The sequence below is a fragment of the Glycine max genome, chromosome 5 (assembly GCF_000004515.6).
Source record: "Glycine max cultivar Williams 82 chromosome 5, Glycine_max_v4.0, whole genome shotgun sequence".
NCBI classification, from domain to species: Eukaryota; Viridiplantae; Streptophyta; class Magnoliopsida; order Fabales; family Fabaceae; genus Glycine; species Glycine max.
This window is the reverse complement of record NC_038241.2, coordinates 3,245,904-3,316,257: the sequence shown is the minus strand read 5'-3', so window position 1 is coordinate 3,316,257 and position 70,354 is coordinate 3,245,904. Positions and strand designations below refer to the sequence as shown.

Here is a 70,354-nt window from a genome sequence, read left to right as displayed (position 1 = left end):
AGTGGTGAGAGCCATGACTATCATTAAAATGTTTGATCTTCATGGTTCTTTTATTCAGGATGCCAATGGTCATTCAAAAGGTATTTGGTATTCATGGAAATGAGAGGATTGGACTATGGGGGTTCTTAGAAACTCAACTCTGTTTGTTCATATGAAAGTGAATAGGAGGAATTCTCGAGAGTGGGTCTTAATGGTTGTGTTCGGGGCTCCTCAGTTTGCAAGGAGATAATTGTTATGAGACGAGTTATATGATGTTAGTAATGATTAGTCAGGTGGTTGGGCTATAATTTGGGATTTTAATAACACTCTAACTCCTAGTGAAAGCATAAGATGAGCAAATTCTCAGGGCCATCGTGATACTGAGGATTTCCGTGATTTCCTTTGTCGCATAAATTTGATAGACATGGGATACCAAGGTGATAGTATAACTTGGAGGAATGGAAGAATGGGTGTTAGGTTGGACAAAATCCTTATTAGTCTTGATTAGAGACTTATGTTCCAAGATGTTATGATAGTCCATCTTGGATGGATGAAGTCTGGTCACATGCCTCTTCTCTTGAGGTTAGATTCTCATACCAAAAAGAACTAGCATATGAGGCTTTTCTTATTTGAAGTAGCATGATTAATGCATGAAGATTTTCTAGGTTTTGTTAGGAAGAAATAGGAGCACGTCCATGAAACTTCTAATTGGTCTAGAAATATTATAATTTATCATACCAGTTAAAGATATGGAATAAGGAGACTTTTGAGTGCTTATGGAAAAGGAAAGCTTATTTGAAAAATGAGCTTGAGAGGTTGGATATTAGGAGAGGTGTTGGGATTGATCCCTTTCTTGATTTGAAATACAATAGTATTTGGAAAGAGTATGAGCAGGTTCTAGCAAAGGAGGAAGTTCATTGGTATACAAAATCTAAGGCTAAATGGCTTCATTTGGGGGATCGCAACCCCAAGTCCTTTCATGGTGTGACTATTATCCGTCGAAGGAGGAATAGGTATGATATGATTAAAGATGGTGATGGTAATTGGGTGGTGGATTCTGAGAAGTTGGAGGAGATGGCTACTAAGTTCTATAAGGACTTGTATACAGAGGATTTCATATATCTTCCTTTTGTGACATCTCATGCATTTCCAAAATTAAGGGATGAGGCCAGAGAGGAGTTAAGGAGGATTCCATCACCAAGAGAAATCTATTAGACCATCAAACAAATGGGGAGTCTCAAGGCTCTTGGCCCTGATGGATTCTAAGCATTGTTCTTTCAGAAGAACTAGAAAGTGGTTGGAAAGAACTTCTATAAATTCATGCAAGGGGGTTTTTCAAAATCATCAAACAGTTGCTGAGGTAAATAAGACTTTTATAACTCTCATTCCTAAGAAAGAGGATGTGAGTTTTATGAAAGACTTTAGACTTATCAACTTATGTAATGTGGTGTATAAGGTTATTACTAGGCTTCTCTCCTTAAGAATTAGATCGTATATGACTCATTTGATTGAGCCTTGTCAACCTAGTTTTGTTCCTGATCGACAAAGTGGAGATAATATTGTTGTAGTCTAGTTTTGTTCTTGATCGCACTTGATCTTTGCAGATCACTTGCTTTTGTTTGCGGGAGCTTCTCTAGAATAAGTCCACTTGATTCAGAATATTTTAAATTTATTTTGCAAGAGTTCTGGTCAGAAGATTAGCTTAGAGAAATCTCGTATGTATTTCTCTACAAATGTTTGAGTGTCACATAGGAATCAACTGAGCGAGGAGATGGGTAATGAAGCAAGGAAATGGGTAATCAGTGTACTGATGACCTTGGAAAATACCTTAGGGTACCTATTTTTCATAAAAAGGTATCACGAGGAACATTCCAACTTATCATGGACGAAGTCCATCAACGGTTAAGTACGTGGAAAGCTAGAACTCTTTTCTTTGCTGGTAGGGTGACCCTTGCGAAATCTGTTTTGCAAGCTTTACCTTTTCATGTGATGCAAATAACTTTGCTTCCAAAAATGGTGTGTGATGATATTGACAAGGCTTGTCGCAGATTTATTTTGGGAGATATAGATAATGGCAAGAAGATTCACCTAGTTGCATGGGATACTGTTTTCTCCCCTAAGGATAAAGGCAGTTTATGTCTGAGGAAGGCACGGGATGTCAATATGGCTTTTATGTTTCGAGCTAATTGGAGATTCTGTAATAGAGATCCCCCTCCTTTGTCAGCTATTATCCAGGAGAAGTATGGTCGCTCTCTCCCTCTTCTTCTATGGAGGTTCCTAGCCCTCGAAGCTAGGTTGTTCCCGTTCCTGTGCTTGGTTCGTAACATTTGGTGCTTTCATTGAGAGCCCATGGCTTCCTTCCATGGCTGCCATACCAACTTCCATGGCTACCACTCACTGTATGGAGCTTCCATGGCTGCCTTCCATGGCTACCACTCGCCATACGGAGCTTCCACCTTCCACTACCACCACCCACACTACTCGTCGCCAAACAAAGCTTCAATGGCTGCCGAGGACCGCCTTGAGGCCATCTTGGCCAAACTTGATGCCACTACACGCCACCTCGAATCCCAACTGGACGCCCTTCTCCTTCAACTGCCTCGGCGACCCGGCCACCACTACCCTCCGCAGTCTCCATGCTCTGCACCCATACAACCAAGTCCCACACCATCCCCACCTCTGTCGCGGACTCCGCCGCCACCTCCGCCATTTCCGGCGCCACCACCGCTGACTCCACCGTCGCCTCTGTTGCTGACTACACCACCGCCTCCGCCGCTCAAGCCAACACCACCACCCCCCGCACTCAGGTCGAACCACGCCGCACCCTTACTAGTTTCGTTTTCCATGCCGGTTCTTCACTTTGCCACCCACAACAAGCACCAAGTGGCCCACGCGTCGTCCTCCATCTTCAACCAGCTCAGCCACACCCGTGTCGTGGCTTCCCTCAACAACCTCTCACGTATTGTTGTTCATTATGGTCGTGAGGCGGCTCCGCATGACAAGCTTTTGGGACATAGAGACATGGCACTGTTGGAGAAGAGCAATGTGCCCTATGGATCGACCTTGGTTGCACGTGAGCGCCAATCGACTGCTTTTGCATTAGGGACAGTGGCTGACCCAAAGGACCCTCACCGATACAGACCTTGGGATCCTGGAGGACCTCGACAGACTCAAAACACCTTGACGACAAGGTGTTTTTGAAGGGCATGAAAATGTTACGAATAACAGAGACCCCATGCAGCTGGCATAGTACGTGAAGGTAGTGCACAACACTAGCATCGTGCTTTCTAGAAGATATGTAGGTAGTGGAATAAGGAAATATGGTTGTTAGGATATTCCATTTTGTTATCTTTTCTGTTTTGCTTGTGGGGCCCTTGTTCCCTTGACAGCAACTATATATGTGGATGGATTGTGCCCTTTCAATATCAGAAAATATCAAAGCAAGTTCTCCCTTAGTCTCTCTCTCGCTCTCTCCCTCTTCTTCTATGGAGGTTCCTAGCCCTCGAAGCTAGGTTGTTCCCGTTCCCGTGCTTGGTTCGTAACACAATTTCTAGAGAGGCATGTGTGCCAGTTGGGAGGTGTTCTGCAGAAATACGGTTTGTGTGTTGGGTGCTGGATCCAAAGTGAAATTCTAGAGAGACAACGTACTGCACAAGGAATTGTGATTCCTTATTGAATATTGTATCCAGGGATGTCCCGGAAGATGTGTTGAATGCCTCGGTTGAGTGTTATTATGATACAATAATTTTCATAATTATTTACCTGTGTCCTTTGTTCGCAACATATTAGGTATGAACCCTCCAAGAACAGAAGCTGGTTTGGATACAATAGCTTGGAAAGGAACTGCTGATGGTTCCTTTACTTTGAAGTCAGCTTATGGTGTTGTTTGTGATCTGCAAGTGACTTCTGATATTAACTTATTTAAGCTGGTGCATACATGGCCAGGTCCGGAAAGAATTAGAATGTTCTTATGGAAGATTAGTCATGAAAGTATTTTGACAAATGCCAAGAGAATGAGAATTGGCATGAGTGTGAATGATGCGTGTTCTGCATGTCAAGCTGAAGCTGAGGCTCTCTTGCATCTTTTCCGGGACTGTAATGATTGTAAGCAGGTGTGGAATTGTTATATTAGAAGCCAACATAGGAATGTTTTCTATACATGCAAAGATTGGAGAAGGTGTCTAGAGATGAATTTATCTGATTCCCGATTGGTCAAAAGGGTCATCAATGGAAAGCTCTTCGAGTTGATTCCGATTCTAAGGAGGCCATAGATCTTCTTGAGGGCGGTTATGTTGGTGATCATCAGTCCACAACCTGGTAGCAGAAATTCTAGATGTGCATAGTCGTATAGGTTATGTCACATGGAATCATGTTCTCAGAGATGCAAATAAAGCTGCAGATGTAATGGCTAAGAGAGCTTTGAGCTTAATTAAATAGTGGTTTTCATATTTTTGAAGTTAGATCAGATTGTATTGCTGCTGTGTTGAGATATGATTCTATGTGCTTGTCTCCCAGAGGTTTTTAATCCTCTGGTATTTAATCACCAAAAAAAAGAACAACAATATATGTCCTGTTATTCAACACACATTCGTGCTGCGAATTAATTTTTTAAAATTTGCACATATAACAAGTTGGCAAGTTAATTTGAACACCAATAAAAAAAAAATAATACTTAAGTAATTAACGTCATAGTTTTAAACATTCAAGAAAAATACAATATCTTGTAGAAACTAGGTGTGCATAGACAAGAAAAGAAGACAACTCATACAGTAATGGTGCATTAGGTTGTAGAATCTAAAGCAATAATTGTACTAAGGTTCATGGGGTGCATGTATTCGGTGGATCCAGTCATGAATTTATCCACGATCAATCTATTTGCTCTCTCTGATGGATGGAAGGGGTCCCAAAATGCATATAAATCCCTGTTTGGGCACAAGTTTGAAGCTGGAGTGCAGAGTCCGATTCCATTGTATGCTCCTTGACCACAGCATGCTACTTTTGACGTGACAAAACCTGTGTGTGGAATAAAAAGGTTAATACATGCTTTCAAATTGGAACTTTGCTTAGCAATTATGCTTCACGCCGATTTCTCAAATTATTAAATCAACAAAAGTTAGTTGAAAAGCATAATTGGGTTTTTATTTGGTTTTACATCAGGAATACTTGATTCTCATCTAAGTAAAAGTTACAATTTTAGTAGTTTGTGTTTTTATTAAAGAGAAATTTTTGAGTCTCGAACGTGTGTCTCAACACACACTGAAATGATAGCAAGAACAATGTTAACACTCTGTTTTAGTTAAAATATTATTTTGATTCTTTTTCTAAAATTGTTTGTTTTAGCTTGATCTCTTAAATTTAAAAATTTTTCCTTTTGGTATCTTAAAATATTATGTAAGACCAAAATTCTTCCGTCACTTTTTTTACAAATGATGTTTATTTTAGTTAATTGTCATGTGTCATCAACTTAACTAGTGAGACAGTTAGATAAAAGAAGACTAACTTGATTTAATAATACATTCTAAGAGAACTTTTCAAATTTAAATAATCAAAGGAAAAAAAAATCAAATGAGAAACCAAAGTTATATTTTAAGTTTTTTTTAACACATTTTCATTATTGATCACGAAGTTCATGGGTTAAAAATTAGTATATTGAGAGAGTATACAGTCAATAAAGTAAAGAATTTCTCATTTTCATATAAGCAAGAATCCCACGTGGTAATATTAATGTTTACAGCAAGCATGACCACACTAGAATTTACTGAGGGAAGCCACCAAGCTTCTTAAATATGTCTTGTTAATTGTTATCGACCATAGGCCAGAGCAACCATTATATGTCATGGTCCCCGTCCCCTGTAGCCAAATACCCCACACCATTTAACCTGATTTTTACAAAACAGTTTATTTTGGGTATGGTAAATAAATGCAGCCAATCGTTCTTAAATATCTTCTCCTTTTATTTTATTTTTCAGACTTTTGCAGTTTTTTTTATATAAAATAAGGAAATTCTCTGAAGTTGATACTTGCATGTGGATAAGAAAATGAAATATGTTCAAATCAACAGATGAATCATTCGATTTCAACCCTTTTTTTTAACTGTCAACATGTTAAATATATATTATTGTATATTAACTTTTCAGTTAATCAGTGTTGCAAATTACACACTCTGAATTATTTATCATAAGGTAATGAACACATTTAAAGAAAATATTATCTTTTATACTTATAAACATTATTAAATAAGCTTCCTTCATTAAATTATTTCCTCACAGTATAAATTAAAAACTCTAATTTAAAGAGTGTGAAAATTTCTCGTATTATAGAGTTTCTCAACATATTGTTTTCTTTTCAAGGTGCATTTCACACGCATTTTTGGTAATGAAAAAAGTTTAATTATTATACACGTTAAATGTAAAATTTATTTTTTATATTGTTAACCTATCACAATTTATAGTATATACGTATAACTTTTAAGTAGTTAAAATAAGACTTTAACTTTTTTAAGATATGAAATTTTGTGATTAGTTAAAAGTGTAAAAGATTTTTACATTGTCAATGTCAATCTATATCAATTAAATTCAAAAAACTTGTGTGTCAAATATGCCATTATTAACTAATTATTTTTGGGTTCAAAAGAAATTAAATTAAGAAAAAAACTTTCTCTCTGTAATTACAAAATTTGCTAAAAAAAATATATTGACACTAATCATATATCATAATTTAATTTTTTTTATCAATAAATATTAGTTATTTATTTGTTAATTTTTGTTAGAAAAAAGATGCAACTTATTCCTCCCTTCTTTCACCTTTTTACTATCAAACTAAACTTATGTTTCATATCATAATTTAATTCTAATTGGAAACAGGAAGGATTTACCATATTAGAACACAAAAGCAAAGGTTAATGACATAGATCGATAACATACCATAGGCTTGTGGGTTACTAACGAAATCCAAATGCATGGTGAAGGCGTTTGCGGAAATGAAGACATCGGAGCCAATTTGAGTGTTAAGTTCGTGCAGTAGTTGGACGAGTTGAGGATTGAACAGGTTAACGGCTCGTTGCAGCTCAGTCGCACATTCTCCGTTTTGGCTGTGCATAGCCAATTCTGCTGGCACGCAACCCAGTGGTCCCGTGCCTGTCACTAGAACCCTTCGTGCCCCCAATTCATACAGATTCTGCCAAAGTGCATTTATTAATTTCCTTGTTACAACACACAACAAAAATATTTAATTGATTGTTGTAAGATTCTTTTTTTTCTTTGTTATACATGGTATTGATACCATTTTTTTTAAGTAATAACAAATTTTTGTCTCGAATGACGAATACAAATATAAAATAAATGTTTCTTTTTTTAATATAATTTATTTCATAAATCAGAATTTGAATCTTGGATTACTTGATTAAGAGACACAAACCTCTCTCACTTGTATCAATCATTATTGATTTTAATTATTACAAAAATGCCTCAACAATCTTTAATTGTTTGTTACAACATATTAGTACCGAACAAAAATCATCCCAGGAGATATAGCTTAGTTAGCAACACATGGAGAAATATTTTTTAAGTAATTAATTTTTACTAATATCTTTTTACATGATAAATAAAACTTGAATACTTGTTTTGTAGAGATGAGTAAAAAATATGGATATGTGATGATCTAAAATTATTTAATAAATCTTTCGTAGAGATAAAATTTGAGCTTCTAAACATATATTTGAGAAAGAATAAAGAAGTTTAAATATAAATAAATCTCAAATTGGATATTAATTCTATAATGTAAAGGTATCTTAAAATTTCATCTGAGTCAAAAACACTACTTACAACATGAATTCTTTTCTACTCTATGCTTTTGTAGAAGAAAAACATGGTGAGCAAAATTACCTAAATTTCACCAACAAAAAAATATTATTAATTTTTTTAATAAAAAAGATCATATATATCTGTGAAAAACTTGATATAATCTCTATTTTTTAATGTATAAAAAGTCCCTCTATAAAAAAATTATTTTAAACTTGACTTATTGTTGGATCCTTATGATGGAAATTAAGGTAGGAGAGAGAATAGCAAAATAAGAAAAAGAGAGAGAAGTTTAAGAGAAATGCTGCTAGAGGAACTAAATACATTAATTACTATAGGTAAATAAACTATAAATGCCTAAAATCGAAATACCAAGAGAGAGAGAAGACGGCACGCATTAATTATCCATATGTAAAATGGTTGTGCTCACTAATGCTTACATCGCATTTTGAGTGACAGAATTCATGTGGGTTTTAATATCAATCAGCAAAATGCACGCTGCCTTCAACTACCAAATGAATCTCAACATAACATGCTTGACTTACAAAGTCTACATCTCAATCATGACCTATCATAACATACATGAGAGGATCTTCTCCCATATAATAAATAATAGTAATACGCTGTCTGTTTTTTTTTTTGAGAGAGTTGCTATGGTCCTCTTGAATTCTGCTATTGTGAAACATTTATTAACTGCTAAGTGCTAAGTACTCTCATAAGATATGATGAAGTAATATTCACTACTAATAAAAAAAATAAAAAAAATTGTATATTCACAAGTTTTCTTGATTGATTTTTATAATAACTGATGTAGCCTCTTAAAGAAATATTTGAGAGTTTATTATTCCATTTCAGAAAATTTCACATGTACGAATAAATTTAAATTCTTGTATAACATTCTTTTCCAATCATTCTTACCTAGCCAAGAACATATTTCATTTTGTGTATATATTTTAAACAAATTGAATGTGTATATAAACTTTTTATTTAATTTTTTTATAACGTTTAGGAAAATTAGAAAAAAATTGTATGAGGATATAAACAATCATATTTATTTTTCTAAGTTGATTATTAGATGCAATTTTCCTTTTTTTTCCCTCATTTTTTCAGCCATTGTACGTCCTTTTATGGTTACATGACCCACTCATGTCAGGCTGTAGCAGCAGTTATGGTTCAAGAAAAAATAGTAATGATATATAAACTTTTCATATATTAAATATTTTATTAACACCTAGCTATCATTTCTTTTCGTCTTTTTTTTTTCTTACATTATCATTCATCATACTTATCTATCTCTTTCTCTCAAAAGTATCGATATGTATCGATCATGACCTATAAAAATGTAACATTATTTTACTCAGCAATAAATAAAAGAAATATATTTGTGGGTTGTAAATCTTTTGATATCTTGTTTAATTTCCATGAATAAAAAAATATTAACCTAAATACAAGCAGAGTAGAAGGATGGGATACCGCAAGAATTTTACGATACTCCGAAATGAGGAAGACAACGTAGTCTGGAAGAGCATATTCGCGGGATCTGGCAGAGAAAGGAACCAAATAATAGTTGTTGACAAAATCATTGCCACCTAAGGTTATGAGCACCAATGCTTTGTTCACTAAATTTCGAGTCTGCTCTTCTCCAATTAGTGCACTCACCCTCTGCTGATACTGTTTGAAGTATGCCAATTGTTCTGTAATTCGGATTATGTTTATCTGAAAATGAAAATGTAGATAGTTAGATAGATAACTGCTTAATGGTCACATTGATTCTCTTATTAAACTTTAATCAGCAATATATTATTACAGGAATATTTGAAACACTATTTTCTAGCACTCCTTAAAATTCATTGAAAAATGACCAATTTTAGTGAATTATATTTTCATTTAACGATTCTCTCCCTTAATTTATAAGTGTGACCCATTAACATTGATGATTTTTAATAAATTTCCACACATTAAGTCTATTTTTGAAAGAATAATATCAATAATTCATTGTAATATTATTACTAAAATATATATATGTGTACGTGTGCGTGAGTCTATTTTTGACTTACAAACTGAATTCCAGTGTCGTTGAGAATTCCTATCCCAGCAGAAGCAAAGTTTGCACCAACAAGCAGCCTTTCACCATTGAGCTGTGGACTCAAATATGGTAATGTGGGTTCTGAGCCAATTTTCTCACCTACATACATGACACGGTTTATATGCATGGCTTAAAAGATTAAACAGTTTATCTATATACCCGCGGATTAAAAATGCTCACATATAGGTATAAATTAAAACAAAATGTTAAGAAGAAAGCAACTAAAAATAACTATAAAATGAGGTTACAAAAAAAATCAAGAATTAAATTTGCTTCTGATCCTTCTAAAATTTCCAATTTTAACCCCTCTAATTTTGAAATGTTTACTTTTTTATCTCACTTACTATCTAAATTGTTTTCACCCTCTATAAAGTATTATCTAAAACACTTTTTGAGCCTCAAAAGTAAATGCATTTTGAAGAACAAAAGATAAACATTTTGGAGGGAGAAAAATGAAAGAAAAAAAAAACACTTTTAAAGAAACTAAAATTGAACTTTGAAAATTTTGGAAGGAATCAAAAACATAATTCTACGGCAAAATTAATAACATATAGCATGCATGAGCACTCAACTGATAAGGTCAGGCATGTTGAGGCCATTGGAGAAACGACCAGAGGCTCTATGAGATGCAGAATCAATGCCATAAGGATATGAATCGGCACGCGCCGTGGTGGCCAAGAAATTGTTGTTCCCGTTGTCTACAAGCGAATCGCCAAACACGAAAAATGCTCGTGCTGCTTCCGCTTGTGGAGCAACAATAATGCTGATCAAGGTGATCAACAAACATAAACATAAGAATTTAGAAGAAACAAGGCTTTTGTTGTTTTGTTCCATGGGAGTACTTAGTGTCTCTAGGAAACCAAACCACAAGAAAATGGTGAATGCTCTCCTTATCTCCAACTGTGATCCTGCTTCTGAACGGGAATGTTAGGTGGCTTATATAATGTTCTCGAACAATTGTTGTGATCTTTGTTGTGGCTAATTAAATTATGGCTTTGGCTACCACTAGAAGAAAAAGAAATGGTGTCGTTATAATAATGCCTGAAAAAGTTTTTTACAAGCATACTAAAATTGTCAAGATAAGAAATTATACAATCATTGGCACTATAAAAATTTTATATTATATTCAATATGATAAATTTTTTAACTTTTATAATAACTACTTTAAAAATCACATTAAATTAAATTATAATTAATAATTATAATTAATAATGAACAATGGTGTAAAAGTGTTTTTTATTATAATGATCATTAAATTCTATTATCAAAGTAGAGATATAAGATTGACATGATTGGAGAAGAATAAAAGGAAAGATCACAAATTTATATCTTATCAACTGATATTTCTAATAAAACTAATAAAATTAATATTTACTGATAAAAAAATAATATTGTTGAAGTTATTGGATTTTCTTTTAATTTTAGAACGAATTATTTAAAGTTTCTCTTCTAGCTAGGTAATAATGAACAATGTGTAGCTGGTGATAATGTTTTAAATCGTTCATAAAAATTGAGCTATGTGTACAATTTTACAGAGGTTCAATTGTACTTAACGGTGCGACTGTGTGTAAAATTAAACATGGCCTACAGTGAATAGTGCATGCACACTACTTAAATCTCCAAAATAAGATTCTAGATCTACACATCAACAAGAAAACAGAATTAAGTGATGACTTAAATGATGGTCAATCAAAGTTTCATAAAACGGTCCGATGGTGTTTTTGAGTGTAACATCAAGATTTTTGGGTTGTCTGTGATCGTAATTTGGGTGCAACATAAAAAAAGCTGAATTAATTGTATTTGTCGGTAATTTTTCACAATATGAAGGAACCGTACGAATCAACAACCATTTTTTTAAACCTTTATGTATCCTTGTTATATACTCCCCTCCTTTTTTAATAAGTTTATTTTTTGAAATTTGTTTGTCTTTTATTCAAGATTATTATCTAATATTTAGATGTATTTATTATTTTTTTTTATATATTCGTACTTAAACATTCTCTCTACATTATTGAAAAGTAATTAAGTGAAGAAAAAGATAATTTTATAATAATAGTATAAATAATTGACAAATTTAATATAATTAACTAAATTAATTATATTTTTAATTATAAGATAATTTCAATTAATTCATGTCTCTTAAGAAAAATGATTAACTTAGTTAATTGAATTAAATATGTTAATTATTTGTACTATTATTTTAAAATTATCCTTTTTATTTTTCTATCTATTTAATTATTTTTCATTAATTTTTTAAAATAATAATTAACAATGTTTATGAGAAAAAAATAATCAATACATTTAAAAATTAAAAATATATATAAAGGAATAAATAAATTTTTGAAAAGAGATTTATAATTAAGAATATATAAAGTAGTATTATTTTCTATATATAGTGAATAGGAGTCACACCAATCCGAAAATAAACATTAAACAGCTCCCCCGCCTAAAATCCATGACCAAGATCTAACCTTAATAAGATCTAGTGTACAAACCAAATCAACAGCTATAATATAGCTTATTATACAACTATACACAATTAATTGACTTAATTATAATCTTATATAATGCTCAATTATTGTTGTGAGTACGTTCACTCTCAATCATGTATTGTCTCGTAATACAAAACAATGTTTTTACTTTTAAATTTACTACTTACAGTCAATTCTAACAATGTGCCGAATTGCAACTGACTGATAATGTTACAAAGTATCAAAATTGAACTACACCAGCTAGCTAGAACTTATAAGAGCTTCAATTATTTTTATTGGTGTTACTGTGTTTTAAATGCAACATGGCCTACAGCTAGCTGTTCTTTACTACGCTTATCTCTTCACTTGCACTGATATGTGCTGTCATAGTGTAACCGTAGTTATTATTATCTACTTTTTGTTGGTTTTCAGAATTTTCTGCTGCAAGTACAGTTGGCCCAACAGGGTGGTTCGAGCAATGAGTTTATTAGAGATAAATTCTCATCAGAAGATTTGTATAATGCATGCAATCATCATTACTTTTAAGAGGTTTAACGACAGCAGATATCTCTGTATCTCCTACATACATGTTCATATTTCCTAGTCTACACGAGTAGCACATTATATATGTTTTTATTGTATATACCACACGTATCTTTTATGGGATGTGAGTAAAAATTTTACTGACAATAAAACTTTTCCATAAAATATTTATCACAATTACATGTCTAAAATTTAATACAGGTCTAAAACTCAAACTTAAAATCATTAATTAAATTAAAATTCATCCATGCCTTTGTGGTAACACATTATATTTTCCCGATATCTTTTTTCGGTGGAGCATATCTTCTCGAGTTTATATCGAAGTTTATAATCTATGTGCATAATAATTGAGTACAAGAGGTTAAATGAGACAAACCAGTTTTAATTAAGAGGCTATTACGGGTCTTGTCTCAGCTAGCCATGCAACCTCATTAAAACCAATTTATAAAACATAGGTGGAGTTAGGTGGTGAAATTTATTTCAGTTTTCAAATATAATAAAAAAAATATCTTAATTGGTTTGAGCACCATGTATGTACTCCTTCTCAAACAATCAAACTCAAACTACATCACTTTATAAATTTGATATTTTTTTTTTCAAATATTTTAACACGAGATAATATTGGTTCTATTGAAATACAAGTATAGAGCATGTTGAGAGAAATGATTACGTGAATTGGGTCAAGTTAGGGTTAAGTAACTTTATGGACATCATTGGATACTCGTAAATTAAAAATAATTTTCGCTCAAAGAGAAATTATCATGTGAAAGAAATTTACTTGAGGAAGAGATTATTAAAATATAAGTATAAACTAAAATTTTACAATGAATAAAAATAAAAAAGTTAAATACCATATAAATGAAGAAAAAAATCATAAGCATGAAACTAAAGATTTTGAATTATAGTGTGTGATATTAGTTCACTTGTATAATTTATCATGATTCATTAGTAAAAATTTCCGCAACATTTAATCCCCTCATATTATACACCAGTTTTAATGATGCTCATCAAGTAAACTTTAAAAAGAAAAAAGAAAAAACAAATATTAGCTTTATCACTTGACTCAATCCACACAGATTTGATCTGAAATAATGAATTTTTATATTGCATTTAATGCAACCTGGTTAACCTAAATAAATTGTTTCTGTGAGAGTTTAATTCTATTTTGGCTTTGTATATAAGAGAGAGTAACAGAATTTTAAAATTCTGTTATAAGTGCTAGCCTAAGAGTGAAGGGTTGTTATTTTGTTTTGCTTGTATAAAAGGGCAATCATACATCTTAATAAAGCGTTGTTTTTCATTCTATCATTTTCAGTCTCTAGTGCTATTCCTAGTAGGTGTGCAATTCTGTGCAATTCTGTGCTTAGAAAACAGTGAGTGATACAAGAGTGAATGTGTGAGGGAGTGAATTGCATCTCTTGCAATTGAGTGAGGAACAGTGTGTGTTCCAACAATTGGTATCTAGAGCATTGGTTTCGATAGAAGGGGCAAGAATCGCTAAAGAAAGGTTCTTGGAGGTGTTCTTGAAGGAGTTCTTTGATGGCTGCAGTATCTGGCTCAATTCCTGCAAATCTACCAGTTCTCACAGGAAAGAACTATGAAAATTGGAAGATTCAGATCAGGGTGGTGATGCGATTCCAAGGGGTTTGGGAGTTCGTAGAAGAAGGTTATATACCTGTGGGAGAGAAAGCAACAGAGGAACAAAAGGCTGCTGATAGAGAAAAAGAAAAGAAAGATTGCAAGGAACTTTTCATTTTGCACCAAAGTGTAGATGCTGCTAACTTTGAAAAGATAGCAATGGCTCAAACCTCCAAAGAAGCATGGGACATTCTGCAGAAATCTTATGATGGAGCCACAAAAACCAAGAAGATCAAGCTGCAAACACTGAGGAGACAATATGAACTACTACAAATGGAAAAGAATGAATCAGTTGCTGAGTACATCACAAAAGTGCAGACAGTGGTGAATTCAATGAAGGGCTATGGAGAAAAGATAATTGTGCAATCAGTTGTAGAGAAAGTGCTTAGAACCATGCCACCCAAGTTTGACCATATTGTGGTAGCCATCGAGGAATCCAAAAATCTTGAAGAGCTTAGCCTAGAGGAATTGCAGGGATCTTTGGAATCTCATGAACAGAGAATGAATGAAAGGATAAATGAGAAGAAAAGTGAACAAGCCTTGCAAGCACGGTCTAATCCAAAGAAGCATGGTGATAGATGGAATAAAGACAAAACTGTAGGGAAGAGCAATAAATGGAGGGGAAATCAGAACAGTGAAGTATTCAATGCTTTAACTGTCAAAAGTTTGGGCATTTTGCTGATGAGTGTTACAGCAAACCCAATAACAAAAGAGAACCTAAAGGTGATGATGCAAAATTGGCTCAGGAAGAAGATGATGACACTGAACAGGTACTGCTAATGGTAACTACTCAAATTGAAGGGGCAAGTGATAATTGTTGGTACCTAGACACAGGTTGCTCCACTCATATGACAGGAAGAAGAGAGTGGTTTCTCAACCTTGATCAATCTGTGAAGAGCCAAGTCAAATTTGCTGATGATAGAATCTTGACTGCTGAAGGAATTGGGAAGGTCCTTATCAAAACAAAGGATGGAGGTCAGTCTTGCATCACTGATGTACTCTTTGTACCAGGTATGAAAAGTAATCTACTCAGCTTAGGTCAATTATTAGAAAAGGGCTTTATGACTAAGCTTGAAAATAAGATGTTGAGAGTGTTTGACAGAAATCACAAGCTCATTTTGAAGTCCCCTCTTTCAAAAAATAGAACATTCAAAATTGAGATTGATGTGATAGAATAAAAGTGTTTTACTACTACAGTAAACAGTGAAGAGTGGTTATGGCATTACAGATTTGGCCATTTAAATTTTAGAGATCTGATTAAGCTAAACTCAAGAGAAATGGTGCTGGGTTTGCCTCAGATCAAGCCTCCTAGTGAAGTATGTGATGGTTGTTTACAGTGTAAGCAATCAAGAAGCACTTTCAAACAAAATGTACCAATCAGGGCAAAAGAGAAACTTGAGGTGATTTACTCTGATGTGTGTGGCCCTATGCAAACTGAATCTCTGGGTGGAAACAAATACTTCATATCCTTTATTGATGAATTGACTAGGAAAGTATGGGTTTACCTAATAAGAAGGAAGAGTGATGTCTTTGAAGTCTTTGAGAAGTTCAAAAATATGGCAGAAAAGCAAAGTGGCTCATTGATCAAGATATTGAGAACAGATGGTGGTGGTGAATATGTTTCAACAGAATTTCAAGAATTTTGTGACCAAGAAGGCATAATTCATGAAGTGACTCCTCCCTATACACCTCAACATAATGGAGCTGCAGAAAGAAAATATAGAACCATAATGAATATGGTAAGGAGCATGTTGAAAGGCAAGAGTCTGCCCAAGTACTTGTGGGGAGAGGCAGTGTCTACAGCTGTCTTCATTTTGAATAGGAGCCCTTCAAAGAGATTGGAAGGAATAACACCTGAAGAAGCTTGGAGTGGTGCTAAACCAAATGTGAGCCATTTTAGAATCTTTGGATCACTTTGTTTTAGGCATATCCCAGATCAGTTAAGAAGGAAGCTAGATGATAAAGGTGAACAAATGATCTTACTCGGATATCACTCAACTGGAGGCTATAAGCTGTTTGATCCGAAGAGTAAGCAGATAATAATCAGTAGGGATGTGGTATTTGATGAATCTAGAAGCTGGAACTGGGAGCAGAATACTGAAATGAAGGGACCTTCAATAATGATAAGGTCAGAAGAGGAAGAAACAAGTGAAGGGAATGGTAATACCACTCAAAGAGAAGTGAGACCCCAGAGAAATGCACCCAAACCAGCTAGATTTCAAGGTTTTGAGATGTTGTCTGATGCTGATGTAAGTGCAGATGGGAATCTTGTACATTTTGCTCTGTTTTCTGAAGCAGAACCAATAAACTTTGAAGATGCTATGACTGATCAGAGGTGGGTTGAAGCTATGACAGAAGAGCTTAAATCTATTGAGAAAAATCAAGTGTGGGAGCTGGTATCTCAACCAAAATCGAAGAAGCCCATTGATGTGAAGTGGATCTATAAGATTAAGACAAATCCAGAAGGCAAGGTGGTCAAGTATAAAGCTAGACTTGTGGCTAGAGGATTTTTACAGAAAGCTGGGATTGACTACAGAGAGGTGTTTGCACCAGTTGCTAGAATTGAGACTATTAGAACAGTAGTGGCAATTGCTAGCCTAAAGAATTGGACAATGCACCAACTAGATGTGAAGTGTGCTTTCTTAAATGGTCCTCTTGATGAGGAGGTCTATGTGACTCAGCCACCTGGATTCTCTATAGCTGGCCAAGAGTCAAAGGTTCTCAGGTTGAGAAAAGCTCTTTATGGACTTAAGCAAGCCCCAAGAGCTTGGAACAAGAAAATTGACTGTTTTATGATGAAAATTGGCTTTGATAAGTGTAGCTGTGTGTTTGGAGTCTATGTAAGATCCAAATCAGTAGGTAATATCATTATTATATGCCTCTATGTGGATGATTTGTTGATCACTGGTGGTAATGAAAGTGAGATAGCAGAACTGAAAAGGGAATTGATGAGTGAGTTTGAAATAACTGATATGGGGGTTCTATCCTATTTCCTTGGATTTGAATTCAAGAAGACTGAGAGAGGTATTTTGATGCACCAGAGCAAGTATGCAACAGAAATATTGAAGAGATTCAACATGGTTGAATGTAATTCAGCAGCAACACCAACAAAGGCAGGTCTTGTACTTGAAAAGGAGGGCAAGGAAGACAAAGTCGATGCAACTGAGTTTAAACAGATTATTGGTTCTCTCAGGTACTTGTGTCATTCAAGACCTGATTTGGAATTTGCTGTTGGACTGGTAAGTAGATATATGAAAGGACCCAGAATTCCTCATCTCTTAGCTGCCAAGAGGATTCTAAGGTTCATAAAAGGGACCATCAATGCTGGAATTTTATTTCCAAATAAAGACAATAGCAACTCAGAGGAATTGATGGGATATACTGATGCAGATTGGGGAGGAGACAGAGATGACAGAAAGAGTACTACAGGTTACATATTCATGTATGGTGCAGCACCAATATCGTGGTGTTCTAAGAAGCAATCCATAGTGGCTCTATCAACATGTGAAGCTGAGAATGTTGCAGCTGCAATGAGTGCTTGTCAAGCTGTCTGGTTGGACACATTACTACAGGAATTAAAAATCAAGGAGAGTGATGGAGTGAAGCTTTTTGTGGATAATAAGTCAGCTATAAGCCTATCAAAGAATCCAACCTCTCATGGTAGAAGCAAACACATAGAAACAAGGTTTCACTATCTTAGGGATCAAGTGAACAAAGAGAAATTGAAAGTGGAGTACTGCTGCACATTTGATCAATTTGCTGATATTTTAACCAAACCCCTCAAAGGGGAGAGGTTTAAAATGTTAAGGGATAGAATTGGCTTGATGGACTTAGGAGATCAGAATTAAGGGAGGGTGTGAGAGTTTAATTCTGTTTTGGCTTTGTATATAAGAGAGAGTAACAGAATTTTAAAATTCTGTTATAAGTGCTAGCTTAAGAGTGAAGGGTTGTTACTTTGTTTTGCTTGTATAAAAGGGCAATCATACATCTTAATAAAGTGGTTGTTTTTCATTCTATCATTTTCAGTCTCTAGTGCTATTCCTAGTAGGTGTGCAATTCTGTGCTTAGAAAACAGTGAGTGATACAAGAGTGAATATGTGAGGGAGTGAATTGCATCTCTTGCAATTGAGTGAGGAACAGTGTGTGTTCCAACAAAAATATATCCAAAATTAATTATAAACTCAAAATAAATTCCCCTATTAAACCAAATACACACTTACTTACTTCAACCCTACCATGACTTTTTTTTACAGCATAATTAATTCTACCATAATTTTAAAAATAATCAAAACATGTAAAATGTAGTAAAAATCAAAGTTTACTCTTCTCATCGTAATTTACCATAATTTTAAAGGTTATTAAAACAGACAGAGTATGTTATAGTCATTGAGTATGAGTGAGGGTAAATTTAGCATACGTGTAAAACTAAAAGGTCTTACCTATTGGCTATTTTGCATCTTGAAGACAAGCAACAGGCTGCAAAAGTAAAATAACGTCCAAGATAGACTACAGGCCACAAACACATCAATTGTGCCAAAATGAGAACATACTCATCTAATTTCCAAATTAGAGACATTTTAAAGAAAAAAAAGTAGTTCCCATAATCCCTGAAACTAATCAAATAAAAAACTTGAAGAATTAACTATATCTTTTTTCCAGCCGTGCTTCCTTAAAAAAATTATAACAGTAAAAAGGATAAATCATATATAAAAGGAATAAACCCCATTAGTCTTAACATTTTGTCAAAATTATTTTAAACTACCAATTAAAAATATCCACCACTTTCTTACACTTCTTCCTTTTTACTTTTTAACTTCTACTTTTTCTTCATTTATTTTATTTTATAAAAAAATATAGAATGCATGTTTTATTAAAAGAATTTAATGTCTATGTACTTAATTTTATGTTATTATTCAATCATAAATTATCATTTAAATTACTAATTATTTTTTAAAAGTCAATAAAATTATCATATATGATGAATTTTGATTAGATAATTATGTAAAACTCATTATATTATGTATAATTTTTCTTCTCTTATTAAAAAAAGATAAAGAAAAGGATGGAAGAAAAAAGTGATATAGAAAATCCAAAAACAAAAGAGTTTCAATTTTATCATCCAAAAACAAAAGAGTTTCAATTTTAATGAAAGCAGTGAAGAAAAAAAGAAATTCCCTTCCATAAGAATACTTATTATAATACTAGCAATCTACCATAAATAAATAGAGATAGTAATAAATATTAAAAAAGAATAAAATAAATTGGTTGATAATTTTTCATAGTACATTATTAAACATGTTAGAATCATTTGTAAAAATACTAAAAGAAGAATAAAATAATTGATTAAGAATAAAAATTAATTATTAAGAATAAAATTCCAAAAATAGAATTGTTTGTATTTAATAGAATAATAATTAAATATAAATCTAATAAAAGAAATAATGAAATAAAATCTATTTACATAATAAAATAATATTAATTTGAATTAATAATTAAATTAAATAATATCATTTAATATATTTTTAAAAAAATATAAAATTATCATATTACGTCATCTCATAAAATCAAACATTTTTTATATATACATACAGATTCACATTTGTGGGCATGAGAAAGCGAGAGATATATATAAAATAGGCATGGCATAAAAATGACATGTTATTATATGAATATTATTATAAGAAGAGGAAACAGTGCGATACAAGTAATTTAATAGGTTGAAAAATTTGACCTTTGCCTTAACGCCCAAGGATGCACGTCTTCCTTCCACCGCCTCTCTTTTTCTTTCTATGCCGGTTTCCGTTATCATAACATAACTTGCCTCTTCCCCCAAGACCCAAGTTTTCTCTTTTCCTCATAACCCCCTCTCTCCCTTCCAAATTTCAATTTCCTCTTTCCTCCCTTAGGTTATGGATCCATTGGGGAAACGCCCTGCTGCCGAGGACGATTCCCTAATTTCCGATTGCGAGAGCGGGGTTTCCGCTGGAGACACGCCGCCGCCGTTCGTCGAAAACGCCGACCTCGTCCGGACCAGATTCGTTCGTGGCCTCGTCGCGCACTGCTTCAAACCCGAGGTTCTGGCAGTTCGCAGAAACGTGTGTTCCTCCGTCATGGCCCTGGCGCGTCAACATTCCTTTCACGTCTTCGCGCGTGCCGTGGCCGAATTGCGCGGCGGCAATGCCAACGTGAAGTTCGCCTGGTACGGTGCGTCCAGTAAGGAAGAGATAAATGACATCATTCAGCACGGTTTCGGTCACGCTCACAGTAACGGCCTGCGTCTCTCTCCACAAGATTCTCCACTTGAAAGGCACGCGCAATTTCATTATTTTAATGTTAATTATTGTTTGATTATTTTTCAATGTTGATTTGTGAATTTATGAGTTTATGAATGTTGCGTGTGTGGAATGCAGTGTGAAGAGTTCCGTTGTGGACGAAGACGGTTTGAGGCACTTGTTGCTGTGCCGCGTTATCTTGGGGAAGACGGAGGTGGTTCCACGTGGCTCCTACCAATGCCGTTCGAGTTCTCAAGAGTTTGATTCTGGGGTGGATGATCTTTCCAATCCCAAGGAGTATGTTATTTGGTGTAACCAGATCAACACTCATGTTTTGCCCGAATATGTTTTGAGTTTCAGACTTCCTTCACCATTGAAAGGTTTGGTGTTTGGTGTTTGTGTTTGTGTTTTTTTGGTATTTGCTAGCTTTGTGATTAATTCCTGATGTTGTTTCGAAATGCTGTGTGTTTGATTTTGTAGGGATTGTGAAGATTGGGGAACCTTTGAGGCCTTCTTCGCCGTGGATGGCATTCCCAGCTTTGATTTCGATGCTTTCGAAGATTTTGCCTCCGTCCGAGGTTGCCTCCATTGCCAAGTTTCACAAGGATTATAGAGTAAGTGCTTTTAGAGTTTGAGACGGTGGCTAGTTTTTTTCCTTTAGCTGAAATGGTTATGTATTGAGTGAGCTTTCATCTGGGTTACAGGAAAAGAGGATTTCTCGACATGAGCTGATACAGAAAGTGAGAGTAATAGCAGGCGACAAATTGCTACTTTCCGTCATCAAATCTTTCAGAGCCAAGGTACATCTATTCTAATCTCTTTCTCGGAATATTGCTCTAAGTTCAGTTTAGAGATGCGTTTGCTGTGGCACATTTGTTTGTCTAGGAAGTTACAAACATCAGACATACTAGTCCTGTTTTAGATTAAAAAAAAGCTAGCCTAAAGGATTCTTATATTGAAAGTAGATTTATGGTATTGCTTATGGTGTGAATCACATCCAAGACAAGGTGTCTTGCAGCATTATGCTTTCTGAATGCTTTGAAATTGCTGAGCATTCACTAAGTACCTATGATTTCTTTTTAAACTAAGGGTGTGTAAGTTGAGGAGCAGATATTATAAAGTACGATTGCAGTTTTCTTCAAGTAAAAATAGAGGTCTTGAATAACTGGACTGGCAAAATTGTCTAAATAATGGAAATGTGTAATGACCCTAGTCCACATTGCTTTCTCGCTATTGCCTTTATTAATGTTCATATTTTTGCTGGTTGTCGTGGAAGCATTTGGGGTCAATCAGTTTTATCTTCCATTGTATTTTTGAAAACCAGAAAATTAAATCCATATTCACAGAAATATGAAATCTTTCCTAGATATAAGCCGGCATTGTTAAATAGCTGCTTATAGCACTATTGCATTGCGGAGTTCCTTGGATTTGCAAATTGCGATTGCAACTCCATCAGCTATTTGTGGACGCTATGAGTGTCGTGTTTGCAGCATGTGTCTTGCATCCTCTTGTCATCTGTAGCAAGTCTCTGGCCAATTGAACTTTTGTTTTAATATTATGCCAATTTTTATGCATTTTACTTTATTTGCATACAACTTAATCTTCTAGCTTATATAATTGATATATATCATATATTTCACTTGCTATGCAACTTCTGCCATTTGTCCAAGTCACTATCTGCTATATTATGATATAGCAGAGTATTGGATTTCCACCATTTTCCACTATCCGCAATTGATAACACTTACGCTGGATGTGAATGTGTTTCCTACTTCTGGATTATTATGGAAACCCTGGAAGTGAGTTTAGCTTCCAAGTGAAATAGAGTTCATGCTGGAGTTTAGTTTAACATAATTGTTAAATGATGAGTTGGGAATAAGAATATGATCTGACTGCTTATATTGTGGAATGTATAAATTGAATTTATTTGGCAGTAGTCACTTGTCAGTGGCATTGAATGAGTTTTAATACTGAAACCCCCTCCTTTGGAAAGAAAGATGAAGCTGATTAACAAATTAGTCCTGTTAATTCTGCTGTCTCCTTTATGTGTATGAACAATTGTCTGAATTGTTACTCTTAAGAACAAGAGCTAGCCTGTGTCATAGGTGTTGGCTAAAGTGCAAGAGTAAGATATTATCTACTGTCTTTAGTAGGAAACTGTATTCCAGAAAGAAAGAAAAAAATCTAAGTTGGGTAGGAAACGGTGTAGTTTATAATTATAGTGCCTTTTGAAAGTATGAGATATATTTTTCATGTCTTCTCTGCTCCTTTCATTTCGGCATGTATAGGTTTTCTAACCTACCTTGGTGAATTTGTCTTTCAGAAAATACCTGCAAACTTTAAAGATGACAAGGCGAAAGAATGGCAAGCGGACAGCCAGCAGCTTGAACGGAATGATTGTTCATATGGGAGTTCTATTAGCTATTACAGGAAGTGAATAGAATACTTGAAGAAACACAATGCTCATACTAACCAAAACTTACATTGAGGGTGCAAGTGCAACCACTGCTTAAGAAGTAGAGCGTCATTTGAGACCTTTTAAATTGTTTTTAGGGTGATATACTGATATAGGTGATTTGTTTTGATGTTGACGGACGATAGTGTAGCAAAAGAAATCACTTTCTCTTTCTGGTTGGTTACAGTTACTGGTTGAAATAAATATACTTCGGTTCGGACGTTTATCATAGTTACTCCAATTTGCCGACTTCAAAGTGTCCTATATTTTCTTTGCACATGGGATAGGGGACATGGGTGTTCATTGGTTAGTTTGGTAAACTCTGAAAAAAGAAAATCAAAATCAAGTTGAGTTTGCTAATCCGAATTGTTTCGCACATTTGTTTCATGATTTAGAACATAATGACCTCTTACTTGAATTAACTATCTCAAATTCGAGTCTTTTTACTTGCATGCACAAAACGACGTCCTTTTAGTAAGTCAATTAATTTGGACTTTCATTATTTCTTAATTTTATTTTACTTACTAGACAATTGAAACGAATACACCTGCGGTGACCTGGGATAATAAGTTTGTGCAAGGAAGAAATGATTCATGTTTTGGGGGGTGGGGGGGAATTGAACCGATGAAATAGAATTAATTTAGTTTGGTAAGTAATTTCATCTGTCCTCGTTTAATTGTCAAGGTTGTCAGTTTATAACATTGGAGTAGTTATATTTATAAATTTACTCTCTTCCTTCTTCTTCTCCACTCCATATGTTGATACAGTACAATAACTTATCCTAGTGGATAGTAGTCATCAATGTCACAGGTCGCAGCATTGGTGCCATCAGCATTGCAAGTTGCATTCCTCAGTGGCACTAGCGCTGGTTAGGCTTAGAGGATGAAGCTAGGTGTTAAGGCACAAGAAACATTTGCCGATAAAAAAAAGAAGAAAAAACAAAACAAGAAAGTGGGGAAAATTTAGGGAGCCTTAGGTACTTGGTATCGAGAAGGAATAACCAAAAGGATGTCCTAAAGTTTAGAAGGGCTTACTGAAAGGTGTTATCTCAAAAAGTCAAAATGTGTAGCTTAGTTACTTGAACAAGAAGGACAAAACCTAGTAAGGACAGTAAAGTCCCAGTGATGGTGACGATTTTTATTAGGTTTGACCAAATCTTACCCGACTGTTTGAGCTAATTAAATATATTGCTTCAATTTATATTGATGAACTCTAGTGTTGAGCATCAAGTGAGCACGGCAGAGATGGAAACTCAGCTTTCAGACACTTTTTTCTCTCATTAAGGAAGGGTTTCTTCACCTAAGAAAACGACAATGGTATTAGTTGTATGTGTCGGAGCTGGAGATAAAAATTTAAAGGGGCTAGTTAAGTTTATGTGAAGATATCTCATTTTGATGTATACTTTTTATTGGAAGTTTTTTTTTTTTATCTTTGTTTATAATTAAGTAAATATAACATAATTAATTTCTCATTGTCGTGTTTTATTTTAACTTTTTTTTTCTCTTTCTTCCTCTTTTGAAAAATGCAATAAAAAATAGTTTTATAGAATATGAAAAGGTAATTAATCAATGAAATAATTCATCCATAAAAAGACTGTTGCATCCCCAAACAGTTTGGAACATTATATCATGTTACTTATGCAGGTCTTGATCATTGAGCATTAGTTTTCCAAAACATTATAAGATATCATCAATCATGCCTTTAGCTGCTCATGACCTGCACAGAACACAGATATTAATCTTTCATTGTGGACTTTTCACAGTATTAATCCTCCCTTAAAGCTCCTGGAATTGTGATAGACTCATTAGTTGATGTGGCAATTGCTAGCTGTAGAAGGGGTCGTTAACATGTTATTTCAGTAAGAAGCAAAGCAACTTTCTAATTAAGTGGTGCATATGTCGATCATGAGTAACAAATCAATCTCTTCATTGAGTGACACAAGTTATTCGATGAGAAATAAAACAAACAATCTCATAATCAAGTAGTGCATGTCATCTAGGTGAGTAATAATATAATTTTTTAGACAAGCGATGCATGTCATGTCAATGAATAATAAATATCCTTTAAATTAAGCTGTGCATGGCAGTTAAGTGAGTAAAAAATAAAAAATAATCTCTAAGCAAGTAATGCATGTTATTTCAATGAGAATAAAACAACATCCTAATCAAACAGACATAAGTTATTTTGGTGAGTAATAAATCAAGGCATTGCAAGTCATTTTAATGAGAAATAAAAGAACTTCCAAGTCAAGCCATGTATATCATGTCATGTGGGTGAGTAATAAAACAATAGCTTATAATTGTTTTTTAACAGTTGTTTTCATATTTCGTTTCGTAAAAACTGATTTTTTGTTGTATTGATCAAAACAAATTAATTATCATAAAATTAATTCTAAACAAACATAACCAAACAAAACTATATATGCCATACCATACCAGAGCTTCTCTACACATTTTCTTGTGTTTTTCTTCTGGCTGAAGCTGAAATTGTTGGCAGTCTCCATTCAGCACCATCTTCTCCAAGAAGTTTCAGCTACCACTCTTCCGAGTCCTTATATCGCCGCCAGAGTCATCCACCAACAAAACGACGAGGTCGACGTTGGCGATGCCTTCGCCCGACTCCTCCTCCCCTGTGTCCGCCGGCGACATTTTCTACAACGGCCAGATCAGACCATTTACCCCGTCGTTCACGCTTCCGTTACGTCCGTTCCCGTCGAAACGGCTCGTCGTCCACGTTTAACCATGAGGACGCTGATGTTCGAAGAGGCGCGAGAGACGGCAAACGACAGCCACGAGCTAGAAGGCGTGGCTGAGGGAACCTACTGCGTGTGGACCCCACCATGCAAGAGGCAAGCCCCATGTCCAAGCGCTGGAAGATTCGAGATCTTCTGCCTCGGAGAGTCACAGCGATGGTAAGAGGACCAGCAAGGTGGCGCCTAAGCGTACCTCCGCCGTCAACGGTGGCGCCACCGCCAAAAATTTGGTTGGGTTTTTCACTAACGCCAATGGACTTGCTCGGAATTTGCAACCATTTTCAAGCAAGACCAAGTTAAAGTGGATGACATGGTTTCTTTTGCTAATTTTTTCTTAATTTAGGTTATTGAAAGTGTTTATTATTGAGTCTAGTTCGGATTGGACATATCTTTATCGGTGGACTCAGACCTAAGTGTATAGATGACATTCTTTGTAAAATAAAGTTAAATTACTTAACTTCCGACAAAGCTTACTGAGTTTAATTAGACACGGTTGGATATATCCATGAAAGTGTATCTAAGTCATATTTCATATATATTTGGTGACTATAACAAAGTAATTTCCTTTTCAAGAGCTAAGAGGTGCATGCTATTTCGGTCATTAACAAAACAACTTCATAATTATGTGGTGCAAGCTAGTTATTTTTATGAGAAATAAAATAACTTTCTAGTCAAGCGATGTCATGTGGATAAGTAACAAAACAATCTCTTAGAGAAAGCATGCACGTTATTTCGGTGAGTAACAAAGTAACCTTCTAGATCGACAAACAACACACACGTTATCTTGATTAGTAACAAAACAACAGTTTCCTAGTCAAGTGGTGGTGCAAGTCATTTTGGTGAGAAATAAAGTAACCTTCTAGTCAAGCGGTGCATGCCATGTGAGTGAGTGATAAAATAAACATTTAGATATGCGGTGCATGCCATTGTGGTGAATAATAAAACAACCTTCTAATCAGGCGCTATATATGTGCCAGTTTGATGAGTCATAAAATAGCCTCATAAACAAGCGGTGCATGTTATTTTGGTGAGTAATAAAACAATCTCCTAGTCAGCAGTGCATATTATTTAGTGAGTAATAAGACAATCTCTTAGCCAAGTGGTGCAGTAAATTTCAGTGAGTAATAAAACCTCTTATCGTCTTACTCAAGCAGTGAATATCATTTCAATGAATAATATAGAATGTAACTGCAGACAATTGGCAAGCAGTGTACAAACAAAGCATATTTTGATAAGTAGTATCAAGAGAAAATATAACAGTTAAAAGTTCCCAAATTAAATAAAGTAACAGCAACACATACCCTATTACTTTGATTTCAACTTGATTTTTCTCAACTAAAAATAATTTTATTTCAATAATTAAACACCCTAAATTCAAGTCAATCTTAATCTAACTAAAATCAATGTAGTTGACCGAAATTCTGCCATAAACCAAGCATGCCCTAAAACAATAAGAATGCCTATTTAGAATTGATTACTTTAGGGTGGTGCAAAGCATAGAAAGTAGCTCAGTTTTTGCGATGGCACAAACAAAATTTTGACGATGTGCACGGCGGGCGGCGGTGGTGTTGAGATGTGAAGGAGGAGATGGGTGGGTGTTTGGAAAAAGGTGGTGTGGAGGTTGAGAGAGGGAGAGTGGAGCGAGGAAGAGAAAACGAGATATGGTGGTGGAAAAGGAGCGGAAGCAAAAGCATAAGGTGAAGGAAGACAAAGAGGCGATAGTGTGGCACGTGAAAGTGTTGTAGTTGATTATGCTACGTGCAAGGTTGACCAAGGAAGATGTGGAGAACTAACTCATTTGGAGTTGTTGCTTGTTGCTGGTGAAGGAAAGTCTTGATTGGAATGTCATCAACTACAATACATCTTCAATATAAATGATCTCTCGCAGGGTTCATCCTGACTTTTTATAATATTAGTCCTCCTCCTCCATAGAGATATAAAATAGGTTATATGATTAAAGATAAAAAAAATCACATGATTAATTTTCTCAGTTAATACAATTAATATTCTAACAACTAACATATATATAAAAAAAAAGATTAGTCCTCCCTCCAAGCTATAATGGAAAGGTGATCTATATTCATTCATTGATGTGGCAGTTTCTAATTATTGGGGGACAAAAAATGAGGCAGGGAATTGAAATAGAAGATTTTGATTCCACATTGTGACACCCATTTGATTTTCCATGTGTAACTAATAAAACACAACAAATTTTTATAACATATTTTTGTTTTAGTCAATAATTAATTTTTTTATTTAAAATCTATCAAGTTTTAAACTTTATTTTTAAAATAGGAATTTTAAAAGCCAAAATAAGGAAATAGTTTTTTCAAAAGGCGCGCAAAATGAATATATTAAAGAAGTACTTGATTACAAGAGAGATAGTCAACAAAATAATGAAATAGTTAAGAGATATTTTTCACTTTTTTTTCTGTCAGCCAAAAAATATATATATTTATATAATATAGAAGGTGCCAATGGTACCATAGCAATCACAACCGGTCTATAAAGAGACCAAGTTACAGGAGGAAAGAACAGCTCCCATATGATCCTCATTCCCTACATAACTTAGACCTTCCAATAAGTTTCCTTTTTCAAACGACCCATCATACATAAAAACAGCCCTATAAACAGAATTACCTATAAATGAAAAATCATCACGAACAGTTTTCCTTCAAATGTAGTATTGGCTCAAATTAATGTGCGGATCATTTTGAATGGTGCTATATGTAGTAAAACAAAACTCATTAGGGTTATTCTAGTAGTGAGAAAGTTTGAGTAGTACGACTCTAATTTTGTTGTCGCTATGGTAGACACACAAAATATGTAATGAGACACATGAACTTCTTTTTTTGTTGTCGCAAAGACACATGGACTTTAGTGTAAGGGCCTGCTTTCTTTATTTTCTTTAACAAAATAATTTTAAAAACTAGCTAGAAATCAAATACACCTAAATTGTTTTCTCTTTCTTAACTATTAAATTTAATTATAAGTAAAAAAAATGAATTTCAAAATAATATTAAAATGTTTAAATGTATTTAGTTCTTAACATATTTTCCAAATTAGTTCCAATTTAAATTTTATTTATTTTTAAATCATTAAAATTATTAAACATGTACTTTTAATTTTTAGGAGGAAGTTAAAATGTAATGTTTTTGTAAAAAATAAAGATTGAAAAAAAAGACAAGAAACCATATTTCCAGAAATTTGAATATATTTAAGTTTGAAAAGAAAAACTTATCATTCTTTATTATTCCCATGAGATATTTGTATCATTTACATAAATCAGATAGTTTTGAAAGGAAAAACTAGAATAGAAGAAAACTAAAGTATACATAAACACGAAAATCACATAATGTCACTATAGTCAAGTGAGACATGCCATTTTGAGACATACCATTTTGATAAGTAATAAAGCAATCTTCTATTCAAGTAGTACGTGACATTTTGGGGAATAATATAAGCGATGTATGTCATTTCATTTCAGCGAGTAATAAAACATTGTCTTAGTCAAACGATACATATCATTTCAGTGAGTAATAAATAAACCTTCTAATAATCAGATAATGATATTATTTCTGCTAGGAATAAAGCAACCTCCTAGTTAAGAGACCCAAGTTATTTCAATGAGTAATATAAAATGTAACAAACAATAGACAAGAAATACACTAGCAAATACATTTTATGTAAGTAATATCAAGAGAGTAAAAATTAGAGAAAAACATAACAATTTAAAATTAAAAATTGTTTGAGATAAAATAAAACCAACACCCAGTTACTTGAACTTCAGCTTGAATTTTCTCAACTAGAAATAATTTTATTTTGATAACCTAAATTTAAGCGAAACTTTGTAATTCTTCCAATAAACGAACATGCCGTAAAATAATCAAAACGCCTATAAGAATTGATTATTTTAGGGTGGCGCAACTGCCGCAAAGCAAAAAGAAATTAAGTACCTTTGGGGGACCATCATACACAAGTTTACATTTTCAAATTACTTAAAATTTCCACTAAAACGTCTATTTTTATTTTTAAAAAATAATAAGGTTAAATTGGTATATATATAGAAAAATAAAGATATGTTGACGATAATAAAGGCAAAAGTGGGAGAGTAAAAAAATGTGATGAGGACTAGTGAGTGAAGCAGTCTCGTGTCTATATATGCCATCCCCATAGCCTCTCTACACGCTTTCTTTGGCTTCAACCAAATTCTCTTATTGTTTTCTTTTCTTCTTTCATTGCATAATGATGCAGACAGAGCCATCTTCTCCAAGTTTCAGCGCCCACTCTTCCTTCCCCGTCCTTATTCCCTCACATCGCCGCGTAAACGAACAAAACGACGACGTTGACGTTAGCGATGACTTCGAGTTCTCCTCCGTTTCCAGACACACCGACTCCTCTCCTGTCTCCGCCGACGACATTTTCTTCAACGGCCAGATCATACCTATCTACCCTCCCTTCCACCAAAACGACGCCTTCGTCGCTGACGCTTCCGTTACCACCCAAACGGCACCGCTCGGGGCTCGCCGTCGTCGTTTACCTCTCAGGACGCTGATGTTCGAGGAGGAGGAGCGAGAGACGGTAAACATCGACAGCAGCAACGAGCTCCACGGCGTGGCTGAGGGAACCTACTGCGTGTGGACCCCACCATGCAAGAAGACAACCGCCTCGTCCACCAAGCGCTGGAAGATTCGAGATCTTCTGCTGCCTCGGAGACATAGCAAGGTCGCGCCTAAGCATTCCTCCGCCGCCGTCAACGGTGGCGCCATCGCCAAATTGGTTGGGTTTTTCACTAACGCCAATGGACTTGCTCGGAATTTGCAACCATTTTCAAGTTAGCTAGAACAAATTAAAGTGAATAACTTGTTTTCTTTTGGTAATTAGTAATCCTTAATTTAATCATTAACAAAGTTGATTATTGAGATAATGAGTTTAGTTGGGATTGGATATTGGATATATGTTTATAGGTGGAGGCTTTTTTTTTTTTTTGTTGAATGATGTTTATTGGTGGACTTAGAGATAAGTGTATGGATGACTTTCTTTCTTAATAAAGTTAAAATTATATAACTTCTGACAATACTTTTATAGTATTAATTGAAAAACTTATTCATTAAATAACTAGTAGTATGTTTTTTCGTTGGAAAAAGTAGCCTAAGAATACGGAAGAGGTTGCAATTGCATGGTGTGGTAACTGGTAACGCAGCAACAGTTAAGTTGGCAGGGTATGTTACCGCGATTTCATGGAAAGAAATCGTGTATGTGTGTCTCACACGGCATAGACTTGGGTAATCGGTGAAAGTGATGTATATAATATGACAAAGTTAAAGTAATTGCAAAAGTAGTAGTAGTAGTAGAAGAAGAAGAAGAGAGTGAGCAAGTCTTTCTGGATGGATCTGATATACATACATTGCATATTTACATTCGAATTGTGGACTGATGGACTAATTAGAGCGTCAAGTCAATTTAATGTTGACATCGAGTGAGATAAAGTGTTTGATTTGGGATTTGGGACGTGGTTTTCCACGTCAAAGCTGAAGAAGCAGCTAGTTCTAGCTTCTACGTAAAAGAACTATTGGACGTGAATTTTTTGGACCATAGAGGTACTTCCAAACATGCACTAATTTAGCTTCTGCTGAACATGAAATTGTTATATATATGCGTTGGAAAATACTTTATTTTTAGTGCATTGGATTGGAGGGATCCAGGCTAAAGAAGAAAAGGAAAAAAAAGTGTCACAATAATATCATAATTAATGAACAGCTACAAAGAGGATGGTATATGTTCAAATCCACTAGCCTTTGCAAATCTAAATTAAACCGCGGGTTGATCGATTCCAGTTTCCACATCAAGTTTCCCATCCTATCTGCACAAAAGTTACCTTTTTCACAGGTATCATTGAAAATCAAAGAGTGTGATTAATTAGAACTTAGTGAGAGTAAATTTTTTTACGCTATCTTTTAAATTATAGGTTGTCATGTACGTATAATAAATGGTTGACTTTTATAATAATTATTTTAAAAATTATACTATTTAGAATAAATTTTTATTAATTAATAATTAATTTATTAAATTTAGTTATAATTAATGTGTGGTTTGCTTAATAAATGATTTTTTGTTTGAATTTAGTTAGTTCCGTAACTTTTCAACTGTTACAAATAAAGTCTTCTATTGTTTTTTTTTTAGTTCTTAAATTCTATCCCCACTCCCCTTCTCTCAAATCTTCACGAATTAAACTGCTAAAAATTCACTTATTAATTAAACAGTACATTTCACCTAAAATTAAGAAATTCTAAATGTTACTTCAGAAAAAAATCTAAATGTTGGCCTTCCTTGAAACCTTAACATTTAATTTCTTCTAACTTTGAAACTTTTTAAATTATTTCCTATATCAAGTATATTCTAAGCTTTCAATTATTTAAATAGAAAATAAGAACATAAATAAACTAACGGGTGTATTAATTAAAAAGTTAGAGAATTAAATTCGAGAAAAAATAATTAGAGAACAAAAAATGCACATTGTCATTATAGAAGGATAAAATATATAATTCTTTTAATTTCATTACTTCTTTAAGTAATGTTTACATATATATGGCCATTCCGCCACTGAATTTGAGATCCTAATTCTTGTAGAAATTTGGATAACTGAAGGAGGGGTGGTTGAGGTTGATCATCAATATTCAATATTCAATGGTGCAAACTTATTCCAGACTCTTTTCCATGTACTATTACTGTAAACATTTTTACATTATTATTCCGTGCCTTTTCATGTTTTTTTAAATAAAAAAATATATAATGGAAGTTAGTGGGATGGTTTATGTAAAGGTAATTATAAGGATAAAATAATAACTTGTGAATCTAATTATAAGAATAAGACGGATATTAATTAATATGTATACTAAAATATTATGTTCCTTTATATACAGTTATAGATCGATAACTTTTAAAATAGTTTTTATAATTTTATAAAAAAATAATTTTTATAAAAATTAACAATCTTATCATAAATAATATTCTGTCTGGACTTATATATAAATAAAAAATTAATATTATATGTTGATCTTAAATATAAAAAAATTTAACTAATTTTATTTTATTTAATGTTATTATTCGTAAAACACTCTTTATTTTATTTAATTATTTTCAATGATTTTTTTTATCCATGATAGTAAATTTTAATGTATGACATTTTTGAAATAACATTATTATTTTTTACTTGAGATTAGAAAAACTTAATGATATTAACTAATTTTCTTAATCAGTGTGAAATTAATTATTTTTGTTTATATATGAATTGAGAAAATACTACTAAATTTAATTAGATGATACTATAAAAATCTTTATCATGTCAATGTATTCTAATCATTTTTAAAAATAATTCCCTTATTATCTTGATCCTGTTTATCTTAATTAGTAATCCCTTTATTTATCTTATTAGTTAAGTTATTATTTTCTATTAATTAAATTTTAAATACATATTTTTTTATTTAATATTATACATCTTAGAGTAAATCAATGTCATTGAAATAATTATAATTGTAAACATAAATTACTTGCTATGTTTCTTAAATGTTGTACATGTTCTTAATATTCTTAGAATGAAAGTTTTAAAAGAAATCTTATAAGTGAAAAATTTTAAACAAACTAACAAGTTTTTCTTTTCTTTTTGACTGCAAACAAAGTACTAACATACTTGATCAATTAAGCAAAAATATCATTCCTTTTTAATTGCATATATTATAGAGAATGTTCCCAATTTTCATAAATGTTACTTTGACGAGAATATGTTTCTAAAACTAAATCTAATATAATGATACTTAAAACTAACAAAATTTGTAATCTTTATCATCGAATGAGCAAGAGATATACAAAATTGATTATGATAAAAGTTAGATGGAAAACATGATTGAAAAAAAAATCTATTAAAAGTGACTAACTGAATTTTTCAACTAAAATTAGTGATTAAACAAAACTAATATATATTTTATACCAATAATACGATAAAAAAAAAAAAACTCAGTTGAGACCGGTAAGGGAAGCAAAACAAGTGTACCTATATTCTATAAAAGGAGGATGTGGTAACAAATTCCTGGGACAACAAAAGAACCACAATAGTCTAACATGCGTTAATTAAGTACTTTATAGTTTCTATCTCCAAGTGTGAGGAATGCCACAATTAAACGTAAACACTCAAGATATTACAGTAGATATTTGAAGGTTAGGAATTTCGCACCATCAATTATTTCGTTCAACGTAACGCATGCTACACAGGCCAAGAATAAAATAAAATAAAAAAATATATAAAAGAAGATGAGAAAAGCAAAACCGTCAAGCAGAGTCAATAATTCTTTTCTCCAAGGGTAATAGCTATGATATCCAAATAATACCAATTTCATATAATAATATCAGCCAACGAATGTGTGCTGAGGAAAAAGAAAAGGAATCCTTTTATGAAAGTGATTGGTGATTGGTCAACTTTTGTGTCTATCTCTGTTAATTTTTGTAAGACTCCACCTATTTAATTCTATTAGAAAAAGAGAAATACAAAACTTCTAGTTGACCACATCATGTAAATTTTGAATATGAGAAAATCCATTCCCCTTCTTGACTTTGACACATTCATAGGCAACCAACCAACCTCCTAGGCTCCTATTGACTATTAAAAAGACATCGTTTTCCATGAAATTACGACAAAACTATAAGATCAATTGAAAGGTGTTAAAACACCAACATTCCATAAACAAAAAACCTATTTAATTTTCAACATCTGTGGAATGCACCATTCTACATTGTTCAATGCCCGAAGAAATTATGGTGAAAGCAGGCAATTGGGAAGCATCAGCCACATCCCTAGTTTAATCATCCTCATGCAAGAATAGGAGTGAAGCTGGAAGAGTCTTGCAGACTAGCAGCATATTTTCGCGCCCACAGGTCATAGTGAATAATTTCCTCAAGGGAAGGAGAGGATACCAATTCATTTTGATGCTTCTCACATGTTAGCTCCACAACTTTGAATATATCCAAATAGCTAATCCTGGAACAAGCAAAATAGCCAATAAGTGGAGAATTTACATTGCCAATAAGACACATGTACCCTATGAAGAGCAGTGCATATGCATCAGGCAGTGTTGGAACTTAGAATGACATGACACAATCTACAGCTTTCTAATTTGTATTGAGGAAAAAATAACACAAAAACTTACTTTTCATCAATAAACATCTCTACAGCTTTTTCATTTGCTGCACTAAGAACTCCTGTCATTGTGCCTCCAGCACGGCCAGCAGAAAATGCAAGATTCATGGATGGATACTTTACATTATCTGGAGTTTTAAATGTAAGTGAACCAAGCCTGCATAACCACATTTCAAATAAGAACCATCAATAATTCAAATTGGGTTGAATAAAATTTTCATTTAACATAAATGCTTCCAAATTTGAAAACTCTATATCAACTGGATCTGTCTATTTTCTTTAGAATGGACTGAAAATAGAATTTGATAGAGTTGAAATTAGTAAGCTGCAGGGAAAGATTACAGTACTTGCAAAGATCAAGGCGTGGCCAAGTGACTTCAGAACAATAAATCCTGTCAGGCCATGATAATGTATAGAGGATTGGCAAACGCATATCAGGCCACCCCAATTGTGCAAGAACAGATGAATCCTGGAATCAAGAAATGATTTAGTATTAGATAATATGATTAACAATGTTTAATGATATTTTTCTCCTTTCTTTGATACCCTTTCTATATTATACACAAGTTTACCCCCACCCATTTGCTAATTTTGCCAATGGTTGGAACTTGTAGCTTGTAGGTACTATGGTTCCTCATCCATTTGCATCCAAATATATGGATATTAAAATGCGGTAACCAACATAACATAGAATTAGATTTAGACCTGTGTTTCAATCATTGAATGTATGATTGATTGTGGATGAATGACAATCTCAATATGATCGTAGTCAGCTCCAAACAAGTAATGTGCTTCAATTACTTCTAGACCCTGTGAAGAAGCAGAAGAAATTTACCTTATAGCTAGGAAATTCATACCACATAATTAAACAGATTTATAAAATGGCTCTTTTCATTCAATATGACATAAAAAAAGAAGCAAACCTTATTAAAAAGGGTAGCAGAGTCCACAGTTATCTTTTTCCCCATATTCCAGTTAGGATGTTTTAATGCATCAGCAACTTTAACATCTTTCAGTTTATCAACTGGCCAATCCCTGTCAATCACCAAGGGAATGATACTTATAGTCAAATCAATTATGTAGAGCCTGGAAGCAGAACTAAGAGAGCAACAATGCCAGGTTTTCCATGATCAAAGAATATTGACTCAACAGACAATAGCAATCAGACATTGAGATATACATAGGAAAGTTTTGAGTACTACATATTCCCTTTCAGTTTCCTTCCATTCCCAAAAAAATAAATGTTTCCAACAGAAGAAGAAAACATGGAGCCATTGAGCGTGCAAAATAGCCAAATGAAGTCATATACACACCTGAAAGCACCTCCAGATGCAGTTAAAATAACTCTCCTAAGTGCACCCTCTGGCAACCCCTGGATACACTGAAGCCAACAAGAATCCTTTAAGCTTTTCCATTACCAAGTGGAGCGGATGATAAAATAATTGCTTGCATGCAATAAGAAAGATGCAGAGGCCAGAGAATATATAGATAATAAATAACATGAGCATGTCTATTCATCTTGTTGCACACAATTTTTTACTATTTGTGCATTCTTACCTGAAAGATGGCAGAATGTTCTGAATCAGCTGGAAGTATTTTTACATTATGCTTCTGAGCAAGAGGAAGAACAAAAGGACCTCCAGCAATCAATGTCTCTTTGTTGGCCAAAGCTATGTCTTTCCCTGCTTCTATCGCTGCAACTGTTGGCTAACAAAATAATGAGAGGATTTCAGCTTTCTAATATCTGTTGTCTGATAACTGACAACCAATACCATATTTAGTTAGTGGATTTTCTGTTTTCTTATACTTCTATTCTATCTTCATTATATATAGTATGATATGCTTTAACATTTATGAATCATTCTCCATTCAAACAATCAATGCCCTAATATGAAATTAATAAGCATGCTCCACTATTTTCCAGCTAGTTGAATAAGGTTTGATTGTTATTGTTGATGTCTCATTCTGAACTAGATGATATCCTTCTATTTGTTCTATCCCCAGGACAATAAAACCCCTCCAAATTTTTTGACGAAGTTTAATATTAAAAGATATGCAGATATTGCACACTAAAGACCTCATTACATGGCACAGCAAAGAGATTGGTTACCAAGAAGGGCCAAAATAGGAAAAAGAGGTTTACCTTCAGTCCTGCACAGCCTACTATTCCTGTGACTACACTAACTGCATCTGGGTGACGAGCAACCTGAGAATATATATGCTATAGCTTATGAAAAACAAAAATTGGCTCTCTAAACAAAATTACCACATATGAATAAACCCAATGTCCACCTCAATGATTCCCTGCTCTCCAGGGATGATCTCAGGTTTTTCTTCAACATCATGCAAGGCCTCTTCAAGTTCAGCAATTAGGGACTCATTTCTAACAGCAACAAGTTGAGGCTTAAATCTTTTTACCTGTGCAAACATAAATATTAAAAGTGATTACTACACCTGAATTCTTTGAAAACATAACCAGGAAGATCCTTTTCATTGCAACTCATGTGATGACAATTGCAATAGTAAATTAGCCATGTGAGTATCAAGTAAATCAATCGATATTGAGAAATTTCAGATTTAAATCTGGTCATAGATTGAGAGACAAATCAATACATAATTCCATTACATGCTTGGAGTGAAGTGGTTACCTGGTCTGCAAGAAGAGTAACATTTGAACCAGCTGCAAGTGCCACAACTTTAAACTTATCTGGATTCTCTGCCACAATATCTAGTGTCTACAAAAGCATACAGGGGAAAAGATGCACTACATCAAAGGATAAGAGACAAAGGCAAGCCAAGCCATCTACAAGGGGTAAACAATCAACAATTTCTAGTCATACATTCATCTATGACCCCCAAAAAAACTCATATTCATTTGAAACCTTTATATTTTATAAGAGTACTAGTACAAAAATACTAAAAAGGCAAATTATTTCCAACAAATGTTTGCAATCAAACAACATCTTGCAAGTCCAGCCAACATCAGCTTCAGATTATCAAAAAATAATATTCAGTTCTAAATCTCCCTTTTCAAGTTGGTATCAGAACCTATCCAATCTTGAAGTTGCACTGCCTACCCACATATGTTCAATCATGCAAACTTCACAATCAAGATTTTCAATCTTGGGCGTGGGGGTGTGTTAAGATGTCCTGCATTGGTTAGGAATATAACCCGAATACTCCTTATAAGACACTGACACTACTTCTCCTTAATTAAGCTAGCTTCTGGGCCAGCTGTTTCTAATAGACTATTATTTGCCATTAATTCCAATATATTACAACACTAGAATCTACGATTATGATGTTATAGGGAGATTCCATTTCCACAATACCTGAGTTCCAATTGAACCAGTACTCCCCACAATTGAAATGGGTTTTGGTCCATCCCAAGTCTTGCGACCTTGTTCCGGAACCGCTCGTCCCGGCCAGGCTGGTGGTGGTGGTGTTGCCTGCACTGAGCAATAAACCCGTCCTCCAGATGCTGCTCTACGCTCTTTTCTCTTAAAAGCAAACCCACCTGAGAATCAAAGCACCATCAAAGTCAAACCTTGTATGCTCCATGTAATAATTGACATCAAAACACAACACAACAAATATTGCCTTTCCACAGAACAAAACATCATAGCACACAACACCGTAACATCATCAACAAAGCAGCTCATAACATGGTAGAACCAAAAAATGGCATAATTTCAGGGACAAAAAATAACAATAATTCAAATGGGGAGGGGGGTTTCTCTATAAAGTCGTTGGCTTTTGACTTTTCCCAGAACACACAATGAAGGAAGAATAGCGAGAATGAAGAGATGAAGAAAAGACCTGAGAATTTTGCTGTGAGGCAGTTAGACTTGAAGGAATCAGCGAAAAAAATGGACTTGACTTCAGCTGGAGAAGAGATGTTGAGAGCCATCATCACATAAACCCAACTTGAGGAGTTTGAAAGACAAAGAATTGAAATCTCCAATAACAACAATAATGGTGGCTGCACAAGGAAGTTGTGTTGTGTGGTGCCTGAAATGGCTTAGTTTTTTTCTATATATATAATAAGTAGAAGACAACAGGGGATGTGGTTTCTGACTTCTCAGAGAGAGATGCAGTTTTTTGTTTTCAATTGTTACTATTACTATTATATTATAATAAATGTGAAAGTATGAGATTATTTGGTTGTATGGAAGATAAAAAAACAAAAGAGAATTGAAAAAAAAAATTAAAATTAAAATAAAAAAAGTAGAACCTATGCTATTTTCTGAAAAATTCTTCTTTAACATAATTTCCTCTCTTCAACCAAACAATTCCCGGGAAAAACAGAAAAATGGAAAGAAGGTGGGTAACTAGGAATTAAAGAGAAAGAGGACGAAATAGAGTTTGGAGAAAGAAGTGTGCAAGGTGTGTGGAATCACCACTTGCCGTCCACTCAATATATATATGCACTCACTCACTGGGTGGACACTGGATAGAGTACCCATTACCTCTAGTAGATTTATATGTATGCAGTGTTTTATTTTCTAGTAGTATAATTTATATGTATGTACTAGTATTATTGTAAAATAGTTTTATATAGATGTTTAATAAAAAGTCTACCTCAATTCTTATAGAAAAAAAATTATCATTAAAATATTGTTTTTTATATTACATTAATAAATATGTTCCGTGTAAATATAATAGATAAATATATTTTTTTTATTTATAAAAATTAAAGTTGTATATCATAAATATTATAATAACTCACAGATATTATTTATGGGTTAATAGTTAATGATATAAGAATATAAAAATATAAAAGTGAGAAATAAAAGATTTTTTTATTTGGATACATTTAAATACGAAAAATATAAAGAAATTTATCTCTTGTTTGAAAGAGCGAAAAAGAAATTGAAGACAAATAAATATATAAATTTTTTTTATGATAAATAAAAAATTATCTATTATTTTTATTAACATAATTATTCATTATTTTTTAAAATATTGATTATAGACAATTTTATTTTAAAAAATAAAACAAAAAGAGAGATCATTCTGCTCCCATTTTGTTTCAATTTGAAGGGAAGAATGTTTTTAGTAAATTCTAAGAAAATAACTTCTCTCATTTCCATTTTTCTTCTCAAATAAATTATGAAAATCCAATATTTCCATCCTAACTGGACTGAATAAGTGGTTAGTTCCTTTAAACTAAGAAATATATAAAGTGAGAAAGTGAAATTATATTTACAAAATATTTCTGATTAAAAGCAATGGTAGATAAATTTTCAATTTTTACTTTAAATTCCATTTTAATTTACATATTACACTCTTCAAAAAAAATAATCATTATTAAAAATAAATACAAATAAAGTTTAAAAAGGTGTTCGAATATAACTAAAATGATGCTGAAAAATGAAGGTAACACTTTTCATAAAAAATAATATTCCTCGTATTTTTAAAATAAGGGAGGACAAGTACCTATAAAATCTTAAATCTAGATGCCAAATCTTAAAAAGTTACTGTTTTCTTACAGCAGTCGAAACAGTGGTTAATCTTAAATCTACCGGGAGCAAAATAATAATATTTTAAAAAGTATAAATCTTGTAAAAGAAAATTAAAAAAGTTGTGTTTTCTTAGAGGCTAGAGCAGCCGAAACAGGTTGTTATTATTGACTTATTGTTAAAATGTTGTAGGGGTTTTTATTATTGTTAAAGATACAAATCTACTAGCTAGCTGCAGATAATATAATTTAATTTAAGCACTGACTCACTCAAGTCTACACAGCAATGCTGACAAAAACACGTGCTTTGCTTCACGAGACTGCATCAAAGTAGCAGCCACTCATTTTATTACTAGCAAATTTAATCAGATTTAGATCATATAAAATACTAATAGTAAAATATGTAATAATACTTGATATTCTATTGAGGGAGTTATTTTATGTTTTAAAATTATGTACTCATTTTAAAGAGATCGAATTCATTAGAATCATACTGAAGAATACAAAAATTTACTAAATATTTTTTTTTCTTTTTAATATTATACTTCCCTCTTCAATTCATATAATAATATAATTTTTTTTAAAAAAGTGATAAGGGGAAAATATAATACCATCAACTATTAATTTAGAAACAATAAACTGCTCATTTTTATTATATTATATTGCTGAAAACAGGATAAATATTGAATAAAACCAGCAACCGCATAACGAAAGCGTCGTGTAAAACGTTCTAACTTCAAATTTTCAAATATATTAATTTTAGTTAAATGTTATTCTACAAAATAAAATTTACAAAATTGTACGCCAGACTGAGCTCGAATTCAAACTTAAATATAATATAATAAATATATTCAAATAATACAAATATTTGACCTTGATTTGGGATATTGTATGCACTGCTTTTTTCTAAACCAAATAAGCCATGCACCTTTCCTTTTCAAAGGCATTATATCTTCCCACAGTGATTTACTGATTTTGATCTACAACGTAACTAGGTGTGGCCCGTGCTGATAGCCTGGATTTTAAAAAAATAAAATCAATGTGAAGTTTTCTTAAAAAGAAAATGAAAAAAAAAAATTTACTCTCCAGCACTCAGCAGTCAACAAGTAGCAAGTTGTTTCACATATTTTATAAATATATATACAATTAAAATTAGAAGAATATTTTAAAGTAAGTTTATCTTAAGATTAGGATTTAGAAATGTATCGGCTTTAAGTTATACTAGTAGGTTAAAATCATAAAACACTTTAATAAAATAAATAATAAAAACCCTTATTTACTCACTTTAAAGGCATATTAACTTCAGCAAAATCTTATCTTTACAATTATTATATACTATAAAGGTCAAACTCTGGAGTTAGATGTTAACAATGGAATAAATTCAATTAAGAACCAACGAGATGCTTGAAGGTCCTAGTTTGGCATTTGTTGAGGTGGATCTCTTATTTATTAATTTATTTATTTCTATGATTTCATTGTTGTTGTCTATAATCATAGAATGGACCAAATTCTTTCTGGCGGTACCACTTGCTTACAAATGGTCAAAAATTACCGAATTTTATTATCAAAGAAAGAATTAAACTTAATTATGATGAGTTGTACTGTGGGAAGCATAAGTTCCAGCTGATCTTCATCAAGACACTTCCCCATCTTCTTTATAGGTACTGGAATTTTTTTAAAATTAAGTCCTTAAACTTGTATTTATTTTTTTAATTAGGCTCCTGTTATTAAATTTTTCATAATGGTAATTAAATAAAAATATTCAATTAAAAATAAATACAAATTCAAAGACCTAATTAAATAATCCAGAGAAATAATTAAAATCATCAAACAGTTCAAGACTTACAAATTAATTTAATCTTAAAAAATGAAATATAAAATGAAACTATAGCAATTTAATAAGTAATTTTGTAACTCCAAAAGATAATTTTCAAATCGATTAAAATAATTTTAATAAATTATGCTTGTTAGTTTAAATACTGGCAATCTTAAAATTGGTTTTACATAATAATAGATCAACATTGAAACCGGTCTTAAGTCCAATCAAGCCTAGCCTGAATAAAAAATATATTAAAATGCACATCATCACAGAATTTAGTAAAAGTTCAGGGACGGCAGAGTAATTAAACCTTTTTACATTAGTAAACAAATTTATTGCATAGAAAGATACGTGCGTTTGCATATTGTATTGATGTCCAGTTCAAAGTACAACTAATATGATTATGAAACAGATTGTGTGACAAGCTTATTCCAAATCATGTTTTTCATGATAGATCATGCATGATTCACCTTCATTTCTCATCATATTTGACTTCATGCTCCTCTTGTATCTCACTAGAAGTGGGAACCGAGCTGACACTGCTTCCCTCAACTGCACCTTCAGATTCCAATAGTTTTGGGTCCATATGTACATCATCGGAACCGTCTAAAGAATGAGCTACTGACTGATTATCAGACATCTGTTCCTTTTGGGCCGCTGGCTTTGGCCGCCTGATTGCTTCTGCAGCCTCCGGCATAGCTATGGGGGGAGGTTGAGGAGGAACCCATACGCGTTGAACTGGCTGTTGGATTGGCTGCTGACTGGATGCAGCACCATTGGGTACTCCATTAGACTCATTTTCATTATCAATCTCTCTAATTCTGACATTTTTCCTCTGCCACCAGGGTAATGGGTCATCCCCATTTAATAGAGGGGCATCCAGGGCCTTGGTATTCAAGTCTTCACCATTTACTTGAGACTGAAGCATCTGGGTAGATGTGCTTTGCACCTGACTAACCTCCCGATGCTATACCCAGGAGAAGTTGAAGCAAAAATTAGATTCATATGAAATAATACCACTTGAGACTGAAGCATCTGATGAATGCAGCATACAAATTATTCATTTTTCCACTTTTTTCTAATCACTTTTCCTACCTCAGCCTAAATAAACTGAAATAATACCACTTGAGACTGAAGCATCTGATGAATGCAACATACAAATTATTCACTTTTCCTACCTCAGCCTAAATAAACTTCAATCAGATGTAGTGGCCAAGTATAAAAATCATTTAGTTCAACACACTTCATTTCTATAGAAAATAAGGATCAATTTAGATCTATCCAGTAATTTGACGTTTTTGCAAGTTTAAATTGTGTCTACCTCTCTAATGATAGACATTAAATGGAACTCGAGAAATAAACACAACTTAAACATTACTTATCATGTACTTGGAAGAGTAATCTTATTTGGACACCATAATCTTATCGACAGTAACACCTCTCCTCACACATAAAACTCTAATTACTTTCAAGTCAATACAAAAAATTCATAATTTTATATTGATGGTGCACAAATTGCATGATTTATATCATGCAACTAAATTTATCTAGATCAACAAGCGTAAAGGTTTACCTTAATATTAGAAGACTTCTCTCCTCTTTGGACCATGGCCATTATCTGCAAGAAAAAATTGTACACTTCAAAAAAAAAAAAACTAACGTACCCTGGTACCAGATTAAAACAAAATCTTAAAAGATAAATAAATAGCCCTCCGCATCCATTCCCTCAAATATAAAGACACTACATACTATTCATTAATTACTACTAATCAACAATAGCAAATCTGAAGTTCTGAACAACATTTTTGAATATGATGGATAGGAGTTCCCACAGAACGCATCTAAATATTCTAATGGGCTTTTGTTCCTTCAATTGTCTGTTTTAGTAAAAACTATGGAGTACAATTTGATTTTGGTTAGTGGTTTAGAGATGTTTATTTAGAGACAGAAAAGAGAAGATACAACTAGTAGAAAATAAGATATCCTATATAACAAAATAAAATCAGAGAACCAAAAGGTTCAGTATACATGAAAATAATGAATTGAAGGAAGCAATTCACATGAAGGACTGTTCAACTGAAACTATACCTTAATTAAAATAAACAAAATGGAGAATCTCATTGGAAGCAAATACTCTTAAATACTTTAATCAACTAGCATGCAAAGTAAATAGAGTAAATTAGGCACAACCGCACAACTATGCAACTGACACACAAGAATGTAGTAACCAGTACCAACCAAAAAAATCTGCACAATAGACTTAAATCACAATTTCATCATCCTGGTTAAAAATCTTAATTGTGCACACTCAATTAGCTGTGATGACTTGGGTACTTTTGGTGGCCACAATAGAAAAGTTATAGTCAAATCCCAAAGTATTTAATGCCTAAACGTTATATTTTGATTACTATAAAAGTGACCTTCAAGACACAACCGAAAATAATAATTGATATGCATTTCTATATGATCCATACATAAAAGGCAAGGCAGGGGACACAAAAGAAATAATTAAATAAGCAATATAATTACTACCTCCGCATATGCCTTTGGATGAAGACCACTTGATGGTTCAACAGATGTAGGTGGGGATGAAGATCTCACTGCACATGATATTCTAATTGTAGGTAACAATACGGAAAATAAGACTAATTTAATTGAGACTTAATTACCAACATGACAACCTGAACTCATGTCGTAGTCTGCTTTTCCATTCACAATCAGTTGCTGCATATGTTTAAAAAAATTACAGCAGACAGAAGTTAAATTTTATTTTATACAACTTATATAAGGATCAGCATTCAGCAGTGCCAAAATTTCATTAAAAATACTGAGACAGTCCCCATATATGTCTATTTATATCTGACCTTTGAACTTGTTTGACTGATTCGAAGATCTTCTTGCCCTGAGACAGAAACTCCATTAGAAGGTATATTTTGTCCACAATTTGTCAGAAACAAATATTCAGCAAGAACTTTAAAAATAAAAAATTTCTGAGTAGCTGTTAAAACTCCAGCATAAAGCTGCTATAATTTTGGACATGATAAGCCATCAAAATTTATCAATAAGCCTCAAACAATTGGATCATAATGCTAGAAATCCAGTTAGAATAGTTAAAATGTGCATAATATTTGTCAAAGCTCTTGGTCACCATGAGCCACCTTGTTGGTTCTTAAGAGGCTATAAATATATACAAGTTCCTTGATTGCACAACCACATGCATTCTTTTACAAATTTGCAAGTGCTATTTGCAAATCATAAATCATAAATCAAACCCTGAATAAATTGCTCAAAGCATTTGAAACTTCTTATGGCATTTGTCATTGACTTCCAACCTTCTTATCTCAATCCAATAGATTAAATGACAACGCTCAATTACCTTCCAACCTTCTTATGGCATTGGTCATTGACTTCATTTCTTGTACTTGCTTATCTAAAAGGCTCACAACTTCCACAAAGTATCTCCTCTCTGCAAAGTATGAAACCAGATGCAGCAATAACTACAGTCATTTCTCATAAATACACCAAGGAGAGTAGGAGTGTTAAAACAATTCATAGACATTTTACAGCATGAAAATTAAAGTTCAACAAACCCACCTTCGCCTTTTGAAGCCAGCATTTCTTGGCTCGCTTTTGCCACATCTGCAGCTGCAGCTGCAGCTGATTTTGCAGCTTGCACAGCTTCTTCCATCGGTGTTGGTTTGTTGTCAGTTTTCTTTAATTGTTCATCATCACTGTCTAAGACAACCTTACGTATCCAAGATTTTAACCGAGGGAGAACAGAATTCTAAAGCACGGAGCAAGCTTCCAAAGTTCAGTGTGGGTCAAACAGCAATGTGATAAAAGTTGTGCACATAGCAATATATCAAGTACAAGACAGGATATAAAAAGTCAATAACAAAGTGAACATAGTACAGCAATATGCACTAATCCATTAAGTACTAATTTAGAAGGCATTATGCATGACAGGAGGTGGTAATGGTAATACCTTAATTATTATAGCTGTTCCAGCACCTGAAGCAGCCAGTAATCCAACTGCAATAAGGGCATGGGACCAGTGAAATCTGGAGCGTGATAAGGTTCCCGATGAAGTATTAACACCAGTAGAAGCAGGTAAACCCGGCTGCAAAGTTTGTTGTTGGGCTTGTTGCTGAATGTTTGATGATGATTTCAATTGCCCATCTGTTAGAATTACAATAAGCCAAGTTCAAAGTGTAACTTAAGTCTTATGCACAATCCAGCTTTATTGAAAAATTAGTTAAACAGAGATTTCAAATGCAGTTTAACTCAACGTCTTAACCGAAAGGTACAAAGGGAAACTTCAATATTAGGTGCTTCACCTTGATTTACACCACCTGTCTGCACAGTTGGAGCTGAATCCTGTGATTTGAACCAAAGGCAAGGATAACATACAGGAATTGATAAACTGATAATCAATTGGTTGCCTGTGAAAGAGTAGTCTAGAAAATTTTGAGTGACTGATAAAATAATTTTAAAAAAAAAACTAGCTTACTGGAACACGCTGAAAGGCTTCATCAATCTCCTCCTTCGTAAGGCCCTTCTTCTCTAGAAATGATCGCCTATACATGACAGGTGAACCTCTAACTTTTGGGTGTGATAGAAATTTCACAGCATTCTGAATTTGTTCTTCCCGCATTGGTTGTGAGTTCACAAAGACTGATGTAGTTGAACTCTGTTTAGCTGGCTCTTCTCTGGCATTTTGCTGATCCACATTTGTTGCTTGCACAACTTCAGAACCTACACCTCAAAAAAGAGACTCACCAAATCAATTTATCATACTCAAAAGTTAAAACAATATAATGTATCTGAAAGACTGAAACTTTCAGCTAGCAAATGCAGTCAAGCATGGAAATATTCAATAGCAAACAGTACAAGCAAATGATGAAGGCAACTAAATCTTTGATATAAGAAAAACAAGGAATCTGACAGAGATGTAATATAAAAAATCATTTGTGTGTCTTCACCTAACAAAAGTTTTGGGTATTGTTGGTTCTTGACAGAATCTGTCAAGAAATCTAATTTATTGTTATGAGTCTTCTTGGTTACGTTAGTAATTACAAGTAACATACCCAAAGTAAAGGGTGTCTTGTCTTGTTATAGTTTAGGCATATAACCAGATACAATAACCCTATCCCATAGCTTCAAGGTATGGCTCATGAGTTTAACACCCCTGAAATTTGTGCAATTTTGTATATCACCTTTGTTCGTATAGATAGGGATCGAAGCACTTTTTCATTCATCCAGCATGATCTTAAACCTTACAAACACATTAAACAACTTTATGAGCCATCTTATACCATTTTCTGCTAGATTTTTCAATAACTGAATAGGTTATAGGTTTACTATCAATCCAACTACTTTGCCAGTATTATCCTATTCAATATTTCTTTTACCTCAAATTCCTGAAGTCTACAATAAACTAGCGTACCCCATTGCCCGGAGGCTCTTCGCTATGCGAAGGTATGGGGGAGGGATATTGTATCCAGCCTTACCCTTGCATATGCAAAGAGGCTGTTTCCGGATTCGAACCCATGACCAACAAGTCACCAAGGCACAACTTTACCGCTGCACCAGGGCTCGCCCTCAAATTCCTGAAGTCTACAATAGAAGGTATAATTTTCTACAGCATTTAGCCTATCAAAGTGTAATAAAATCAAGCATCCTTCATTAAATAGCTTCTGAAAGTAAGTCTTCCAGCGATCCTTGATATCTTGTCTTGTGATTAAAACTTTATCCTCTTCATCCTTCTCAAATTTAGGCTAGGCCTAACTCAACCTCGAAAGCTAATTCATGAGGTGAGGATTTCCAAACCTTTATAAGCTGTTAAGCTCTGCTGTAGCCATATCTATAGTTGATGAGGAATCTCAACAATCCCTAATGCATTTCACTAGGTTCAAGTCCCTTTTGTTTTCTTTCTCTACCTTTAGCAGCTTTGTAGATACTTCCTTCCTTCCTAAGGATTGATATGACCAGTCAAATGCTCTAGCTCTCACTTCGTTTAACCCTTCTTAGTATCTTTCTTATCTACCTTATATATATCTTTTCATAATTTTTAGCATTTTTGCACAAGGACCACACTTAATAAATTCCCTTTTAACTTTATGATGCATGCATGCATCCTACCACTAAGAATCTTCATCCTATGGTCCAAAGCCTTTAGATTCACCAAGTGACTCTTTTGTTACCATTCTAATCCATTTATTCATCTCATTCTGCCTATTGTTAGCACTGCCATGTGCCTCCAAAACCCCTCTCTAAAAGCTCTTATGCTTTTCACTCTTCATTTGCCACCATTTGATCTTTGAAAATGTCCCATTCCACTATAAACTTTAGGGCTATGATCCAATTCTGTAACCTTTTAACATTCCAAAACTTATCTACAATTATGCCTACACCGTTTTCTATATTTTGCTTTGTTGGTGTACCAAAGCTCAAAACCCACCTCAAGCCATACAGGATACAGCATCTTGCTTAAAGGAAGCAACAACTTAGCAATAACACTATCCAATCATCATCCAGTCATGAAGGTTCAACCAAGTTTTAACTTTTACGTAGGCTATTAATTGCCTGACACAATCCTCCTATTTTTTTCCCAGCTTGGGACCAACTATGTAAGAAAGAGCAAATGTGCAATTCCAATCAAATAGACGACATGGAATGGGAAGTAATCATCAAAGAAACTATGGAATCTGTTTCGTAGCACCCAGTGAAGATTAACATAGGGTTAACCTATTAAAAAATTAAGCAGAAAGATCATGCAAGTCGAGGGAATTAAGAAAACAATAATCACTAGTTTCATAAATAACATAATATTTTTAGAAGTCCCAAAGACTCTGGTGCAAATGTTAGTCTGTTTGGAACCACAAATTTTGGGAATTGATTAGATTTAAAAATTAAACCTGTCCTTCAGAAAGTTATAATTCCATTTTGTTAATGACTCCAAAACACAGTGTGGTTGTCACGGTGTGGAGTGGCGTGGTACCAGAAAGTGGAAGAGCCTCAATTTTCATTCTTATTTGTAATAGTAATAGTAATAGTGCACGGGTGAGTAAAGACCGGAAGAGAAGAAAGCGAAAAGTAGAATCAACAAAATGCTCAGATTGGAGTATAGAGGCAATTACGTTACGGGTGCTGCAGCTTTCAATGATAAGAAATGCGGAATGAATATATAAAAAAAATAGAAAGAAATGGAAACCTTGGTTTTGGTCGGTGGCGGTGGGAGTGGGAGGAGGCGGAGATTGGGTGGCCATGTTCGCAACTCACTGCTGAGTTGCAATTCCTAAGCCAAAGGGAAAAACAGGGGATGAGACTATAGTTGTATAGATGAGGACCAAGTGAATGAGTGGATTAGCGAAAGAAAGAAAAAAAAAAAATAACAGAATCGTTTTATTTGCTCTTCTCCTTCTCCAAGCATATCCTCTTCAGCTACGCAACACGCCAATTGACCCACCAACATAATAAGCATTTTTCATTCCACTCTAGAAAAGTTCTTTTGGGACGCGATTTTCATCAAAAGGAGACCTTAACCCTTTCCAAGGAGTAAAAAGTAGTGAACAATAAATAATCATGTTTTTAGATTCTATAAACTAAGAAATATTTGTCCCTAATTTTTTTTAAATATTTTTAGTTTTTATAATTTTTTTAAAGAATTTAATATATATATATATATATATATATATATATATATATATATATATATTGAAAATATAAGGTAATTTTATAATATTATTCATTCATAAATTATTATTTTAATTATTTTAAAAATTAATAAATTTAATATATATAATAGATTGTTATTGGATATCTGTCTAGAATTGTAAATATATAATTTTTTTTTGTTTTTAATATATTTTTAGTTTATGTAAAATTAAAATATATTATTGTTTGATTTGGAGTTAAGTTATATTGATGAGAACTAAAAACATTAAAAAAATTACATGAACAAAAATGAATATTTTTAATTTTAGATATTTAACAACAAAAAAAAGGAAATACATTTATCCAAAATGTTTCCTTAGTTTAATATGCAATAAAATAGGAGAATAAAGACAAAATATATTGGATTTCACATTAATATTATATCTTTTTTATAGGTAGGAATAAAATATATATGTACCAAAAAGTTTACAAGAGGAAGTGAGCGTGAAAGGAAATAGAAAAAAGGAAAATAAAAAATAATATTATAAATACAAAAATAACAAAATTAAATAAAATTTAATAGAAAAGTTTTGAAAATTTCAAAAACTTTATACTGAAATGAAATTATTTTGAATAAATAAAATTAAAGAAACCAAAATTATATTTAATGTTAAATATTAATCCCTCTTGCACTAATCGTGCGTGAGTGCAACTTTGCAACAGAAAATATATATTCCAAGTGATTTTGAACACATTCAGCCAATGGGAAGGTACAGCTTAAAATTGATACCAGTTTGTAAATGGCTTCTGTGTATACATGGAAAGTTATTTTCAGTACTTCATCATCCACCAGTCAAAAAAACGTAGTTGTTTCAATTAAGGATTTTTTATTTATTTATGGAAAGTATGATAATTATTGTTATTCATAGATTCTTACTGTAATTTCAGTTCTACTCAAAACATTCAATTTGAACCGGTACTTTTTAAGGTACCCCTTAGGACAATTCTTCAAATTATTCAGGCTAATTAAATCAACGGTCGTGCTTCATGTCTATAATGTCACGTGAAACGTGTAGTTGACACAATCATAGACGCAAACGTGTACACGATATGTTATTAATTTTGGAGAAAATCAAAACATTCCCTAATCCTTGATTTAGTTGAGTTCAAATTGAAACAAAAAATTACAAAATTTTGTGTGGATTTTACATCTTTAATATATTATTTTAATTCAAATATTTTTTTTAATTCACTATTCTTTCTTTCCATTCCATATAACCAAACTCATCATAAAACAAACACATGCACTAGTTCAATTTAGTAGAGAATTTGGATAGGGTGTCCAAAGTTTAAGCTGAAACTGTATTGTCTTTATTGCACATAAAAAAGAATTCTCTAACACTCTATTTTAAATAAACTTTTTTTTTATTGTTAAATCAAATTGATTGAAAATTATAAAAATTTGTAAATCATTCTTATTTAATGAATTTAACTGATGAGTTTATAGTTTCAAAATAAAATTTAATCGATAGAAAATATGTTAAAATGAAAAAGTATTAGGTAATCCAAATTTTCATCACATGGTTCCTATTAGTTTTCACATAACACATAATTAAATATTATTAAAAAAAAATTGCAAACTTAACAACTTAATTAAATGTCATATAGAGATTAGTCAACATTATAAACAGGGGCAATGATCTTATACTATATGATAATTTTTCTGTTTATTTAAAGGGAGAAATTGGACTTTAATACCAGAAAATATTCAACTATTCACCCATATGTTGCTCCACTAGTTAAATCCCCTTATACTATCAGACAATTTCTAGTTAAAAGGAGTGTACATACCACTGAGAAATAATAGATGGAGCAGAAATTAGTGATTGTCAAAATGTTTTGCAGACAACCCGATCAAAGGCCAAAAAGACACTCCTGAATAGATCAAACACACTATTAGCAAAAGAAAAGGTACACCCAAAATCATCTGTAACAATCCGTTCATACATGCTTGCGAAGTCGATAAGATCACCACTCGAGCTTTCATGGACAAGCTTTTCACCTTCACCAATGAACTCTAATGAATCCCCCGTACTACCCTTTGATGCGCTATTGCAATTAATTACCCTCTTGTTCAAGTTCAACCATAGGAATATATTTTGGAGGGGCACAAACTTTGCTCTTTTTCTTCTTATTAACGCTAAACTTCTTGATTAAATGAGTGTTCCAAAAGTTCTTCACTTGGTTGTCTGTCCTCCCCGGAATCCTTCTCGCGATCAAAGACTACCTAAACAGAAAAATATTGTCTACTACTCTTTTTTAATTGATCACAAGTGCCATAAGAAAAATTCACCAATATAAAGTGTCATGATGACAATACTAATACAGTTATAACATTTTAATAGATATACACTATCAGTTTAAAATACTGTCAATCAAAAATATTTTTGACATAGCTTTTAAAACACTGATGGAGTGTACTACTATTTTTTTTTTTTGAGAGATGATGAAGTGTATTATAAATATAATATACTAATATAGTGTATATAGTATTTATTGATATAAGAATTGGTCTAAGAAAGAACCTATTACCAAGGATGTTGTGGAGCCGAACAACAAAGTCTTGTTCTTCCTCTGAGAAATCTCCACGCTTAACATTAGGACTCAGATAATTCATCCACCTCAATATGCAATTTTTGCCACTTCTCTTCAACCCTAGAATCATAATGAGTAGAAAACAAGAGGATGACAAAAATATAAGTGTCATGTTCTGCAAATTAAGTCGATCCAGTTAGTCATGATGAAATTATGTATGCGTACCCCTTTAGTTCCTCAGTCATTTCATGGACAACCACTTTCACACTTAGTCATTTTGTGCTCACGCATTCGAGACTGTAGGGGTATGTATCCCTCGAGTTCCTTGGTCAGTCACCATTATTCAACCCGGTCGGTTTTGCTTGTTTATTTATTCTCAGTTGCCTACTGGGGATTTGTGGTTGCCAGATTAATGTCCCGTTTTTTGTGCCATTTAGTTGTCAAGCGACTTTAACCATTCGCAATACATGCCTAATGCTTTCAGGTCAACAGATAGACTGTTGCGATATGCTCTGGGAGGATATTAGATCGGCCAGTTATCATACAGTCCTATATAGGCATTTGAATGTTGTTGGACTAGGTCTCCTTTGTCAGACACCATCTAATTACAGGAACAGTATGTATAAATGTATGTATATGTATGTACCTGTCACTTTAGGAATCCGATTCCACTCCTCGTTCCATGTTTCTTTAGGTAATCTTTTAGAACACTGTCTTCCTCCGCACTCCAGAACCCCTTCTTAGATTCATGCCCATAACCATAACCTTCCATTGTTGTCAAGTAGAAGCACCTAGCTAGCTACCACTTTTGTTCGAGTCCTTGTAACTGATTGCAAAGGAACAAAGTTGAGAGATGTTTGGAATCAGGTCATTGTTGTGCACAATTCTCAAAAAAGTTGAAATGACGTAGCGATGCAGTTATTTTTGTAAGCAACTATGTTAAACAGCCTAAAGTTCGATTCAAGAAAAAAAAAAGATTACGATCTAGATTTCATTGTAAGTTGTTTTTCTGTGAACCCTACTAACTTTAGTTTTAGGCATGCATATGTTTTGTCGTGATTATTGTTGACTGAAGAGAATTTTATATATAAATAATTAAACATAAATTTTCTCTTTAAATAAATTATCATTTTACATGTGAACAGAAAGAAATGTTATAATCCTATGAATTTTCCTATACACTCAACACTGAATTTAGAAAACATTTCATTGAATTTTAAATTCGTAACAATTCGTATTAACTATTTCATACTAAATAGTCATGTTACCATCTCACGACTCAGCCCCATTGCATAGGGTAAACGCTTACGTAGTGCCAATTGATTCGATTTCGTTTAGTTTAATTGTTCTCACCAATCAAACAATGAAATTTATGTTGTATACCCAAGACAAGTGCATATCCAAAAACGGTGAATAATTACATTGTATCTACAAAGAATATAGCTTTGGGCAATAATTTAGCATAAAATATCGAACTCTTCATTCATTCCATTAGATTTTACCGACATAAACTACCACCGTCACGACTTGTTCTATATATGCTCATTGTTCCATTTCTAGAATTCCCGTAAAAACATAAGAGCTTTTCATCAGTCCTAGCTAGCTAGCAATATCATCATGATCAGGCCTCAACGACAAGGTTTTTTATAGTACGAGGATTGGCGTCAAAAAGGATCTCGAGTGACTTGGTTTTTCTGTTCCGAACTCTGCCTGTTTCCTTCAACAACTCGTCCAACCTTCTCTTCTCATCAACAACATCAGGATTTGCTGTCCCAAGCTTTTCCTCCCTCATTACCACAATGTTTTCAAGAATTTCAATTGCTTCATCCAACCTGAAATAAAATACAAAAGTGCATGATGAAAATAACTTTCACATAACCATTTCTTAGGTAACCTAATCTAATATAAAACTCTCAAAACTAATGCAGCAATTGATTCCATATCAAGTCAATAAATTTCACTCCACAGTCATAGTAATTAATCTATTACTATTTTATTAATATGGGTTCTCTTAATTTCTTAAGAATAGGATAGTGTTTTTGTTATAAACTTATAATAAAGAAAGGCACAAGCTACTCATATGTCCAACTATAACAAAGGTTTTCAAAAGGTGAATTTGACTTGACCTTAATTTGTTTTTGTTCAAGTTACCAAATTACTCCCTTACAAATGCCAAGAAAAAGCAGGCAATCTTAAACCTAGCAGACTAATTCTTGACTTCAAAATCAAATAATAGGCATTATACTCATTATCAATATTATCATGGTTTGAAAAAACGGTTTGTGGTCATAATTTCATCTGCAATGTCAAGGTTTTTGTGACTGTATTAGTTGCATTTGCTCGCAATGTTAAGAATCGTGAGAAAAGTATAGTCATGATTAGAACCGCAATTTAAAACACTAAATATTGCACAACTTGATTATGATACCTAGTAATATACAACATCACAAACAACATACTAGCCTGCTTCGCATAATGCCATAGTAACTAGAAAGGGCTCCAAATTCTTTAGTAGTGAAAAAAGATTTTAAAATTGAAGAGTATAACCAATAAAAGAAAAGGGACAGTGGTTGGATACCTTCCAATTGCATCATACGTGCCAGCAAGATTGCCATATACTCCAAGTGTTTCAGGGTGATAAGGTCCATTCTCTTGTTCCAGAATGACCCTCGCTTCTTCAAATAATTCGACAGCCTCATCTAAGGCATGAAGCTGCACACAAGCAAGTCCCATTTGATTAAGAACAGTACCAAAGAATGCAGATTTCTTCTCCCCAGTAGCACGAAGCTTCGACACAGCATTCTTGAAAGTATTGTAAGATTCAGTGTAGTTCTCCAACACGTAGTACATGACTCCCATCTGAGCTTCAATACCAGCTATTGTGTTTTGCTGACCAGAGGCTTCATTAAGTATCTCTAGTGCCTTGTGAAGTAACTTAAGTGCCTGTTCTAGCTCATTCATTGACTCATAAATGGCTGAGACATTCATAAAACCACTAGCAACCTCCTCTGGAGGGACCCCAGGCATGGGATTCTCATAGATTTTAAGTGCACTCTCACAATATGATTTTGATTCCCTTATCTTCCATGTCCTGCAATACAAGTCAGCAAGGCGTACAAAGACTGATCCCACAGAAGGATGATTCTCACCTTTGTGAGTCCTGTAAACTGCCAATGCTCTCTGATATGCAAAGATGGCCTCATCATATCTAGCCAAGGATAAGTATGTGTCTCCAATGTTGCAATCAACAGATGCTACTTCCACATGTTGGCCATTTGCTACCATTGCCATGCTGGCCAAAACAAGATGCTCCAAGGCTGCTTCATGTTTTCCATTTGCTTCACATATAAGTCCCATTAGCCTCCTATCAGCTGCCTCTTCAAGAGATGAGGGTGAACCATTTGCTCTATGAATGTCAAGGGCAATTTGGCACAGCCTCTCTGCTTCATCAAATTGCAATGCTTGAAAGTTAGCCTCAGCCACATACCGGCAAGTTTCACCAACTTTTGGATCTGTTTCTCCCAAAGCCTTCCTTTGTACTTTCAACCCTTCAGTGTAGCACTTAATTGATTTCTCAAGATGGCCTAACATGGCATATATGTCTCCTAGATGCATGTGACCGGCAAATTTAGCAATGGCGTGTTGGTGGTCTTCCTCAATAGTGGGAATCTCAATTGAGCGCTCTATAATTGGAATCGCTTCACTGAAATGTCCCAAACTGCAATATATTGCTGCAGTAACATGTAAACACATGGCCAAATCCAAACTTGGTTTCCCATAAGCAGCAGCTCTCTCAAACAATTTCATTGCTTGAAGAGATAATTCAAGAGCTTTCATCGGATTATCTCCCGATGAAATCATGTTCCTTGCTTGGTTTAGTAAAGCTAGTCCCAGATCAGGCCTATCCAATGCTGATCCAGTGAAATTCTCAATGTGACTTTGTGACAGTGATCTTCCACCAACAGTTTTTTTCACGCGGATAACTCTTGTATTTTGTTTCCCCAAAGGGTTATTATCATTCTTCCTATCAACAGGAGGTTTTGGAGGAGGGCTTTTTCCCTTTGGTCTTGATCTTGATGGAAATTCAAGGGCCAACTGTGATTGTGATGCTTTCTTTAGTTTTTGTGAAACAACACCACTTGCAGTTGCTGGCCGAATCCTATCCAACTTCTTATCATTTGACAAACTGCCCATTTTGGAAGATGCTTCACTTCTAGAATCCCCTTTTGTCTTTTTCTTTACTCCCTCTTTCACTAGATTGTGCAATTCTGAATCGGTTTTTGACTCATTGCCATCGGATCCAAAACTTTGTCTTGAGGGTGATTGACTAGAACTTTGCTTGTCACAAACATTTCCATGAAGCCTATCAATTGAGGAAGTGTCAATCACCCTATTAACAGGAAAATTTGGACCAACACTTTGTCTTCTTTGTGGACTCAAGGAACTCCTCAGGTTCTTGATTGGACTTGGGGTTTCCCTCAAGGGTGAAATGTTCCCAATCTCATTCATTTCATTTACTCTTCTTTCATCATTAACTCCATTTGTAACGATCTCTGGCATATTTGATTCCCTAAGAACCACAATCTCTGGGACAACCAATATGAAACAGAAAACAATATTAATTATAAAAAAACCCAATCAAAGGGAAAGGAAATCCTATCAACAATATTTAGAGAGATGGCACAGTATGTTGGTGTGTTATACTATTCAATTGATGGAAATAGAATGGTTATTTATTGGTTAGATACGCAAGATGAGCTCAAAGCACATGCATGAAACTAATGCAACAGTTTTAGCCCAACCATTTCCTTGTTGTTGGGAAAAATGACCAGATTCCCATTTCACAACTCAATAATTCTTGTTCTTGACAATACATAACCAAGCTATACACGATTAATTATGAAAACACAAATTCCATAACCAAGGATGTAACAAAATCAAATTAAAAAGAAAAAGGTAAGAAAAACAATACAAAGCGAATATATATGTTCCACTTTGTCATTTTCTTAGCTTGGTATTCAAACATGGAAGCTATACCTTAACAATGAGAACCAAAACAAGGCAGAGATGTGACGGTATATATACCCTCAGAATTGGAAAAATTCCAATTCTTTTGATGAGGATGGAACGCAAGGACAAAATTGAAGAGAAGAAAATGGGTTTGGATTTTGGAATAACAAGGATTGAAGAAACAAAAAAATAAAAAAAAAGTTTTGGTTTTTGCGGAGTTGGAATGAAATGTCACGACACTTCTTCCCAAACCAACCGCGAGCAACTGGTAACGGTCGTCGTTGCTCCTTTTCTTTGTCTTTTCTCTTCCTTAAACCAACCTTAGAATGCCACGTGGTGACCTCGCATTTCAATCCGGCATAAGGACAATTGTGCCCCTCGAAAACTTATGCAATACCAATTTTGGTAACCGGGGATGGAGCAGCGCTTCCCGCGCATTTACCAGAAAAAGAAAAGGAGCAATTTTCAAATAAAATAAATGCTCATGTTTCTTATAAAATCATAGGCATTATCATTTGAAAAATAAAAATGCTACCAAACAATTATTTAGAGAGAAATATAAACTAAATGCAATTTTTTATATTGTGGTAGTTGAAATATAATTATAAGCCAATGTTGGTTATCATCATCAAATTACTAGCATGATTGGAAACTTCCTCCTGAGCTATAGTTGAATTGATAGAAAAGAATAAAATAAAAAGAAATATAATAACATTAGTTATTAATATTTAAATTGTTTGAGATATAATGAAATGAAACAAAATACAATTCGTGATTTTGAAATGGATCTAACACTTACTATTTTATTAACTTCACAAATAACAAAATAGAATTGATACTCATTTCTACAATAATATGACAATTTATTTTATTTTATTGCATTATTTTGTCATTACGCTTAACTCGTTATTAGATATTTAAACGTATCAGGTATCATAATCTCTAGTCAGGGGCAAAACTACATATACCTATATAGGGGCAACCACCCCATGGACTAACTAAGTTACTTTGCATCTATACTAAAAGAAAATATATTTCCTCCTAAACTAATATTGGCCTTAAGTGTGTATGACAAAGCCCGCACCACATGGAACAAACTACCCATAGTTGTTGTGTCTGTTTTTTAAATTTTATATAACAAACAAATTTTTAAAGTTTGTCAATACTTATTTAGTGATGAACTTTCGTTCCCCTTAAAAAAATTTCTGGTTTCGCCACCGGAAAAAGGAAAAAGAAAAAATCATCACCCTCCAAATCCTTTTATTCTCTCCAATAGGATAGTTTCAACCTTAAAACCTTCGAGAATTGGAGAGGGGAGAGGGAGAATGCGAGGTTGAACTATCAAAATAGTTGGTTGTTAATTAAGATTTGAAATTTAGAGTAATAAAAACATAAAAATTATTAAAATTGTTAGAAATTTTATAATTGATTTTCTAGATCAATTTTACTAAGAAGGCAATTTGTATATTGATTTTTAGTATAACTCATCTAGAAAGTCTTTTCAAAAAATTGAAAAATGTGTCAACGTTTTAGATTGATTAGTTAAGTGAATTACCAATTTAGGAAGTATTTTCTAGATCATTAGTAGAAACAATCTAGAAAATCTTGTCAAAAAAGATGTAATTAATATAGATTGATATTTTGTACAAACGGCAGATATATATATATATATATATATATGTTTTCTAGTTGTTTCTAATGAAACAGATATAGAAGATTCATTGCAACAATATAAAATGGCTATCACCTCACATGTTGAGAGACTAATTATCTAACCTAAATTTGTAGTTAGTTGTGCTGTCCATACTCTTTTATGGGTTGGGAATGTGTGGCGCCACATAACTGATGTAACTGCTCAATCATAGTCTGAATTACATTTGAATACATCTGAGCATCATATTACAAAGATGAGTGATTGAGTTCAAAACTTTACACTAATGGAGGATAATTGAAACAGTTTCTAGAGATTAAGTCAGTATGCAGAACAAGAATCCTCTCATATTTTGCAATGATCAGCATAAAACAAATTAGTACTCAGTACTCAGTTCCTCTTGACAATCTTTGTAGTAGATTTCTGATCAGAAAAACACACGTCCAAGAAACAGTGCCACACTTGTGTGTGTTAGTGACAGATGAAGAACGTCTAATTATTACTATTTAATCAGCACAGTCCCCACTCAACCTTTTTTCTATATATAGTGTCTCCTCTCGCGTTATATTGTCCATTGTTCGTCGGTGCCTTGAAAATGTGAGTGCTGTTTCACAAACATCCAAATTTCTTCACTCATTCCTTTATTATTTGCCGGATTCATGAGATTTTTTCCCCCTCAATGATCATGACGCGTTGTTGGAAAATCTTCCTCCAAACAAAAATGTAGAGTCAAATATGATACTGAATAAAATTTTGAAGATATTTTCTCGCCTTATAATTACTGGGGCAGCCTTATGAGCCTCTTGATGGCTACTCTGCAACTCTTTTCTATTTCGTATAAAATGGATTAAGATTCAACGTGGGTGTAGCAACCATTTAAGTAATAAAATAAAGTATATAAAACATAAAATGTATTTTGTAAATAAAATTAAAAAAAAAAAAGAATGTTGAACTTAATAGTTTGATCCTTTTTTAATAATGGGATTTTAGCAAACTAAACACCTCAAATACATAAGTCTATCCGGAGATTCTGATGTTTAGATAAGATAATTTACTTTAAAGAAAAAAAGATAAAAGCTAATAAATACTTTTCCAAGATTAATCGAAATATGTGGGGTTTGATAAATATATTACTATTTATTTGCTTGTTGACCTGGTGAGGGGAGTTAAGATTTAAGAAAACACAATCTGTTTTAGTAAAACCTAAAAAGCAAACAACAAAAATGATACTATATCGCAAAATGACAGCTGTGGGATTTGAACCCACGCCCTTTCGGACCAGAGCCTAAATCTGGCGCCTTAGACCACTCGGCCAAACTGTCGTCCTATGATGTCTTAGACCAGTTTATCAAATTTAAATATTTTAGGTAAAGTAAAATAAACATGAAACTATGCCATCACTTTATACAATTAACAAACTATTGTATATAACTTTTTTGGAAAACAAATATTATAAACACAACAACATTTTTTCCCGATGTACTCTTTGTTTTCCTTTTTCTTTAAGCAACTCTTTGTTTTCCATGTTACCGTACTTCTCAGTTTCTAAAACAAATGCAAAAGTTTATAATATTTTGGAGGTCGTCAAAGCGTTGGGTTACATATTTTATATGCAAAAAAATTGTGTTTAATTTCAACACATTATTATAAGCAGACTTTTTATAAAATTAATTTTTATAAGTTGTGTAAACTAAATAATTAATATTATTTTACATTAAATAATTATCTAAATTTCAATATAATACATATATTTGTATTTTAAATAATTACATTTCAATTATTAACTCAATAAACACATTTATATAAAATAAGTCTTGCATCTGTTATATAAAATAAGTAATAGAATTTCTCAAAGAAATTAGAGAATAGTAATGTACTTTTTATTTATTTATTTAACTATAATGCTTTAATTATAGTAAAAAAGAAAGAATGATCAAGTTCGAATATAATTACCCTAAAGAAATTGTCTCCTTTTTTTTAAGCAAAAAGAAATTATCTCCTTTATACATACAAGAAATGAAAATTTTCCGTTCGTCACGTCTTTACAAATTTCCTCGCTGCTTTCATAGTATAACTAACATTAATGTTAGGACTGTCAAGATACATATTTTATTTACTTATTGCTAGACAGTTTTTTTAGGTTCCAATCACATCTTGCGATTGAAAAATAAATAAAAAGGGTGACATCGTGGAATAAATGGAAAGCAAATACACGAACTGGCAAAGCTAAATGACATCGTGGAATAATATGGAAGAGGATTAATATAGTTATTAATTAAACATATTTTTGGTTCTTGGGATTGATTTAATACAATTCATGTTACATTATCGGAAAGAGAATGCTAAGCTTTGCAAGAAGCAAATATATTACTACATTTTGATAAGCATCTGAGAATTATATTATTAGGACGTGGTTTGTAAGTAGAGAAAAATTCTGGATCCTGCTCAAGTGCTTCAATGTAGCTCTCCAAAATTGTGACTATCTCATTAAAATGTGGCCTTTTATCAGGGTTGCTTGACCAGCATCTGTTGATGAGATGGCTAAATGCCTTTGGACAGTCACATGGCAACGGAGGCCTTTCATTCTGCACAAAACCCACCAAATTGAGTTAGTAGAAACGGACAAAATAGTGTAATATATGAAGCATTTCCAAAAACATATAGTATAATTGTTTTGTGATTCACAAGTCCTATAGGAAAATAGCAGCACAATCCATCTTCATTTATTTAGTACTATTTTATTTTATACAGCCACCTCACCTAAGGGATATCCCTAGGATATCGTAACATGTGCAAAAACAGTGAATGTGAAAATGTTTTTTATGTTGGTCCAAATTTATATGTTATCAAATCTATAACTTGATTTTGGCACACCGTTTTGGTGTTCTGTGCATGTGGGAGAAAAGTTAGAGGTGGTAGCAATGATTGACTGTGATAAATTTGGATGGCAGATACCGAATCTTTGAATGTAGTAAAAGCTTAAGAATCGTATGGATGTCAAGCAAAATAGAGAAGCCTCTACCTTAGGGTAATCTAATATTGTTGATGAGGTGTCTTGCTCTCATAAGTAAGACTATATGATAAACACAGCCACATGCTCTGAAAAGTTCATATCATAAAATGATAGTTGCCCATCATATCCAGAAGGATATACGGCACATATTAGTCATGAAAAGTCCCTACTCAAATTACTGTAGGTAATGGAACTCAACATCCAAACATGCCATTAATATCTTAATTATTTTTACTCCTTATCCAAATATTCAAAAATGAAAACAAGAAAATAATAGAATGAAAAATCAAGTAATTTACATTTACATTTAATCATAAATTATCATGGTAAGTTTGAAATTTTTTTAATGATTTCCAATTACCAATAGTGTAAATTTTTTTACATTAAAAATACACAACAATTAAACTCTAATGACTTGAAGGCAATTAATACAATACCTTGTGAGTCACAGCATATGCTGCTTGCTCTGGTGTCATGTTGTCAAATGGCGTCAATCCTGTTAATAGTTCCCATAGAACTATGGCGAAACTATAGACATCTACTTTCTTGGTGTGACGCTTTTCTTTGATCATTTCAGGTGCCATCCAACGGTATGTTCCAGTGAATCCTTTTGCACTGCCTGTCTGAGATTCCAAGCAAGAGATCCCAAAATCTGCTACTTTTACGCACAAATCTTCCCCCAACAGCAGGTTTTCTGATTTGAGATCCCTGTGAAGTATACCCTGAGAATGAAGATATTGCATTCCCCGTGCTATGTCTAAAGCTAATTTCAGAACAACTTTGTGAGTAACTGAATGTGGCCCTTGCTGAACCAAGTATTTTCTCAAGGAACCCCCAGCCAAATATTCAGTAATTATGCAGAACACAGGAGGTTTCTTGCAAGCTGCAACAAACTGCATGCAGCACCAATAAATATAATGTCAATATCTGGGGGAAATTGTTCAATTTCTTTATTATTAAGCAGTTGCAAACTTTACAGTTTACACATAAAAAGTCTTGTTTTGTCTATATATATATATATATAAAAAGCAACTCTAATCTTAGAACCGAGTAAGTCCATCAAGTTATTGTTAATAATAATTGATTGTGTAATAGATCACAGATCACAATGCATCACAGCTAATAACACTTTTTTCTTAGCATATGTAGTAAATCCATCATGTTAATGTTAATAATAATTGATTCATTTTGAACACTTCTTCCAAAAAATTTCATGTTACAACTTTTTTTGCTGATACAAATTTCATATTACGGCTTTAGAGACTTTAGATGAATACACCCCTTTGTATGCAAATCACCTGTTTTTATTTCCCTCCAATTAAAAACCAACACTTCAACAACGACAACAAAAAAAGAAACACTAACAACCTTAGAGAATGTTAATGACGTGTCATTTTTCGATTAGAGGCAAAGAGAAGGAGTACCACCATATCATAGAAGTCGTTAGGTGTAGACCATAGACACGGTTTTATGTTTCTATAACTATATCCCTCAATACTTACACCTTTGAACCATACAAAGGTTGAAAAGGTGGGCGTGGGAGGGAAATGCTATTCTTTTAATCTTTGATAGTAAAAACAGTTAAAGGGAATACATGACAAAGGGTGAAGATGAAAGTTAGTATGTTCCGTGCAGAAATAAAGATATTTGGTTGGAAAAACAGGACTTACAGTAATGATATTTGGATGGCGCAATCGAAAGAGCAAAGCAACCTCAGAAGTGAATTGCTTCTCAAGCAAAACAGCCAAGTCCTCATCCTCCTCAGGTTGACTCACCAGCTTAATTGCAACATCCATGTGCTTGTAGATGCCTCTGTAGATCCTGCTATGCCTGCCAGAGGCAAATTTTGACCCTATGAACAACTGAGACAGATCAGCACTCCATTCTTCTTCTCCTTCTCCCTTTATGGCCGCCCCAGAAGAGACCAAATACTTTGACCATGACACTGCTCTCTTGTATTCCCCTAGTGAAAGCCTTCTCCCTGATCTCACGTTGTTAGAAATCTCTTTGAACCAGTATAAGTTCTTCATGCTTCCCACTTAATCCTTATGGAAACCAATGCAGATTCCAAAAATTAGACTAAAGTTTTATTTTTTAAAAATAGTGCTGAATACCCAGTTTCCACAAACTTTTATTTCCCTAAGCTACTTACATTTTGAATCATTATCACCATTTATGAAGTTAGAAAAAAGGAGAACAAATGAAAATAAACCAACTCCACACCACCTCATCTATGTGATTATGTACACCAGAGTTATATTATAGCCACACTTGTTCCTTAAAGTAAGAAAGGAACCAATGAAATCACAATAAATCAAACTAAACAAAGGAATCAGGTAAAGCTGACTTTGGTGAGAGAAAATGGTATAGAAAAGAAAGAATTTGAAGTTGAGGAATATGGAGGGTGAGAGAGAGTTAGAACATAGAAGGAGTTTAGTTGATGTTGGAACTTGGATGGTGTAGTGAAAGAAGTGGAAATGCAAAAAAGAAGAGAGGGTGTTTCTTGCTCTTTGCAACCTCTTTTTCCAAATACACGGACTGAAATTAGCATCTACGTTCCTAACGTGCGAAGATATACTTGTGAGGAGACAAACGGGGTCAGGTTGATGATGACCCCTACCTCACTCCCTTTCCAATTCTTTTTTTTTTTCTTTCCACTTTCAACCTATGTTTCCCACCGCATTATCATCACTGCCATTCCTTCGCTAACCTTCAATTTATTTGTCACACTTCCTTCCCCTTCCATTTATTGCTTTGTTTGTTTTTCTCGAGCCCCCAGCATGTGCTATGTGGCAGGGGCTTGCATTTGCAACATTACCCACACGTTCCCAAGTACTTCTTCTTTATTTTTACCCTTGCTGATTTATTTTTGTTCAATGCTTTCAAGTATTCCAATCCTCTTCACACCCAACTACTCTTTATTTTTTTTTTTCATCATAATAATATGGGTACCAAATATCACCGATCTTTAGATAATTAATTTTTATTGAGGAACCTAATTAACTATCTTTAGTAAATATTTTTCTCTCAATTATATCTTTTATTCATAAAATTTAAACTTTAAATTTTACTTAAGAAACTCGAAGTCAAGATTACTCCTCTTTGATTTGATAGACAAGTTGATCATAATTAAAGTATTTTTTTCTTTTCTTTCATTAAAGATTTTAATAAGTGCAATTTATGTATCGTGTTAAAAGTCTAATTACTTGTTTTATTTATATCTGTAAACCCATTGAGCAACAGCTTGACCACACTAGAAAATTTCTCCTTATAGTTGGGATTTTTCTCATGGCAAACGGCCAAATTTGTCGTACTAAAGTAATTATAACCAAGGCAAGATTTTCTAGTGTTTAATGAATGCGGCTGTAATTTTTTAATGTTTAATCAAAGTCTGTCCTGAATTATTGATTTTTTAACTTGCTAATCAACCAATCAAGTTCGTCAATTTTTCGTAATAAAATATTTTCGTACTAAAATAGCACTTGAAATGTATGCTTTCAAAGACTAATCTAAAGTTTCTTAGGTGTTCCTTGGGTAGCAAATACTATTTTCTAAAAGCTAGTCAATACTTTTGGCAATACACGCAATAAAATAACTTGATAAACTTGCTCAGTACATTGTTCAGTGTGATACGATAGGTATATGTATAAATTCTAATCTCGAGTAAGAGTATTATTAGGATTTGGCTTCTTTATTATTCATTTTTAAGTTGTTTTCTTGTTGTTACTTCGAAACGATATCTTTTTCATAATTTTTATGGAATGAATTCACAATTAAATATTAATATAACTGTTATACGATATTGTTTTAAATGGGCAGCTACAGTTTGAAAAGAGACAACAGAGAAACTAGATTCATATTATATTGTTAAGAGTTATTTTTTAATAAAAAATGGGACCTGGTTGGATGACGACGGCTTGTGTTCTAATTATGGTTTTTGATCATTAAGCATGCTTCATTTTTAATCTACAGCTTCTTTATTTATTTATTTATGCAATGTTATATTATTGAAAATGAATTTGACATAACTTAAAAAAATTGACATCTCATGTAGTTGACTTTTTATATATTCATAATAACATGTGTGTTATGATAATATAATACAAACTTTATGCTCATATACTTAAATTACCCAATTATTAATAAGAAAGAAAATACCAATTCCTTTTGATATGGTATTTGATATTTCAATTTTTAAAAAGTTTTTTTTACAGAAAGTAAGGTTATTTATTTTTTGATTTCTAAACTTTTTGTAAATTTTAATTTTAGTTCATAAATAATTTTAGTCATTATCGTTAAATAATAATATTAATTAATAATGTAACAATCACATTTACATATTACTGACTTGTTTAAAAAGTTTAATGCAATCATGTATAATTTTTCTAGTTAAAGTGTATTTTAAACTAGTTGATGATGTTAAATTAGTTAATGGTAAATTTAAAATACAATTTGCAAAAGAAAAAAATTGCACCTCATTAAATTTTTTAATAATGTGATAAGTCACTAGTATTAAAGTAGTTGTTACATTATTGGTTGACATAGAAAAAAATAAGGATAAAAAATACAATTTTTTTTAGAAACTCTTCACGTCTAGATCTTGTAAGTCCCAAAACCAAAGGTTATAAAGCCCTCCATAAAATCCTAGAGAGTGTGTGAACTTAGAATGACAAAAGGAGATTGTCCTTATTTATTAAATGTGATTGGGTCAAAGTTGGAAGGACTAAATATATAATGAGTTCACTATTAATGATTAATGATTGATCTAAACTATTTATAATCTCCCAAGCAGTGAGCCTTTAAGCATAATTGCTTAAGTGTATATCTATGAATCAACCTTACTGAATTGACCTTAATCACATAATTTACAATAAATCTATATAATCTTATTTAATGAATATTTTCACGAACTCTAGAAATAATTTTTAAAATATATTAAAATTTTGATTTAATATGTTGAATATTAAAATTTCTATATCAACAATCATGGAATATTTGTTTAGATAACATAGAATTTTCATTTGAAGCCTTGAGCAAGGGAGGAATAGTGATTATTTGCATTTTATCCTGTTTTGTTATGTGGTGATAGTGGAAGAGTGGGTTTTTGGCAGCGTTGGCTCAAAGTCCCAATCGAGAGGAGAGAAAAACTCTGAACCAGTAAGCCTGTCTGAGTTGTCTTCTCTTTGACCATCATCTAGTGTGCCCTTGACAGGGTACTTCCAACCCAACGTTGCTTCACGATCTTGCCCTTGCCCGACACAAAACACTAATAATTCGTAGCCACCAGGTACCTAGGGGCATTTTCGTCAATTCCAACCTTCTCTCTGTCGGACAAGCCGTATATAGTTATGGTCCTCTTCCGTATACTTTCTATTTTACTCTCTCTTCCACACACCAATCCCAATTTATTTTAGACTAACTATCTTTTTATTTTCGCATATATCTTATGGTTTTGTTAATTTCTTTCTTTCCTATTTATTTTTGTCTCTTACTTTATTTTAATTCACTGGTTGACTAATTGTTCTTGTTTGAATCTCCGTTGAGAAAGTTAAATTTATTTATTGTGAAAAATAGAATTTAACCAAATATTTTGAATAAGAAATTATTTGAGCGGTATAAAACAAAAAGTCGAATGCAATCTCGTACAGTACCACGGAACAGTACTGCAGAAGATTAAGAACAAATGCATTTAAGTTATTGGCTTTCTTTTTATAGGGAAATCATACAAGAATCAACTGGGCCAGAAATAATTAATGGAGATCTTGTCATGTGACCTAACTTGAACAAATTTTGTCAGAATATAGATTACATTTGAGTTTTTGAGTGTTAAACAACTAAAATAGAAATAAAGTAATATATTAATTTAGATAACGGGATTTAGTAATATCATTTTATTCCACTTCGTTACATTTCTTTGTATTAAACCAAACGAAATTTAAAGGCTGTATTCAAATGTTATTAAGACTATCATTTCAAACACGTACCAGTATCATTTAACATTTTTCTAGTTCTTAACTAGCTACTTTTTAGGACATTCAAGCTACCATCACATAGACTTCGAAGTTGATTGCAAAACTCTTGTGGATGGTCTTCAACTCCCGGCAAGGTATCATTCTTACTTTCATGTTCTGCTTAATAAATGTAATCAGTTATTTAGTTTATTTTTTTCAAACTCAATGATGAGTTTTGAAAGAGACAAATTAATTTTATCGTTCATTCGTTAGCAAGAGCGTTAACTTTGTATAATAGCTCTCACATCTTTCATCATATTTCATCTTGTATTTCTGATTTTGTTTTGAATGAGATGAGATAAGTTTCTTCTTCTAAAAAAAAAAAAACTAGTTACTTTTATTTAGTATTGAAAATATTGGAAACGGTAATGACCAAGACTTTAATTTTATATATACTATGACTATAAAATATTTTTACATAAATATCCAATAATTTTAATACACTATCGAATATTTCCACATTTATTAATATAATATGACAATAAAAAAAATTCTTATTGAATGGCTTTATTAAAATATTTTAGACTGACAGTGTATATATATATAATTTTAAGATAAAATGTGAAAATTTTAATTTGTCTTACAAGCACGTATAGTACTAGCTATTATTGATTTATAGTAAAATAATCTGGTTGAATATTCTCTTGCCCTAAAAAATTCATATAGATTACTTAAGAAAACAATGAGAGAAACTAGTTTGCATTCAAGAAACATTGAGGGAGACTCCTCTTTTCATGCTGCAACTCTGAATGGTATGCTACAGCTACATTTCAATAGTCAACATTTAGTTTTTAAGAAGCTGATCACTGGGTACCCACTGCCAATGGATTGTCAAACTTAAATTTGACTAACAGTTTTTCCTTGTCTGAAAATATTGGCTTCGGATTTCGGAAGAATCCTTGCATAGATAGTCCTAACAATATATTTTGTTGCCTTAATTGCTCTCTGTTTTTTTTTATTTGAATTACGTACCTAATTTTAGTTTCTTACATTTTTTTATTAATCAAAGATCTGTTTGATTCTCTTCTCACTTTTTTATTTTAGAAATTATTTTCTAAAATGATTTTATATTACTCGGCAATTAAATTTCATCCAAAATCTATTAAGTTTTAAGAGGAAAAAGCAACAACTAAGAGATGTTGTCTAATCGTCTTCTTTAATTTAAGTGCTCAAGGGACAAACACTTTAAAATGTCCTCAGGGTTTATCTAATTATGTTCAAGTTGTGTCTATTTTTAAAATTAAAACGTGGTGTTCTGTCAATTTGTTTATATTAAAAAACCCTAATTTTTATTTTTATTTTTTAACAAAATATTTAAGGGTTTATAATGAACTTCAGATGAAACTATTTTAAAAACTATAAATAAGAAATTTTATAAATTTAGAAAAATTGTAAAAAACGATGTTACCAGATTTGAAGAAGAAAATTTTGATGGAAAAATATTAGTAATTAATTTATTAGTTTTTGTTAGTTTCAAAAAAAGAATATTCAAAATAATTTCATTTGTAGAAAAAATAAGATTCAAAGGTTTTAACAAAATAAAAATCAATAAAAGGATGAAATTGGATTATTTAAAAAATAAAAGGACTTTTTGACTAAAAAAATTTTTAAAAAAAAATCATTCATAATCTAAATTAAATAAATAAAATCCATTTTTGTTCTATACAACAAAATTTACCCAAAAAAATGCTAACATGCACAATATAGACGCAAAGAGCTAATATGTACATGACAAACACAATATGATGGGTGGTATGAGTTAAGTTATTTGATTTTAAAAAAAGAAGAGAAAAAGAAAGAAATAAATCCAAAAATACACTCCAATGGTATCTCATGCATTATCCACAATATTCTAAGTTAAAACAACAATGGGTGAATTGAAGGGCAAAAGTGACCCTACGTTGACGAATCATGTGATACAGGTGCCACCATGTCCATGTGTGCATGGCTGGT

At 33.0% G+C, this 70,354-nt stretch overlaps 9 protein-coding genes, 1 long non-coding RNA gene and 1 other non-coding gene across 11 annotated transcripts; 4 read left to right on the top strand and 7 right to left on the bottom strand.

The window, feature by feature from the left end:
- Positions 1-3,770: 3,770 nt before the first annotated feature.
- LOC121174929 (putative ribonuclease H protein At1g65750) lies at positions 3,771-4,300 on the top strand. The gene is made up of 2 exons (XM_041015800.1): positions 3,771-4,091; positions 4,199-4,300. The coding sequence occupies exons 1-2, from the start codon at positions 3,771-3,773 to the stop codon at positions 4,298-4,300; spliced, it is 423 nt and encodes a 140-aa protein (XP_040871734.1).
- A 334-nt stretch (positions 4,301-4,634) lies between these two features.
- On the bottom strand, positions 4,635-10,820 carry LOC100816078 (GDSL esterase/lipase At5g33370). Its single transcript, XM_003520900.5, has 5 exons — positions 10,437-10,820; positions 9,836-9,963; positions 9,252-9,494; positions 6,903-7,155; positions 4,635-4,992 (listed from the first exon to the last, which is right to left on the bottom strand). The coding sequence occupies exons 1-5, from the start codon at positions 10,696-10,698 to the stop codon at positions 4,760-4,762; spliced, it is 1,119 nt and encodes a 372-aa protein (XP_003520948.1). The 5' UTR covers positions 10,699-10,820; the 3' UTR covers positions 4,635-4,759.
- A 3,597-nt stretch (positions 10,821-14,417) lies between these two features.
- LOC121174928 (uncharacterized) lies at positions 14,418-15,296 on the top strand. Its single transcript, XM_041015799.1, has one exon. The coding sequence runs from the start codon at positions 14,418-14,420 to the stop codon at positions 15,294-15,296; it is 879 nt and encodes a 292-aa protein (XP_040871733.1).
- Positions 15,297-20,225: 4,929 nt separating this feature from the next.
- On the top strand, positions 20,226-23,478 carry LOC100813999 (probable inactive poly [ADP-ribose] polymerase SRO5). Its single transcript, XM_003525454.5, has 5 exons — positions 20,226-20,823; positions 20,927-21,168; positions 21,269-21,402; positions 21,493-21,588; positions 23,112-23,478. The coding sequence occupies exons 1-5, from the start codon at positions 20,426-20,428 to the stop codon at positions 23,223-23,225; spliced, it is 984 nt and encodes a 327-aa protein (XP_003525502.1). The 5' UTR covers positions 20,226-20,425; the 3' UTR covers positions 23,226-23,478.
- On the bottom strand, positions 23,335-26,566 carry LOC121174946 (uncharacterized). Its single transcript, XR_005891721.1, has 2 exons — positions 25,674-26,566; positions 23,335-24,959 (listed from the first exon to the last, which is right to left on the bottom strand). It is a non-coding gene; the product is annotated as an uncharacterized lncRNA (long non-coding RNA).
- A 3,674-nt stretch (positions 26,567-30,240) lies between these two features.
- LOC102660698 (uncharacterized) lies at positions 30,241-30,834 on the top strand. The gene has a single exon (XM_006580583.1). It carries the CDS (start codon positions 30,241-30,243, stop codon positions 30,832-30,834), a length of 594 nt encoding a protein of 197 aa, XP_006580646.1.
- A 3,529-nt stretch (positions 30,835-34,363) lies between these two features.
- On the bottom strand, positions 34,364-39,198 carry DXR1 (1-deoxy-D-xylulose 5-phosphate reductoisomerase, chloroplastic-like). Its single transcript, NM_001253133.2, has 12 exons — positions 39,005-39,198; positions 38,518-38,702; positions 37,834-37,920; positions 37,478-37,603; positions 37,329-37,391; positions 36,743-36,892; positions 36,499-36,566; positions 36,109-36,220; positions 35,891-35,995; positions 35,533-35,654; positions 35,196-35,342; positions 34,364-35,026 (listed from the first exon to the last, which is right to left on the bottom strand). The coding sequence occupies exons 1-12, from the start codon at positions 39,096-39,098 to the stop codon at positions 34,858-34,860; spliced, it is 1,428 nt and encodes a 475-aa protein (NP_001240062.2). The 5' UTR covers positions 39,099-39,198; the 3' UTR covers positions 34,364-34,857.
- Positions 39,199-42,776: 3,578 nt separating this feature from the next.
- LOC100786361 (peroxisomal membrane protein PEX14) lies at positions 42,777-49,958 on the bottom strand. The gene is made up of 12 exons (XM_026128635.2): positions 49,861-49,958; positions 49,679-49,762; positions 46,976-47,220; positions 46,803-46,842; positions 46,451-46,644; positions 46,060-46,249; positions 45,842-45,931; positions 45,330-45,367; positions 45,147-45,189; positions 44,998-45,065; positions 44,039-44,083; positions 42,777-43,432 (listed from the first exon to the last, which is right to left on the bottom strand). The coding sequence occupies exons 2-12, from the start codon at positions 49,731-49,733 to the stop codon at positions 42,938-42,940; spliced, it is 1,503 nt and encodes a 500-aa protein (XP_025984420.1). The 5' UTR covers positions 49,734-49,762; positions 49,861-49,958; the 3' UTR covers positions 42,777-42,937.
- A 4,196-nt stretch (positions 49,959-54,154) lies between these two features.
- LOC100813461 (protein KINESIN LIGHT CHAIN-RELATED 3) lies at positions 54,155-57,965 on the bottom strand. Its single transcript, XM_003525453.4, has 3 exons — positions 57,754-57,965; positions 55,295-57,302; positions 54,155-54,548 (listed from the first exon to the last, which is right to left on the bottom strand). Exons 2-3 carry the CDS (start codon positions 57,274-57,276, stop codon positions 54,338-54,340), a joined length of 2,193 nt encoding a protein of 730 aa, XP_003525501.1. The 5' UTR covers positions 57,277-57,302; positions 57,754-57,965; the 3' UTR covers positions 54,155-54,337.
- A 2,654-nt stretch (positions 57,966-60,619) lies between these two features.
- On the bottom strand, positions 60,620-60,699 carry TRNAL-UAG (transfer RNA leucine (anticodon UAG)). The gene has a single exon. It is a non-coding gene; the product is annotated as a tRNA-Leu (tRNA).
- A 937-nt stretch (positions 60,700-61,636) lies between these two features.
- Positions 61,637-65,083, bottom strand: LOC100778530 (serine/threonine/tyrosine-protein kinase HT1). The gene is made up of 4 exons (XM_006579503.4): positions 64,543-65,083; positions 64,061-64,435; positions 62,828-63,283; positions 61,637-61,962 (listed from the first exon to the last, which is right to left on the bottom strand). Exons 2-4 carry the CDS (start codon positions 64,418-64,420, stop codon positions 61,720-61,722), a joined length of 1,059 nt encoding a protein of 352 aa, XP_006579566.1. The 5' UTR covers positions 64,421-64,435; positions 64,543-65,083; the 3' UTR covers positions 61,637-61,719.
- Positions 65,084-70,354: the final 5,271 nt, after the last annotated feature.

Bases quoted from the DNA above. Each gene is read 5' to 3' on its own strand.
- LOC121174929 (XM_041015800.1), top strand. From the start codon at position 3,771: ATGAACCCTCCAAGAACAGAAGCTGGTTTGGATACAATAGCTTGGAAA. The intron at 4,092-4,198 runs GTGTGGAATTGT...ATTGGTCAAAAG, and splicing joins ACTGTAATGATTGTAAGCAG to GGTCATCAATGGAAAGCTCT.
- LOC100816078 (XM_003520900.5), bottom strand. From the start codon at position 10,698: ATGGAACAAAACAACAAAAGCCTTGTTTCTTCTAAATTCTTATGTTTA. The intron at 9,495-9,835 runs GTAAGTCAAAAA...TTTCATTTTCAG, and splicing joins ACGACACTGGAATTCAGTTT to ATAAACATAATCCGAATTAC. The intron at 7,156-9,251 runs GTATCCCATCCT...GCACTTTGGCAG, and splicing joins AGTATCGTAAAATTCTTGCG to AATCTGTATGAATTGGGGGC.
- LOC121174928 (XM_041015799.1), top strand. From the start codon at position 14,418: ATGGCTGCAGTATCTGGCTCAATTCCTGCAAATCTACCAGTTCTCACA.
- LOC100813999 (XM_003525454.5), top strand. From the start codon at position 20,426: ATGGATCCATTGGGGAAACGCCCTGCTGCCGAGGACGATTCCCTAATT. The intron at 20,824-20,926 runs GCACGCGCAATT...TGTGGAATGCAG, and splicing joins CAAGATTCTCCACTTGAAAG to TGTGAAGAGTTCCGTTGTGG. The intron at 21,403-21,492 runs GTAAGTGCTTTT...TCTGGGTTACAG, and splicing joins AGTTTCACAAGGATTATAGA to GAAAAGAGGATTTCTCGACA.
- LOC102660698 (XM_006580583.1), top strand. From the start codon at position 30,241: ATGATGCAGACAGAGCCATCTTCTCCAAGTTTCAGCGCCCACTCTTCC.
- DXR1 (NM_001253133.2), bottom strand. From the start codon at position 39,098: ATGATGGCTCTCAACATCTCTTCTCCAGCTGAAGTCAAGTCCATTTTT. The intron at 37,392-37,477 runs GTGGACATTGGG...ATATATTCTCAG, and splicing joins GAGAGCAGGGAATCATTGAG to GTTGCTCGTCACCCAGATGC. The intron at 36,567-36,742 runs GTAAGAATGCAC...TGTTGGCTTCAG, and splicing joins AACATTCTGCCATCTTTCAG to TGTATCCAGGGGTTGCCAGA.
- LOC100786361 (XM_026128635.2), bottom strand. From the start codon at position 49,733: ATGGCCACCCAATCTCCGCCTCCTCCCACTCCCACCGCCACCGACCAA. The intron at 46,645-46,802 runs GTGAAGCACCTA...TAATTCTAACAG, and splicing joins GACAGGTGGTGTAAATCAAG to ATGGGCAATTGAAATCATCA. The intron at 45,932-46,059 runs GTGGGTTTGTTG...CATACTTTGCAG, and splicing joins GCTGGCTTCAAAAGGCGAAG to AGAGGAGATACTTTGTGGAA.
- LOC100813461 (XM_003525453.4), bottom strand. From the start codon at position 57,276: ATGCCAGAGATCGTTACAAATGGAGTTAATGATGAAAGAAGAGTAAAT. The intron at 54,549-55,294 runs GTATCCAACCAC...ATTTTATTTCAG, and splicing joins ACGTATGATGCAATTGGAAG to GTTGGATGAAGCAATTGAAA.
- LOC100778530 (XM_006579503.4), bottom strand. From the start codon at position 64,420: ATGAAGAACTTATACTGGTTCAAAGAGATTTCTAACAACGTGAGATCA. The intron at 63,284-64,060 runs GTAAGTCCTGTT...TGCTGCATGCAG, and splicing joins GCCATCCAAATATCATTACT to TTTGTTGCAGCTTGCAAGAA. The intron at 61,963-62,827 runs GTATTGTATTAA...GGTTTTGTGCAG, and splicing joins CATATGCTGTGACTCACAAG to AATGAAAGGCCTCCGTTGCC.